This window comes from Staurois parvus, unplaced genomic scaffold, assembly GCF_062004578.1.
Source record: "Staurois parvus isolate SC_StPar_1 unplaced genomic scaffold, SC_StPar_1.0 ptg000153l, whole genome shotgun sequence".
Lineage (NCBI taxonomy): Eukaryota > Metazoa > Chordata > Amphibia > Anura > Ranidae > Staurois > Staurois parvus.
The window spans coordinates 484,904-556,992 of record NW_028317949.1 but is presented as its reverse complement, the minus strand read 5'-3'; the positions used below and the strand labels follow the sequence as shown (position 1 = coordinate 556,992).

At 42.0% G+C, this 72,089-nt stretch overlaps 1 protein-coding gene across 1 annotated transcript; it reads left to right on the top strand.

Annotated features, from left to right (window-relative positions):
- Positions 1-26,155: 26,155 nt before the first annotated feature.
- MED10 (mediator complex subunit 10) lies at positions 26,156-43,581 on the top strand. The gene is made up of 4 exons (XM_089674817.1): positions 26,156-26,482; positions 31,289-31,372; positions 40,497-40,599; positions 43,068-43,581. The coding sequence occupies exons 1-4, from the start codon at positions 26,361-26,363 to the stop codon at positions 43,164-43,166; spliced, it is 408 nt and encodes a 135-aa protein (XP_089530943.1). The 5' UTR covers positions 26,156-26,360; the 3' UTR covers positions 43,167-43,581.
- Positions 43,582-72,089: the final 28,508 nt, after the last annotated feature.

Below are 72,089 nucleotides of genomic sequence, written 5' to 3'. Positions count from 1 at the left end.
ATGTAGGGTTGAATTCCACCTTGTTGCAACGTCGCAGATCAGGCGATGCTGTGGAATTCCGTTCTGCCGCTGCAGCTCAAGGAGGGTGTGCTTTGCGGTGTAGGAATGGCTGAAATGCATGCAAAGTTTACGTGACATTTTAAGGATGTCTTGCAGTGGGATGGTGGATTTTAGGAACCGCTTGACAACCAGATTGAACACGTGAGCCATGCATGGCGCATGGCACAACCTTCCTTGATGCAGAGCAGACACCATGTTCTTTCCGTTGTCGGTCAACATGGTTCCGATTTTCAGTTTGCGCGGAGACAGCCATCTGTCGATTTCTCTGTTCATTACACTCAGAAGTTCCTCCCCTGTGTGACTACGTTCGCCAAGGCATACCAGGTGCAGCACAGCGTGACACCGTTGCGCCCTGCACATGTGATATGCCGGTCGGGTAATGGGACTTGGCACGGGGGTGGCGGCTGAGGACACGGTGGAAGAAGAGGTGGTAGAGGCGGACATCTTTGCTGGACCAAAGACGTGCAAACGTGGAGGCAAAAGCGGCGTGACCTGTCCAAGTTGCTGGTGCGGCTGTGCCGGCACCACGTTCACCCAGTGGGCCGTAAATGACATGTACTGTCCCTGACCGTAGTTACAGCTCCACACGTCGGCGCTGCCGTGCACTTTGGCAGAGACCGACATGCTCAAAGACTGGCCCACCATCTCTTCTACATGTGAATGCAGGGCTGGCACTGCCTTTTTGGCGAAGAAATGCCGGCTTGGCACTCTCCACCGCGGCTCGGCACAAGCCATCATTTCTCGGAAAGGTGCTGAGTCCACCACTTGGAAAGGGAGGGACTGCAGCACCAGCAACTTGGACAGGAGGACGTTCAGCTTCTGCACCGTCGGGTGCGTGCTCGCAAACTGTTGTCTCTTGGAAACGGATTCCAAGAAAGACTGCTGACGGAATCCGTGAAGAGGAGTAGCAGGAGAAGGACATCTGAACGAGCGGAAGATGCCAACGAGCGACAACTCCCCTCAGCAGAGGTGTTGGAGCCTTGACTGGCTGATAGAGGGCGATTGACGTCGGGTGACGGAGCAAGTAACGGAGCGGGTGATGGAGCGGGGGCTGGGGCAGGCAGAACCGCCGTATCTTTATCACGGTTTTCCCAGGCCACCGAATGGCGACGCTGCATATGCTGAAGCAACGCTGTAGTCCCAACATGGGCCCCCTGGCCACGCTTGACTTTCTGGCCACATAGTCGACATACGGCTACGTTTACTTCCTCGGGCGGCTTGACGAAAAATTGCCACACCGCCGAGTAGGAAACTTTGCCCCCGCTACTCCTCACTGGCTGACTGCTACTTCCTCCGTGCACACCGGCACCACTACTGGCTGTGGTGGTAGGCTGCAGTGGAGCTGGTGCTCTACTCCGTGGCTGTTTGCCTCCACTGACACTGCTGCGACCCTGCTGCCTCCTGGGCAACCCACCGACTGTTTTGCTCGCTGGCAAGCTGGCACCCTCTTCTCCTGATGATGCGGAAGCAATAGCCTGATGACGACGAGGCTGCCAAGTGCGATCAGCCTCACCATCATCAATTAGGGTCTCCGCGTCACTACTAGCCCCCTCGGCTGCGTGTGGGTCAGGAGAAAGACCTGTCTCTAGACCGGCTACCGAGCCACTCTCCTCGCCAGTACTTCTTCGCCTGGCTGCTGAAGAGGCGGATGTCTCTCCCCGTTCCTGACCGCCCTCTGTTAGCTCTTCCTCACTGTACAGTGGGGCTGAGCCCACAGCATGCGATACTTCGCTTGGTGAGGGAACACCAAAGGACAGGGGCAGGTCGAGGACATGTGATTTCAGTGGGCTTGCTCCCGGGCCATGCCAACTAACGGTTGTGTCTGACGTACCCACCGACCGTTGGCTGTAGGTGTCAGAGGTGACCTGGGAAGAGGAAGACGACCGAGTCAACCAATCGATGACGGCAGGGTTGTCGGTGGAGACATGACCGCTGGATGACACCGGGAGCACTGGCCTCTGGCTGCGACTAGTGGTGCCTCGACCCCTTCCTCTGCTGCCACGTCTGCTCGCTCCTGAAACATTGCCTCCTCTGCCACTCCTCTGCGTGTTGTCTGACATACTCTTTAATTCAACGATTCTGTGTCCCTGAGTAACGATTCTGTGTCCCTGAGTAACGATTCTGTGTCCCTCAGTAACGATTCTGTGTCCCTGAGTAACGATTCTGTGTCCCTGAGTAACGATTCTGTGTCCCTCAGTAACGATTCTGTGTCCCTGAGTAACAATTCTGTGTCCCTGAGTAACGATTCTGTGTCCCTCAGTAACGATTCTGTGTCCCTGAGTAACAATTCTGTGTCCCTGAGTAACAATTCTGTGTCCCTGAGTAACGATTCTGTGTCCCTGAGTAACAATTCTGTGTCCCTGAGTAACGATTCTGTGTCCCTGAGTAACAATTCTGTGTCCCTGAGTAACAATTCTGTGTCTCTGAGTAACAATTCTGTGTCCCTGAGTAACGATTCTGTGTCCCTCAGTAACAATTCTGTGTCCCTGAGTAACAATTCTGTGTCCCTGAGTAACAATTCTGTGTCTGTCCCTGAGTAACAATTCTGTGTCCCTGAGTAACAATTCTGTGTCCCTGAGTAACAATTCTGTGTCCCTGAGTAACGATTCTGTGTCCCTCAGTAACAATTCTGTGTCCCTGAGTAACAATTCTGTGTCCCTGAGTAACAATTCTGTGTCTGTCCCTGAGTAAAAATTCTGTGTCCCAGAGTAACAATTCTGTGTCCCTGAGTAACAATTCTGTGTCCCTGAGTAACGATTCTGTGTCCCTCAGTAACAATTCTGTGTCCCTCAGTAACAATTCTGTGTCTGTCCCTGAGTAACAATTCTGTGTCCCAGAGTAACAATTCTGTGTCCCTGAGTAACGATTCTGTGTCCCTGAGTAACAATTCTGTGTCCCTGAGTAACGATTCTGTGTCCCTCAGTAACAATTCTGTGTCCCTGAGTAACAATTCTGTGTCCCTGAGTAACAATTCTGTGTCTGTCCCTGAGTAAAAATTCTGTGTCCCAGAGTAACAATTCTGTGTCCCTGAGTAACGATTCTGTGTCCCTGAGTAACGATTCTGTGTCCCTCAGTAACAATTCTGTGTCCCTGAGTAACAATTCTGTGTCTGTCCCTGAGTAACGATTCTGTGTCCCTGAGTACCAATTCTGTGTCCCTGAGTAACAATTCTGTGTCCCTGAGTAACGATTCTGTGTCCCTAAGTAACGATTCTGTGTCCCTAAGTAACGATTCTGTGGCCCTAAAGTCTCTGTGGCCCTAACTCTGTCCCTAATACACAGAGGTCTGCCTCTCTTGAATGACCGGAGGCTAATGGAGAATTCTAAGATGGCCGCGATTTATAGCTCCACCATTACACAGTGCTGGCTGGCTGGCTGCTGATTGGCTAATGCGATCACATGTCATGAATGAATGCATTATGGGTCAGCGCGCCTTGTCTGCGCGCCTTCCCAGAGATCCCCGCTCCGTCGCCACACATGTCGCCGCCATTTTTGGGAAAATTCGATTCGTGCATCCGAAGTTTGCTAATTTTCGGATTCGGCGCGAATCGAATATTTCCTAATCTTCGAAACGAATTCCACTTCGTCATGTTCGATTCGCTCATCTCTAGTTGCCACATACCTGGTCAGAGGCCAAAGTGATGAGAGAGCTCCCCTTGCGGCTGAGGGCAGAGCACCCCTGAAAAAGGAAACAGGGAGTGCTGTGCCCAAAGAAGCATGGGTTACCTGTTATGGAGTAACCTGCTGAGCAGAGTGGTTGAGGCACTTGGAATGGACTTGACCTTGCAGTGGTGTCAGCAGAGCGGAAGACACTCCAGACGGGCACGTGAAGTCTTTCTTGTGCAGTGGTACCTGCAGGATAGGTGGAATTCCAAATGCTTAGGTGGATCGTGGCAGGAAAGCAGAACAGGAGGCAGAGGCAGAGACAGGCACCAGGCCAGGAATCATGCACAGAAGATGAGAAGAAGCAAGCATTGTCACAAATCTAGCTGAGGTCATAAACAGGAGACAAGCAGTAAGTGAAGTCTGTATGGCAGGCCGGGGTAATACACAGGAGGCAGGCAGTAGCAGAGTCAAAAGCCAGGGTCTGAGCCAGGAGAAGAGCCAAGACAAGTCCAGGGGCAAGCCAAGTCAGCAATGGGAATCCAGAAGTAAAGCAACACAGAAGCACAAGGGAACAGGGGGCTGACGAACATTCGGCAACTTGTACACCAGAGTTTTGACTTTAACCACTTGCCCTCCAGAGGAATTACCCCCCTTCCTGATTGGGCCTTTTTTTCTAATACGGTGCTGTGTTATTTTAACTGACAATTGCACGGCCATACAACGCTGCACCCAAATTAAATTTATGTCCTTTTTTCCCCACACATAGAGCTTTCTTTTGGTGGTATTTGATCGTCTCTGCTCTTTTTATTTTTTGCGCTATAAACAAAAAAAGACCAACAATTTTGAAAAAAAACAATATTTTTTACTTTTTTTTATAAAGCATATCCAGTAAAAAAATGTAAAAAAAAAATCAAATTTCATCATAATTTAGGCCAAAATGTATTCTGCTACATGTCTTTGCTAAAAAAAAATCCCAATACATGTACATTACTTGGTTTACATGAAAGTTATAGCATCTACAAATGGCGGTATGTATACTGGAATTTTTTTTTTTTATACTGGTAATGGTGGCAATCAGCAACTTATAGCGGGACTTCGGGACTGGGGTGGGCATTATGACACTGGGGGGGAACTGACTAACTGCCGCTGACATCCCAATGACACTAATACAGTGATCAGTGCTAATAAAAAGCACTGACACTGTACTAATGCCACTGGGAAGGAAGGGGTTAACATCTGGGGCGATCAAAGGGTTAACTGTGTGCTGTGTTTTACTGTATCTGCTGTGTGCTGTTTTACTAGGGAAACATGCTACTGTGTATTTCTCTGCTGTACAGAGTAGTACACAGCAGCATGTTACTGCTGGCAGGAGAGAGACCTGTGTTGTTCATACACAGGTCTCTCCCCTGTCACTGTTCCTCAGCGATCACCGGGTGCCAGCGGGAAAGCTCCGGCCCGGATCCAGTGATCGGCATCTGTAGCTGCCAATGGCGGCACGGGTAGGGCAGCGAACACATGCTACCTACCCGGAAATGCAAAATCGCATATATATATATATATATATATATATATGCGATTTTGCGTAGCCCTACCGCTCTCTAGCAGTAGGTCTGCTATAGGGCGATGGGGAAGCAGTTAAATAGGCCACTGGACACCAGAAACTGTCATGTGAAATGTCACATGAGTGCATGTGATCAGCACAGGGCCAATCAGCACTGTCCAGACAGAGGTCAGGGTTTTTTTTATCCTCCTAGAGCAGAAAGAAAACTCCCCCTACAAGCTTTAACAGGTGCTCTGCTGAACACTGATAGATGTCACAAGACTGCTCTAACTGCTGATGAGAAAAGGTATTTAGCAGTTTATATTTACTAAATTAACTGCACTTTCATGTTCTGTGTACTGTGGGAGACCAGATATAGTAAATGCAAGATCCTTGATTTAGTAACACTTTAAGTTACTATCATTTTAATCAATTGATTTGTTAAAGATGTGTAATTTTTTCCAGAATTTTTTAGGCATTAATTATTACTCCTCTCAGGATACCTGTATAAATACACTGCTCAAAAAAATTAAAGGAACACTTTGAAAACACATCAGATATCAATGGGGAAAAATATCATGCTGAATATCTATACTGATATGGGCTCTGTAATGTGTTAGGAATGTAGGGATGCCCCATCATTTTATGGAAATGAAAATTATCAACCTACAGAGGACTGAATTCAAAGGCACCAAGAAAATCAAAGCAAAAAAAGTGATGCAGCGGGCTAGTCCATTTTGCTGAAATTTCATTGCAGCAACTCATAATGATATTTAGTAGTTTGTATGGCCCCCACATGCTTGTATGCATACCTGACAATGTTGGGTCATGTTCCTAATGAGACGACGGATGGTGTCCTGGGGTATGCGCTCCCAGATTTGGCGCATCGCATCATTGAGCTCTTGGACAGTCTGGCGGTGCCGAATGGACTGAAACATGATATGCCAGAGGCGTTCTATTGGATTTAGGTCAGGCAAGCGTGGGGACCATTCAATAGTATCAATTCCTTCATCATCCAGGAACTACCTGCATACGCTTGCCACATGAGGCTGGGCATTGTTGTGCACCAGGAGGAACCCAGGACCCACTGCACCAGTGTAGGGTCTGACAATGGGTCCAAGGATTTCATCCCGATACCTAATGGCAGTCAGGGTGCCATTTTCTAGCCTGTAGAGCTCTGTGTGTCCCTCCATGGATAAGCCTCCCCAGACCATCACTGACCCACCACCAAAATGGTCATGCTGAACGATGTTACAAGCAGCATAATGCTCTCCATGGCTTCTCCAGACCCTTTCACGTCTGTCACATGTGCTCAGGGTGAACCTGCTCTCATCTGTGAAATCAGATACTGGTCGTTCTGATGGGTTAAAGACCTTCTACAGCCCTGTCCAGCTCTCCTAGAGTAACTGCCTGTCTCCTGGAATCTTCTTTATGCTCTTGAGACTGTGCTGGGAGACACAGCAAACCTTCTGGCAATGGCACGTATTGATGTGCCACCCTGGAAGAGTTGGACTGAGTGTGCAACCTATGTAGGGTCCAGGTATCACCTCATGATACCAGTAGAGACACTGACCCTAGCCAAATGCAAAACTAGTGAAAAACAGTTAGAAAACATGAGTAGGGAAAAATATGTCAGTGTCCTCCACCTGTAAAACCATTCCTGTTTTGGGGATCATCTCATTGTTGCCCATCTAGTGTGTACCTGTTGTTAATTTCATTAACATCAAAGCAGCTGAAACTGATTAACAACCCCCTCTGCCACTTACCATATATATATATATATATATATATATATATATATAATATTTTTACCATCTTGAATGCCAACATTATTTTCACATTGTTTTTCTTGTTCAATATTTTTATTGTCTACAAACCGTTTATTTGAAAAGCTTGTATGAATATGCAATGTTCCCACTGTAACATGTAAGAAAGTATATCCAAGATAGGTGATGTTTGTATAACGTTGTAGATAGAAGATATAATACCTTTACCTCTAGGAGAAGATTTTCATATCTTTTCATATCTTTTCAAAAATAGTCATTTCCTTTGAGGCAGATAAGGAATAATTTATGTCAACAAATTGTCTAATTTGATGATATCTATGTAGTTCTCTATGGGGGACATTTTTAAGAGAATAAAGTTCTGAAAATGATATAAAACCTGAACTAGTTTGCAGTGAGTATAATGTAGTTAATTTATTGATTACCCACCAAATAAAATTGAGAGAATGCTGAACCCAATTTAGGATCTCCCAAAAAGGAATTCAACGGAGAAAACTGAGAGATAAAATTAAATTTATTTTTATGTGAGTTCCATAGATGTAGAGATTGTGCTACAAGAGTGTTATATGGGGCAATCATTGTATGAGATATACTAGATGTCCAAATCAAACCAGGCAAACTTAGTATGGATAAACTGACCCTGATTCAAATTGGATCCAGGGGACATTAGAGTGATGGATACTCAATTGTGCCAATTGGCGGCAAGATAATACGACCATAAATGTGGAACTTCCAATCCTCCAGATGATTGTGAGTTATAAAGTATTGTTTTAGAGAGTCTTGGATGTTTGCCAAGCCATATAAATATATTTATCTCCATTTGAATGCTATCTAGAAATGCCTTAGAAATTTTAATTGGGAGGGCTATAAATAGGTACAATAGCTTAGGAAGTATACTCATTTTAATGGCTGTCACTCTGACCAAAAAAGATATAGGGAATGTTTTCCAGAGTTTAAGAAGATTTGTAATTTTTTTATGAATAGTATGGAAATTGTGATGGAATAGATCACTAAAGGAGTGTGTCAAATCAATTCCTAAATAGGGAATCGAAACTTTAAACCATTGAAATGGGAAAGAGATGTTAAGTCTTTCTATCATGGGAGGAGATATATTAATTGTTAATGCATTAGATTTAGTGAGATTGATCTGTAGACCTGAAAGGGAGGAGAATCTACCGAGCGTAGAACGAAGGTTCGGTAAAGAGAGTAATGGTTTAGTGATAAAAAGTAGGGCATCATCTGCATAAAAGCAAAGTTTAAATTCTTGAAAACTGTTAGAATATCCTGCAATGTCTGGATGTTTGTTAATCACCTTAGCTAGGTGCTCCATCGCCAAGGTGAAAATAAGGGGTGAAAGAGGACACCCCTGACGAGTGCCTCTACCCACAGAGAAAAACTCTGAGTTAGAGCTGGGAATTTTGATTGAATTCCCCAACCAAACCAAATCGATGAAGTAGAATATTAAGATATGGCCATGTCACGCTATCAAAAGCTTTGTGGATGTCTAAACCACCTCTTTAGAGTTCAAATTGGCATCCTATATAACATTGGTAGCCAGCCTAATATTGTCCGTAATTAGCCTGTACAGAATAAATTCTGACTGATCTGATGAGATAATATATGGAATAATAGAGGCCAATCTGTCAGCTAGAAGTCTGCTAAAATTTTTTAGATCACTATTAATTACCGAGATTGGCCTGTAATTTTGATGATAGAGGTGGTCTTTTTTAGGCTTAGGTAACAATGACATATTTGCCAATAATATTTTGTCAGGGAAATGATGACCCTGAAGAATGAAATTGAAAAGAGATGACAATTTAGGGGCTAAAATTGTGGCAAAATTCTTATAATAAGCCGAGGTATATCCATCTGGGCTCGGCGCTGTAGAACGTTTCAAAGATTTAATAACATTTAGAACTTCTGCTTCTGTGCAAGGTGAATTTAATATATCTTTCTGGGACTTTGTAACTGACGGGAGAGGGATATTATTAAACCAATCCAATATGGAATCAGATACTGTATCCAAAGGAGGGGTAAGTAGATTCTTATAGAACTTCTCAAAAATTTTCGAGACTTCTTTAGGTAATGAGGAGATTTTACCCGATGTGGATTTAAGTTTGTAAACGTAAGGGGGGCTTATTGTTTGTTTTAGTTTTCATGCAAAGTTAAAGCTGAATTGCTACAAAGTAAAAATTTGGCTTTTGACCATTTTACATTTTTTTCTGTCTTAGCAGATAAAAGTGTGTCCAATTCTAATCTCTTATCTGATATGGCTTGAGGGACCTCATTAGAGGGAGTTTGAGCATCTATGTTATATAACAGTTGTAGTTCCTTAGTGAGAGAATGAATGTTTAGCCACTTTTCTTTATTTCATGCTGCAGCAATACTAATAAAGCAGCCTCATAGGACAGCCTTATGAGCAGCCCATACAATGGGGATGGATGTTTCGGGTATAGAATTCAAAGTCAAATATTCCTCTAGAGCTGAAGTAATTTCGGATTTTATAGAAAGGTCAGAAAGTAAGGAGTCATTCAGACACCATGAGTATGGAGTATCAGGCATGCTGATACATGAAACGGTCAGTCTAACCATATGATGGTCTGACCAGGCACAAGGATATATATCAGCCAAAAGAGAACCTGCCAAAATAACCGGAGTAACCGGCTTGAGTTTGATGAGGGTGTGAAAAGAAAGGATATTCTTTAGCGCCAGTGTTATGGGACCTCCAGGAATCAATTAATTGATAATTATTAAGAAGCCTTACAAGAGTTTTAGAAAATACTTTTGAATTGGTGGTTGGGTCACTTCTATCAAGAGAAGACTAAGATACTAGATTGAAATCCCCACTCACCAGCATATCCTTTTAAAACATCGAAAAACTCCCTAAAAAACTCAGCACTGGGCATCATTAGGGGCATAAACATTTGTGATAGTAAGTTCTTTACCTGTCAAAAAACCCTTGATAATTAAAAATCTTCTTTCAGGGTCCTTATACACTTGTTTGATATCAAATGCCAAAGAATTGTGAAAAAAAATAGCAACACCTCTCCTTTTAGAGGAGAACGTTGTAAAGAAAGCTTGAGAAAAATATTTGTGGAAATATTTTGGATGTTTATCAATTTGAAAATGTGTCTCTTGTAGCATAATGATTTTTGCATCTTTTTTTTACATTGTATAAAAGCTTTTCTGCGTTTTGATGGGGAATTAAATCCCTGAACATTGTGGGAAATTATTTCAATTCCCATTATGCAGAAATTGGGTGACTATAAAACAAAATATTTGTTTTGTGCAGGTGTTGAAATCTTTGGGATCTGCACACAATAGTCGATGAAAGAATATCTAGAGATCTTAGTTTAAAAATCTGTATTAGTTTGTGTTGAATAGAGAGAATCGAATACAAAATCTGGGTTTTGAAGCCTAAGACATTTATGTTACTCACGAGCCTCAATAATGTATAAAATAAAACAAAAAGCTAGCGGGCAAAAGAAGGCAGCATGAATATAACTAAAAAAATGGATCAGGGGTCAGAGCAACCCCTGATAACAAACTGTTACTCATGGGACTAATGAGTTCCAAATTCAAACTGGCAAGACTCTAAGGAGAGAATATGCAAAGTTTGAATAGGGCTGCATTACTGCGGAATGGATGAGCAGTACAGGGAAAAAAGGTTTAGTTATACAACAGAAAGGTGCAATGCCTTAATTATAAACTGATGCACCACTGAGATAGAGAGCGTAATTACACATATAAGGAGCATAACATTAAGCATCAAACTTTAAATCATAAAAGGTATAACCAGGCAGACAGAGCATTATCATATAGCTGTTGTGTGAAGAAGAGAAAAGACAAAAAAGGGGGGGGGGGTCTTTCTCTCCAACTTATTCAACTAGATTTTCACCACTAGTGTAGTTCTACTTCAAGGTTAGTCATAATGATGCAGTAGACTGTAGTAATTAACTTTTCCTCCAATCTCATGGTAAATACGACATCTGTCTGGAAGCCAGAGGGAACCAAATTGGTGTTGGACGAGGTATGTTTGGTGGTCTAGGTGAAGAGTCAGCCTCACGAAGACCGAGTTTGACTAGAATATCAAGTCCTTCTTGCAGAGTGGTGGCTACATAAATAGAACCATTATGCAGAATGACGAGTTTGAAAGGAAAACCCCATCTATACCAGATCCTGGTTGATGCAAGTGATGTTGTCACTTCTTTCATTTTACAGTGTCTCTCTTGTGTAGCTGGTGAGATGTCTGGAAAAATGTGAATCTTAACGCCATCTAAGAAGATATTTTGAGTGTTCCTTGCAGATCTTAGTATGCCTTCTTTAATTAAAAAGTTCTTCATACAAAGAACCAAATACCTGGGAGGTTTATCCGGTGGAGGTTTGGGGTGAAGAGCCCTGTGAATGCGATCACAAGTGAAGGCCGTGAGATCCTGGTCAGGTAATAGTGATTTGAATAGTTTGATTGTGGCTCGCATCAGATATGTAACTGATTCGGGGATCCCACATTTTCTGAGATTATTTCTATTGTTTCGATTGTCAAGATCTTCAACTTGGGCTTGAACTAATGAAAAGGCCTGTGAAAGGGATTCATGTTCTCTGCTGAGATCTGTATGAGCCAGGCTGAGTTCATCATGTCAGTGCGGCCCCCTAGAGCAGCTAACTCCTGTAAGAGAGTGTTGGAAGTCTTATGCAGTTCTGTTTGGAATTTAGCTACTATTTTATGATACATATTTTCTAAATTCTTGTCAAGGTCAACTTTAGTGAGAGAATTGGAGTTCTCACGATCTTGTGGAGTGATTATTGTATCATGCTCTGATGAAGGTAGTATAGGAGAAGCTGAGAGGTCGCCAGCGCCATCTTGAGCCATGTGTGATCTTTCCTGCTCCCGCATAAGGTATTGAGTTAGGGATTTCTGGGCACTTTTGTGCTATTTTCTCCTTGAGGCAGGCAAGCACAGGATCTGATGATTGCGGGGGTGATAGAAAAAATGTGAGAATCGATCGGAAGCCCTTCGAATATAGCAGAATTCCTGTCCAATGTGCGGAGCTGAGCCAACTAGCTGCTGCTCCATTCCATGCCGCGCATGCACCTGTTCAATATTTTTATTGAGTAAGTAAAGCAACACAAATATCAACATTAACATGAAATTTGCAGCAATATGTGGGATTCACACCCACTGAAAACACAAACAATATAGATGTCACAGCACTTCCTCAAACTCAATCCTTCTAAAACTGAGCTCATACCCCACTCGTGCCCCCCTCCTTGACTTTTCCATCAAGATTAATAATAGAGCTATCAGTCCCTTCCCTCATGCCAGAGCCTAGGTGTAATCCTGTACCTGTCCTTTCACGCCCAAATCCAATCACAGTCTAAATCTTATAAACCTCACCTTCCCTGTTTAGCCAATAAAACCACCAAGCAACTCATCTAATCCCTTATTATTTATCACCTTGATTATTGCAACTCCTTCCTCATGGGCCTACCGCTACACAGGCTACCCCCTTCAGTCTATCATGAATGCTACTGCCAGGCTCATCCACCTTACTGACGGCTACGTGTCTTCCACCCCTGTCTGTCAATCTTGTTGCTTTCTTCAGACTGCTCTAAGAATAAAATTGCAAATACTAACAACAAATATATAGCCATTTACAACCCTGCCCCAAGCTACATCACCAATCTTCTCTCAATATATCACACAAAATGGTTCTTTCTGCTCCTCCCAAGTGCTCCCATTTTCTAGCTGTCTTGTTTCCTCCTCTGATGCTTGTCTCTATGACTTCTGCAGAGCCTTTCCCATCCTCTGGAGCTCTCTACCCCAAGCTATCTCCTACTCTGCCCACTTTTAGGCGATCCTTGAAAATATCAGGGAAGCCTACCCATGTTCATCTAACAACTGAACTTTAAATTCTCATCCCTCACAGTTATTACCTTTTGGACCAATTGCCTTTCCCTATTAGATTGTAAGCTATTGGGAAAAGCGCCCTCCTAACCCTCGTGTATTAAATTGTATGGTAGCTGTAATACTTCAATACCCTTTCACCATCTTTCTGCCCAGGCCATTTTTCAGTTTTCAGTGCTCTCACACTTTGAATGCCACTCGTTGATGATCACTATTATAAGCAATCATTTTTATGAAGGGCATCCATTCATATGTCATTGTGTACAATTGTGAGAGCTGTGATTGGCCAAATCTATCACATGGCACAGGGGCACTGTGATTGGCCATATCTGTATCATGTCATCACTGTGATCACAATCAATAGTACTTAAAGAATGGCTATGAATGAAAGTCATTGTGTACTACTGACATGTGATCGCTGTAATTGGTCACAGTGATCACATGATTCCAGGGTTGGCCTGGTACAACAATCTGTCTTCCTCTGTCTCAGGCAGACACAGCGGGTGACAGAGCGTGCCACTGTGTGGCCCCTAGTACAAACAACTGGCCACTGTCCCAATTTATAACTGCCCTTTACAGCAAGACGCACATGGAAGGACAACACGTCAAGCAATAAAAAGAGAAATTCCCAGCTCAACTTACCAACCAGCTTGCTACCAACCGAATTGTCCTGTCTAACAGTTTGCATTAAAAATAGGGGTTTAGTTTGCACGTTTGTAAATACATGCGTAAGCTGCAGAGCCTCTTCACGGTACCCCATTATTCTGCAATTCCTAACTCTATAGCTTTTATAGGAGCACATGTATCATAATGGAAAGGTTGAGGGCAGGTGAAGCTGAGGGAGCCCAGACACCCAGCATATAGCACAATGGCAGCCAAGCTGTCCAGTGTGTCCCCCACCAGTATATCAACAGTACAAACAAATGGCCACTGCCCAAATCTGCCCAAGTCTCCTAAAGCAAAATGGAAACGCCTAACAGCTTTACCATGTGCTCAGCTGGATGCTGATAGAAGTCACAAGACTGCTTTAACTGCTGATGAGAAAAGGTATTTAGCAGTTTATATTTGCTAACATAATTACATTTCCATGTTGTGTGTACTGTTGGATACCAGATATAGTGAATGCAGAATCTTGGGTTTAGTAACACTTTAAGGTTTCTTGACTGTCATTTGGCAAATTGAAATTTCAGCTCCCTCCATAAATTTTCTATAGGATTAAGGTCTGGAGACTGGCTAGGCCACTCCATGACCTTAATATGCTTCTTCTTGAGTCACTCTTAACAAAGTCACTCCTTTGTTGTCTTGACGGTATGTTTTGGGACATTGTCATGCCGGAAGACCCAGGCGCAACCCATCTTCAGTGTTCTGGCTGAGGGAAGAAGGCTTTTTATCAAAGGTTTTACAATACATGGCCCTGTCCATTGGCCCCTCAATGCGGCAAATTCAGCCTGTATTTTTAGCAGAGAAACAGCCCCAAAGCATAATGTTTCCACCTCCGTGCTTGACTGTAGGGATGGTGTTCTTAGGGTCATAGTCAGCATTTTTCTTCCTCCAAACGCGAGTTAATGCCAAAGAGCTCAATTTTGGTCTCATGTGACCATAGCACTTTCTTTCAATCCTTCTCTGAATTATTTAGATGCTCATTGGCAAACTTCAGATGGGCCTGTACATGTGCCTTGAGGATGGGGACCTTGCAGGTGCTGCAGGATTTCAGTCAATGGCAGCGTATTGTGTTATCAATGGTTTATTTAGTGACTGTGGTCCCAACTACCCTGACATCATTTACAAGCTCCTCCCATGTAGTTCTGGGCTGATACTCATGATCATCCTTACCCCATGAGGTGAAATCTTGCATTGAGTTCCAGACTAAGAGCGATTGATGGTTATTTTGTATTTCTTCCATTTGTGAATAATCGTTTCAGCAGTTGTCTCCTTCTCACCAAACTTCTTACTGATGGTCTTGTAGCCCATTACAGCCTTGTGCAGGTCTACAATCTTGTTCCTGACATCCTATGACAGTTCTCTGGTCTTGTCCATGGTGGTGAGGTTTGAATAGAAGAAAGACATTCTGTGGACAGGTGTCTTTTATACACATAATGAGTTGTCATTAAGAGCACCATCTTAAATTGACAGGACTAATCTGTGTAACACATGAGCACATAGCCAGTCTGTGGGAGCCAGAATTATTGTTGGTTGGTAGGGGATCAAATACTTATTTTACTCACTGAACTGCAAATCAGTTTATAACATTTGTATTATGTGTTTTTTCTTGACTTTTGGTTAATATTCTGTCTCTATCATTAAACTACATCTATAATACAAATTATAGACCCTTCAATTCTTTGTAAGTGGGCAAACTTACAAAATCTGCAGGGAATCAAATAATTATTTCCCCCACTGTATACTGGAATTTATGCAGATTTTACTTTCTGACTGCCTATCACATTTCTTGAGGTGCTAAAATGCCGGGGCAATTCACCCCCCCTCCCCCCCTAAATGACCCCTTTTTGGAAAGTAGACACCCCAAGAAATTTGGTAAGAGGCATGGTGAGTATTTTTTAGGTATCATTTTTGTCACAGGCCCTAGAGAATAAAATGGAGGGTGCTGCAATTTTGTTTGTCACAGTATTTGTATTTGTGCAGTTATTTTTCAAACGCAGTTTTTTTGAAAAAATATACTTTTTAATTTTAATGCACAAAACACAATGTATTGCCCAACTGTTTGATAACATATAAAAGATGATGTTACGCCAAGTAAATAGATACCAAACATGACATGCTTTAAAATTGGGCACGCCCGTGCATTTTTAACCATTTCAATACCGTGCAATTTTACACCTTCCTGCCCAGGCCATTTTTCAGGTTTCAGCGCTCTCACACTTTGAATGACAATTGCGTGGTCATACAACACTGTACCCAAACTAAAATTTTATCATTTTCTTCACACAACTAGAGCTTTCTTTTGGTGGTATTTAATCACCGCTGGGGTTTTTATTTTTTGCTAAATTAACAAAAAAAGACCAAAAATTTTGAAAAAAAAACACATTTTTCTTTGTTTCTGTTATAAAAGTTTACAAATAAAAAAATGTTCTTCATAAATTTAGGCCGAGATGTATTCTGCTACATGTCTTTGGTGAAAATAACCCAAATTAGGATGTATTTTTTAGTTTGTAGGAAAGTTATAGAGTTCACAAACTATGGTATAGATCTGAAAATTGATCAATCCTGAAGTACTGACAGCCAATCTAATTTCTTGAGGTCCAAGAATGTCAGAATAGTACAGATATCCCCAAATGACCCCTTTTTGCAGAGTAGACAGTCCGACGTACTTCATAAGAGGCATGGCGAGTTTTTTGAAGTTGTATTTTTTTGTCATAATTTTTCGGAAAATGAAAAAATTAAAAAAAAAATTTTCACTATTTTTTTTTTTACATACTGTCACCAGTGCAGTACAGCGTCATCATATAACTGGCATGGCGGTGAACAGGGACACTGACTGGTAACAGTATGAAAAAAAAAATATATACATATTTTTTTTTTATTTTTTTTTATTTTTTTATTATATTTAATTTTTTATTACATTTTTTTTTATTTTTTTTAAGATTTTTTTTCATATTTTACTATGACCAAAGTAGTACAATGTTACCATAGTAACATTGTACTACTTTGGGGAAGTGATCAGTATTTTTTTTTTTTTTTTTTTTTTTACACAATTTGCTTATAGCAAAGAATTACTTTGCTATAAGCAAGCATTTACCTGAATGAAATCGATTCATTCAGCTTTTTTTTTTTTTTTTTTTTTTTTTTTTTTGTGCTTAGCTGTGATTTGGTCACAGCTAATCACATGACATGTGCATGTGATTAGCTGTGACCATTCACAGCTAGGCACTAGTATACAATGGATGGCATCATGAATGAAGCCATCCATTGTATACAACTATCATGTGACCTGCCGTCATTGGTCACAGCAGGTCACATGGTACCAGCAACGGGAGCCGGTACTTGGATCTGTCATCGGCCGTGTCCGAGGTGCACGGCCCGTGACAGATCGCGCCGCTGCGCCGCTCTGCATTAGCGCAAACGGCGCTTGTGCGGGAGCACGCCAAATGGCGTGCACCCGGAATGGAGAGACACATCTGAAGCCGCCAAACGGCCATTGGCCGGGCGGCTAATGGTTAATATCCATAAGCGACGCTTTATAAGCCTTTACAGGTTACCACTTTAGATTTACACAGGAGGTGCTAGAATTAATGCCCTCGATCTGACATTCATGGAGCTACCTCACATGTATGGTGCAGTCTCTGTTTAAATACCAACATGGGACCAACACTTGTGTTTTCCTTTGAGTGCATGCACGGGTATGGGGGCGGAGGGTGAATTTTTAAAAAATCATTTTGTTTTTTTTTTATTTTTACACTGTCCCTTTCATTCTTTTTTTTTTTAAATATCCCCTGTGATGGCAATAAGCAGTGACAGGTACTCTTTTCTGAGAAATCTGGTGCCTATTAGACTCTAGATCTCTCCTCTGCTCTTAAAACATCTGATCACACAAAGATCGTGTGATCAGATGCTTTTCCAATTTAAAAATGGCACTGTTTATATCCAGTGAAACCGAAATGACGAAATGTTCATAGCTTCCGGTATCTTAGACCATAGTCTCTGATCAGCTCTATGGTCAGCCGGATGCATTCTCAGTTTCTACGGTGGGATGGGAAAGCCCAAGAAAGCCATGGATGATAGGTGACGACAGGCAACCTTCCTCTTCTGCAAGGATCTGCCATCAGGGCAGGGGAGTCATGATCCCAGGACTCAACCTCGCTCTGCACTCCAATCTCTAAACACTTTCCTGCTCTCCGTATTCGACTCTCAGGCTTCTCCATACATAGTCCTGACTGCAGGTCTACACTGTAGGTGCGAGGCGGCAGATCGCTGAGCATCAGTGCCTGTACTTGATCCATGCTCCAATCAAAGTTGTTGGCCTCCTGCATTTAGGGAAAATCGGGCAGTCTCTCTGCTCCCTCAATCAGCCCAATAGCAAAGCCTCTGCAATGCTCCAGATGGACTCCCGTGTCCAACAAGGTGATCTCCGGCAGAAAAACTCTTGTACAAACTTGCAACACACCCTCCATCTTGCTACTCCCTTTCTCACTTTCAGCACTGGGCGGACTTGAGAGCATAGCCATGCCCCTCTCTCAGACATGCTCAGGATGTCTTCCCCAGGAGACAGTGGTACAGTGGAGATCCTCTTCTTCAGCAAACTGCGTGTAGGTATGCCTCCTACCTGGGGCCCCCTCCCAGGCTCCACACTCCAGCCATCCTCTCAGTCCATCTTCTACTTAACTCTTGCTGCTGCTACACAGGCTCTGTCACTTTTAAGAGTTGTCCTTGGTCACCATGGCCGGCATTCTGCCTGGTGATTGGCCAAGGTCCCTGAAACATGCAGATCTGGGCCTCCTCCCCTAATCCACTCCAATTCCAGAAAGTTTCTGGAAGTGTGGGAGGGCTCCAGAAGCCATGACCTGTTAGAGCATCCCAGCCTGTCCTGAGGTGGACGTCTGCCTCACTCACAGGCTGACTCATCCCAGGCTGCTACTCAGCCTCTGTCTACAAAAAGAAAACAATAAATCTAACTAAATTTGGAGGGCGTTACAGTTCACTGACTGTAAATGCAAGTGTGGAAAATGCATGTTACCTGGCTGTACAGAGCTTAGGGGGACCTAGAAACACAGCAGCCTTGATAAAGATAGTGCTACACATACATGTGCAGTAATATGTGCTGCATAATAATGCAGAATGTACTGTATGTATTTTTGTGCAGAGCAACTCACCACACTGCAGGATGTCACATCTTGCTACGGTGTATAGAACTGAATGTTGTGCCATTTTGTGACACCTTAATAGAGCTAAAAAAAAGTAAGCATTGTGGGGAATTCTAACAATGCATCGCACTACACAATGAAAGCATGCATGAGTTTTAGTGTGTGGGCTGGTGTGTACAAACCTTCAGGCTAGGTTTACACTTGTACATAGGTATTTTTGAGGTCTATGGGGCCCAAAATGAAAAGAGTGTATTGTATCATAATGGCACTTGTATTTTTTTTTAAAGTCGTACAGCAGAGAAACGCCCCATAGAAGATTTTGTTGGTCCTCTTGTCATGGGTTTACCAATGTGTGTAAAATCGCCCAAGTATGAACGGGGACATGGACTGCCACAGCTAAGGCATCTAAGGTGACCACCTCTTCTGTCTAGCCATCAGTCTATGCCTGTCTATCCAGCATTCCAAGCAGGTACGCACCTGAATGCAGTGAAAAGAAGCTGGAGTGGACTGATAACCTTGCCCAAATTGAATGACTCTATAGTAAAGGTAGCCTAGTGGTGAGCCATATAGCACATTTAATTTATCTGTCTTTTATATCGTATAATATCATGGTTTGTCCATAAAAAAGTAATAAATATTCCCATTTCCCACAACACCATCTTTCAAAACCTATGAAACAATTAACAGTTCCCTACCGCTCTATAGCAGGACTACTGCTACAGGGCAACAGGGCTGCGCAAAATCACACACATATATATATATATATACACACACATATATACACGTGAATTTGCATTTACGGGCATGGGTCACGTGTGCGCTACCCACACCACCATTGGAGGCTAGAGCTGTTGATCACTGCATCCTTTATTACCCGCCGGTACCCGGCAATCGCCAAGGAACAGTGATAAGGGAGAGGTCTGTGTGTAAACAACACAGATCCCTCCCCTATCAGCACTGACATGCTGCTTTGTAGTGCTTTGCATAGCAGAGCAATACAAAGCAGCATGTTCTCTAGTAAAACACACACAGCACACACAGTAAAACAGCACACAGCTAACCCTTTAAATGCCCAAGATGGTAACCCCTTCCTGGCCAGTGTCATTAGTACAGTGTCAGTGCTTTTAATTAGCACTGATTACTGTATTAGTGTCATTGGAATAGCAGTGGCAGTTAGTCAGTTACCCCCCAGTGTCAGAATGCCCACTGCAGTCCCATTATAAGTCGCCGGTTGCCGCCATTACTATATATATATATATGTATATATATATATATATATATATACACATAATTTTAATTCCAGTATATATACTGTACCACCATTTGTAGATACTATAACTTTCATGTAAACCAATTAAATTAATTGATGATTGACAGCACAGGCACATATTGGGGAGTAACGTGTAACATGCAAGGCAGAGGGTGGAAAGAATTACAAAGTATGATGATGATGGATGTGAAAAGACTTTGGCATTAGTTGAAAATATCAAAAAGAAGATGCAATTAAATAATACATATTTTTTTTCTTTGATCTAAAGCTTAGGCTTTTTTCACACAGCAGCAGTTTCTACCACCCTCTGGAAAGTGATTGGTGGTGGATTGCTTTTTAGGGGATGGCAGAGAAGCAGCTTCCAGGGAACTCAGAGGTGATCCTGCTGTCTCCTGAAGGTGTATATTTCAGAGCAGATTGGCAATTTTGTATATAAACATTGTGCTGCAACCACTGCCAATTTGCCATGTTTTTGCAGGTACAGCATGTATACAATCCTCTCTAGTTGTCTTTTCATTTTGTAGATGGGTGGTCAGGGGGGGAGTAAAATCAACTGCTTGCTGCCTGTGTGTGAAAAAGCCCTTACAGAAACAATGACAAGCACGAGTTACACATGAACTTTTATGGCATCCCAGTCTTATGCAGGCCATAGATGGGTCGAAAATCGGCCGATTTTTCGGCCGAAAATAAAATCGGCCGATTTTCGGATCGTTAGTGGGCGATTTGGTCGGCCGTTTTTCGGTATTTTGGCCGTTTTTTTTTTTCGGTAAAGTTGGAAAAAAATCGGCCGATTTTGCCGATTGGCCGATTTTCGCGGCAATTAGTGGGCAAATCGGCCGATTTTTTACCGATAAAAAATCTGCGCATGAGCAGTGACCTGCAAGAGGAAGACAAAAAGAAGAAAAAGAAGAAGAGGAAGACGATGAAGAAGAGGATGAGGAAGAAGAAGAGGATGAAGAAGAAGAGGATGAGGATGAAGAAGAAGAAGAGGATGAGGATGAAGAAGAAGAAGAGGATGAAGAAGAAGAAGAGGATGAGGATGATGATGAAGAAGAGGATGAGGATGAAGAAGAGGATGAGGATGAAGAAGAAGAAGAAGAAGAGGATGAGGATGAAGAAGAAGAAGAAGAGGATGAGGATGAAGAAGAAGAAGAAGAAGAGGATGAGGATGAAGAAGAAGAAGAAGTAGGATGAAAATAAGAAGAATTCCAGTCCAGCAAAAAGTGTCTCTGCAGAGAGCTCCGCTATTTCTGACAGTTCTCTGACAGTTCCTTGACATTTACAGCGGTTGAAACATTGTATCTATTTGTTTCCGAATAAAAACATCTGTATCCTAAATGAAAACAAATAGATACATTGTTGCAACTTCTATAAATGTCAAGGAACTGTCAGAGAACTGTCAAAGAAATAGCAGAGCTCTCTGCAGGGACACTTTTTGCCGGCTCTAGACGGGTAGAAAATCGGCCGATTTTTTTTACCATTGATGGTAACGTCGGCCACTTGAACAACCGATTTTTCGTTTTTTAAAAGAAAAATCTGCAGTTTTTCTCCCCATCTATGGCCTGCATTAGTCTGTAAGATTCAATATTGAGTTGACCTTCCTTTGGTTGCTTCAGGCGAAGATTATGCGTTTTATCTGGGCCGATAAACGCCCCAGAGTTTCCAGAACTACGCTTTTTGTCCATAGACTCCAGGGTGGCCTTGGGGTTCCCAATGTAACTAAATATTATCAGGCGAGCCAGATCACCCCGCTGTCTATGCTGCACGCTTCCTCAGACATACCTCTCTGGGTCCTGCTGGAATTACCTAATTCAAGGCAAGTACCGTTCTCCTGGCAATCACTAAACCCAGACACGTCTATCAGATTGCCAGCCAGTGAAGCGTGATTCGCACACCAGAGAACACATCTCCACTGCTCTAGAGTCCAGTATGCTTTACACCATCTGACGCTGTACATTGCATTTGGTGATGTAAGGCTTGGATGCAGCTGCTCGGCCATGGAAACCCATTCCATGAAGCTCTCTATACACTGTTGTTGTGCTAATCTGAAGGCCACATGAAGTTTGGAGGTCTTTAGATATTGACTCTGCAGACAGTTGGCGACTTCTGCGCACTGTGCACTTCAGCATGCGCTGACCCAGCTCTGTCATTTTATGTGGCCTACCACTTGGTGGCTGAGTTGCTGTTGTTCTCAGTTGCTTCCACTTTGTTATAATACCACTAACAGTTGACCATGAATTATATAAAGTAGTAACAAGGAATTTTCACGGATGGATTTATTGCACAGGTGGCAACCTAGCACGGTACCACGCTTGAATTCACTGAGCTCCTGAGAGCGACCCATTCTTTCACAAATGTTTGTAGAAGCAGTCTGCACAACTAGGTGCTTGATTTTATACAACTGTGGCCATGGAGGTGATTGGACACCTAAATCCAATGATTTGGAGGGGTGTCCCAATACATTTGGCAATATAGTGTATGTGTTCTATGGTCATTGGTATTTGTCTCTGTGTGGCTTACCTGATATTTTACCTGATACACACCATTAGGGGGAGCCTGGGAGGAGGGACACCCCTGGTATTGAGCTGCGCTGTATCTAAGGTCTGTACATTTCAGGGAAGGAGGATAAAATTTACTGGGGGGGGGGGGGGGTAACAAAGATATATGCTGGGATGACAATATTGTTTTGGAGGGAGCAGGATTTGTGCTGGGAGGAATAAATGAGAGAATACGAATATTTGAGCTCTGATGGTGACTTGGGGAGGAAGAGGATTTGTGTTAGAAGGGGGAGGGGAATTGGGAGTCAGTTCATTCGGGTGGGGGGAATTAGTACTGGGAAGAGGGATGGGACTTGTGCCGGGAGAGAGAATTTGGAAGGAGGGGAGGAATTGTGCTGGAACAGAGGGTTTGGTGTGTGTTTGGGGGAGATTTGTGCTAGAAGGGGGGAGAGGAGTTAAATAATGAAGTTGAAAAAAAGACACTGCTTCATAACAGTTCAACAAAAAAGAAAAAGATACTGGGAGGGGGCAGTATTTGTGCTGGGAGGGGAATTTGGGGGTGGGGGGATATTTGGAGGGGAATGGAATTTTTTTGCTGGGAGGGGGCATTTGTGGGGAAACTAAGATTTGCACTAGAAGGGGATTAGGAGGGGGATTTGTGCTCGGAAGAAGGATTTGTGCTAGAAGGGGGTTTTTGAGGGGGGACTGGGAGGGATGATTGAGGAGAAGATAATATGTGCTGGGAGGGAGATGCATCTGTGCTGGGAGGAGGAATTTGGGGGGTGTTATTTGGAGGGAAATGGCATTTTTGCTAGGAAGGGGCATTTGTGGGGGAAAAAGGGATTTGTACTAGAAGGAGATGGGGGGGGGGTGCGTTGTGCTGGGAAGAAGGGAGAAGAATGTGGGATAGAAGAGGGAATTTTGAGGGGGGACTTATGCTAGAAGGGGGAAAGGATTTGTGCTGGGAAGAATTGGGTGAGGAGGATTTGGGCTGGGAGGGATGATTGGGGAAAAGGGGACTTGTGGTGTGAGGGGGGCTGGGGGCAGTATTTGTGCTGGGAGGGGGATTTTTTTTGTGAGGGGGGAGGAAAATTTGGAGGGGAATGGGATTTTCTCTGGGAGGGGGCATTTGTGGGGAAAATAGGATTTGCATTAGAAGGGGATGGGGAGGATTTGTACTAGTAGGAGAAGAGGATTTGTTCTGGGAAGAAGGATTTCTGCTAGAAGAGGGGCTTTTGAGGGGGGAGGGGGTTGTGATAGAAGGGGTAGAGGATTTATACTGGGAAAAAGGTGTGGGGGGGTATTTGTACTTGGAGGGATGATTAGGGAGAAAAGGATTTGGGTTGGGAGGGGGAATTTTTGAGGGGGATTTGTGTGGGAGGATATTTGGAGAGGAATGGATTTTCTTCTGGCAGGGGGCATCTGTGGAGAAAATAGGATTTACACTAGAAGGGGATGGAGGAGGGGAATTGTACTGGTAGAGAAAGAGAGGATTTGTACTGGGAAGAAGACAGAAGGATTTCTACGGAAGAGAGGATTTTGAGGGGGGATTTGTGCTAGAAGGGGGAGAGGATTTGTGCTGAAGGGATGATTGGGGAGAAGAGAATTTGTGGTGTGTGGGGGGTATGCAGATTAGTGCGTAAATTCGTTTGGTAAAGTTGGGGTGAATATTGCTTGTGTGGGGGGGTACATTTTGATTCTCCTGGCCTCTACATTGTGTGGTACCTTTTTCATAGGCTTTTTTGAGTTTGGGCAAGGACACAGGGGCCCCATGATCCCCTATTGCCCGGGGGTGCCCCATGAGTTGTTAGTCCGCCCCTGCCCTGTCCCCTACATTCTGTGCATTTTGTACTCCTGACCCCTGCACTGTGTGTTACACACCACTTATTCCGGCATGCTTTTCATTTTGTACCCTTCTTCCTCTTACTGTGCATTATTTACTCCTGTCCCCTACATTGTGTACTTCTGTCACCTACATTCTGTGTATTGTGTACTCCTGTCCCCTACATTCTGTGCATTGTGTACTCCTGACCCCTACATTGTGTACTCCTGTCCCCTACATTGTGTACTCCTGACCCCTACATTGTGTACTCCTGACCCCTACATTGTGTACTCCTGTGCCCTACATTGTGTACTCCTGACCCCTACATTGTGTACTCCTGTCCCCTACATTGTGTACTCCTGACCCCTACATTGTGTACTCCTGACCCCTACATTGTGTACTCCTGACCCCTACATTGTGTACTCCTGTCCCCTACATTGTGTACTCCTGACCCCTACATTGTGTACTCCTGACCTCTACATTGTGTACTCCTGTCCCCTACATTGTGTACTCCTGACCCCTACATTGTGTACCCCTGTCCCCTACATTGTGTACCCCTGACCCCTACATTGTGTACCCCTGACCCCTACATTGCGTACTCCTGACCCTACATTGCGTACTCCTGACCCTACATTGCGTACTCCTGTCCCCTACATTGCGTACTCCTGTCCCGTACATTGCGTACTCCTGACCCCTACATTGCGTACTCCTGTCCCGTACATTGCGTACTCCTGACCCCTACATTGCGTACTCCTGTCCCCTACATTGCGTACTCCTGACCCCTACATTGCGTACTCCTGTCCCCTACATTGCGTACTCCTGTCCCCTACATTGCGTACCCCTGACCCCCACATTGCGTACTCCTGACCCCCACATTGCGTACTCCTGACCCCTACATTGCGTACTCCTGACCCTACATTGCGTACTCCTGTCCCCTACATTGCGTACTCCTGACCCCTACATTGCGTACTCCTGTCCCCTACATTGCGTACTCCTGACCCTACATTGCGTACTCCTGACCCTACATTGCGTACTCCTGTCCCCTACATTGCGTACTCCTGACCCCTACATTGTGTACTCCTGTCCCCTACATTGTGTACCCCTGACCCCTACATTGTGTACCCCTGACCCCCACATTGCATACCCCTGACCCCTGCTCTGTGTGTTATGCACTCCAGTTGATATATTGCTGTGAGGGGAGAGATGAAGGGTGTTGGGTGCTATGGACACACACATCCCTGGCCCAGGTCCTAGCTGGGAGCATGCATGCGAGTCTCCTTTTCAGCCTATTCGGTAAAGGAGACGCAGATTAAACGGATTATTTTCCAACAAGAGTGTGCTCTTTTTTTTTTCTTCTTCAATAAAAAATAGTTTCTTCACTTTAATTTTGTAGACTGCATAGAACTTCACTAAGGTATAGAAAGCACCCGCATGGCTGACAATGCCATTTTCCAGCTCCGCTGTGCAGTCCTTTGTATTCTGTCAGCTGGAATTCTGAGGCAATTATGAGCCAACATTCTTCATGGTTCCACTAGGCACAGGACGTCAGACGTGCGCTGCAAATATCACCACACGCACGTACATCTGACGGCGAGTCCACAAATCTGCACCTATCACCGACAAATGCTCACAAAGCCCGTGTGTGCTTCTCCTCACACGTCAGCTCCCGGACCATTCTCTACATCAGCAGCTCCAGATGAATACTGATGAGGCTCAACTCATATTACTACATCAACCAGCCGTAATCGAAGCAATTAGCGCATGCGCAAGTAGTATGCCTCGGCGGCTTCAGAGGGCGCCTAGGCAGCTTGAAATGGCGCATGCGCTGAGTGTATCCGCGAAGTGTTGCTGGCTGTCGTTTTCTGTTCCTCTGCTCAGTGTAGAATCCGAGGGGAGGAGTATAAACAGGAAGACTAGGAGGACACGGAAGCGGAATGAAGCTGCCATCTGTGTAGTTATGAGGTGTGATGGTGAAGGAGGAGAGAGGAGAATATAAAGGGGTATGACGGGTCATTAGAGCGCCGGATATCTGTGGGAGACTGACCCGGACAGACAGTATGGCGGAGAAGTTTGACAACCTGGAGGAACACCTGGAAAAGTTTGTGGAGAACATCCGACAGCTGGGGATCATAGTCAGTGATTTCCAACCGAGCAGCCAGGCCGGCCTCAACCAGAAGCTGTGAGTATGCCATCATTTCATTGGCTGAGGAGGGAGGCAATATTCACCCCCAAAGCAAACCTGTATTAGATTGCAGCCTCCCAGCTCCTAGATGGACACAACTTGTACAAAGGTCAGTTAGGCCCCATGTACACGGGACGTTTCAGAACGATGGAAAATGTAGGTTGAAAAATGTCTGTTTAGCTGTGTTATCATAATGTGTTTATGTGCGTTTGTGTTTAGAAGTGTTTTTTAAAGATAAGCACAGGAGAACCTCCCAAATGCCCAGAATGCACTGGAAAGTGGTAAATTTATTAAGAGGTCTGAGGTGTGAATGGTCATTAACCTACATATCTTTTGTTTCCAAGGGTGGGAGAGGTCTGAGGTGTGAATTGTTCATTACAATGTGTGACAAGCTTGGTAGGAACATCCTGTGTTCAGTGTTTTGTCCATCTGAGCACTTTGAAAATGCTTTGCATGTATTTTTCATGATGAAAAAAGGCTCTGGACAGCATTGAGATCTGGAAGAGTTAAAAAAAAAAAAAAAAATTCAAATGCTTATAAATGCGATTTGCCTCATTTTGCATTTGAAACGCTGATAAAATTGACATCTGAATGCAAGTTTGTTGTGTTCAAAAGACTGTAAACTCAACTGCCTGTAAACGACTGTACATGGACACCTAGGAAAACGTTAGAGTGAGTTCTAAATGTGAGTTTATCAACTGCAATGTACATGAGCCCTTACACACTGACAGAGGATCCATTAACTACCACAGTGCTTGCTCAACAGTGAGGACTACAAGCCAACAGCTGCAAAGGCACTTGGTAGTTGTACGACCCTGGCAAAATGTATGGAATCGCCACTTTTGGAAACTCTTCATTCAATCGTTTAATTGTGTAGAGAAAAAAACAATCAGACATGACTCAAAATGATTTTCATTTAGCTTTCCAACCTTCTGGCTTTAAAGCGGAGTTAATAAAATTTACAAACTGTGCTTGTGACAATCGCTGTGTGCTATACCAGATGTCTTACCAATACACACATATAGGACCCCATAAACTGCACATAACCGGTGCTATACACGAATTGTACACACGACTAACACATAAATGTCCTTAATAGTGAACTGTCCCTTTAAAGCTTGAATATCAGGATGTGGACTTATGTGGTGTATATCCTAGAAATTGTGATAGATATACAACACAGAAGTCAACGTGCTGTGTATTGGGAAGACATCTGGTATAGCACACATTGATTTTCACAAGCAGTTTTTTTTTTTTTTTTTTCTTTTTCATTTGCACCTATATTGTCAGCATTGTGTGTGTTGCATATTTTTTCATTTTACTTGTTTTACATGTGGGAACACATATGCTAGCTGCACAAGTGTTGTGTGTGTGTTTTTTTTTTTTTTTTTTTTTTTTTTTTTTTTTTTTAGGAGATCCATAGCGCGGAGTGTTTTCTATACACATTTAAAGCGGAGTTCCACTCAAAAGCTCCTCTTATTTGCCTTTCTTGATTCCATAATATTTTTCTCAGAATTGAGTGATTACATTTTTTTTCCTCTGCTTGAGCTGCAAAAACAGATGTAAGTGACTAGTTTTCTTTTTTTTTTATTTAAGTGTTTCTTAAATCCAGAAGGTTGGAATGTTAAATGAAATTAGTTTTGAAGTATGTCTGTCTGTGATTAGTGGTGTGTGTGTGGGGTTTTTTTTTTCTCTACACATTTAAGCAGTCATATATACAAATATATATATTACAAGAGTGGTGATTCCATACTTTTTGCCAGGGGTTGTATTTTCCTATTCACAGAATACTGTGAATGAGTGATGCGGCCGGGTGGGCAGAGCCCCACGTGGGGACAGCTGCAGCCGTAACATGTTACTCCCTGAATACGGGTGTAACATGTTAGAAAAGGTGAACTTATCCTTTAAAGTGGAGTTCCAGTCACACTGAAAAAATAAGTCTGCAGCTACAAAAACTGTAACTGCTGACTTTTAAAAAACAAAACAGCCACTCTCCTGTCCCATGATCCCGCAGTGCCGTCCCCGCAGCCCGATTTACCGGCCATCTGGTGTTCCAGGCGCTGGCATCTTCAATGTGAGCACCCAACTTTGACAGCTTGCAGCTTCATTCCCGGGTGCCCACTGCGCATGCGTGAGTAGCGCTGCGTTTCTGAATAGTCCTGTAGTCTTCTGGGACCGGTCACATGTCCCAAAAGACTACAGGGAGGGTAGAAGAACAACTTCCAATCACCTAGCGATTGCAGCAGAAGTGGGAGCGGGTATCTGCTCCCCCAAAGGTGTAGTAATCCTTAATGGGGAGCGGGGGAACAGTCTTTAAAGTGGAACTTCCCCTTTTGGGTAGAGCTCTGCTTTAAGGTAAATGAAGAAAAGGTGGATTGGGGCTGTTGTGTACAATATCATTGACAGAAAATTTGTGTAAATGGAGAAATCTAACCGTGTATAGCCAGCTTTAAATGTGTTGAGAGCTGCATGCACCTGGGATTGTAAGTGTGAAGGGGACTGTTAATGCTTTAAGATGCATTAGCAGAATAACCAAAACTCTCCAAGACAAGCAAAAATAATGTACTAACCCTCCAGCCGTGAGTTAGATATGCAAGCCCAACAAAAGTATTGTGCTTTTTTTTTTTTTTTTTTTTCCCTTCTCCTCCTCGTCCTGTAATGCCATAAGCTATGGTTGTACTGAGCTTGGATTTTTCTTAAGGGTTGGTAGCACTACACCACAGCAATGTCCATTATATGGTCACATCACATGGTGGTGCTACTGCCCTTTATAGTTTTTGCTATGATTGCAATGCTTTGCATGGCATGTATACCACCCCAACTCCCCGTCCAGCCCCTGGGCAGAAAGTATAAACCAGGCCAAAATTACTTCTGCAGTGGAAGTGCATTTTCTGTTGCACTTAAATGCTTTATGCTGGGAATATTAAAGTTACTAAACCCAGGACCCTGCATTCACTATATCTGGTCTCCCAAAGTACACAGAACATGGAAATGCACTTATTTTAGTAAATCTAAACGGCTAAATACCTTTTCTCATCAGCAGTTGAAGCAGACTTGTGACAGTGTTCAGCAGAGCACTGGTTAAAGCTCTAGGAGGATGCAGAACCCCTTACCTCTGTCTTGACAGTGTTGAAAACCTCTAGCAATACACACCAAACTGAGCATGTGCAGTGTTTCCGCACAATATGTTTTATCAGGAGATGAGGGAGACACTAGAAGGGGAGGATCAGGAGGTGGGGTCAAACAGCGGTTTTACACAATTAAGAGGATTAACCCCTTAGGTTCCACAGTGAGTATACCAATCCTTCTGTGCTGCATATACAGACTGATTTTACTGTTGAGTTTAGTAATGCTTTAATGATCAGTCCTCCAAAGGCATCCTTGTATTTGTATGTTCAAAAAGTGAAGGGAGTGTCTGACTAGACACTGCTATGATCGGAAAGTAGAGGTGACGCTATGAAAATGTTTCACCTGCAGTCACAAGGTGAGTTGGGAAAAAACCAGTTACTAAGCTGCAATAGAGATTTTAGTTTTTGCCTGCCAGACAGGGTTGAATGATGTGACCAAGCTGGATAGATAAAAGTTCAAATCCTTTGGCAGGTAAACCAGGTTTCCTATATGTACTACATCTGTGTATTTAGCGGTTGTCCAAAATTCAGCATTAAATATCCTGTAAATGCAGGTCAAGTAATTGACACTTCGCATGGCCAACAAGCAGGCACTGTATTGGAAAATGGCTGCTAAGTAGTTTGGAATTTTATGATGGTATGAGATGTATTGACATCCAGGAAACACCGTTGGCAAAATCTCTGCATTAGGTTGGCTGGTATGTACACTTATTGCAGCCTTTACTACAGAGACTTGCATTTTACAGTTTTTTTTTTTTTTTTTTTTTTTTAAAAGACCTGCAGCAAAAAAGTAATGAATGGGGGCATTTCAGAACATCTGTCAGGTTTTTACTGCCTTGGTGTTTTCTGTCGCAATAGGCAGGCACACCCTGTACGAAAAAAACAATATGGGTTCTAACCCTCTTTACCATTTTAATCAAAGCCAAAAAAAAGCTTGAATTATACTTTATTATAGATTATAAAACGGGAGGAGTGAGTGGGTATGCAGCAAAGAACTGCACCACTGGAACATATGCCAGTGGGAGGAACAGTCCACCAGACACCAGCTTTTAAATTTCTGACATGAAAAATGAATAAAGCATATCCTTCTATAGTGTGTAATTGTATCATTCCAAAGCAGTGAGTGTGACTTCTGTCTGAAGTCTGGTTCCTCTGCTATACATGAGTCAATTCTGACAGGCTGTACCTACTCCAAGAGATTAAGGGGGGTGGGAAAGGGAGCTCCAGTGTACAGCCTGTGATTGACAGCCTCAGTTGTGCATGTCTCCCACTGAGGTTGTGTAGAGGGGGGGTGTGACATTGGCTCCACTCAGGTCCCAGATCACACTTTGCTCAGGAAGGAGAGCAGTGTAAATTCTGGACTTTAAATGGATGTAGAGCAGCGATGGCTGCAGATAAACATGTACAATATAAGTAGGAGTATTTGTTTCACCTTGGTGTATCATCTGAGATTAGTCACTTCATTGGGTATTTTGTAAGGTTTGCAGACACTTCTAAAAAACAAAACAAAATAAAGCAGATTGTAATGAATTTTGACTAGAAAACAATCGGTGATGGTAATTGTCTTCAATTTTACACTGAGATTGTAATTAATAGGTGGGCTTGCTATCTGCTTGTGGGGTTTTTTTTTTTTTGTTTGTTTTTTTAACTCGCTGTTTTTATTTCTTTTCTGTAGGAATTTTATGATTACTGGATTGGCAGACGTAGACAAGTGTCGGCAGCAGCTTCATGACATCACCGTGCCCTTGGAAGTATTTGAGTGAGTTGTCAACTGATTGACTGGCCTGAATCTCTGGAACAAATATTTTACCTTTTTGTATATGGGGGGGGGGGGGAGTAATTCCTTTTAGGTAAATAGACTGACTCTGGTGGTTTGAGCACAGTGTCTAGGCTGTGAAAGTGTCAAGTGGTATCACCATACTCGAGAGGAATAGCACAATGTATTTTTGGGGTGTATTTCTTAGTATGTCCATGTTGTGTGTTAGAAATAAAAAATTTGACAACTTTTTGTGTAAGAAAAAAAAAAAAAACATTTCCTTACACGTCTTTTAAAAACTTGTGACGTACATTGGAGATTTACTAAAACCAGTGCACTCAGAATCTGGTGCAGCTGTGCATAGTTGTCAATCAGCTACTAACTTCAGCTTGTTCAGCTAGGCTTTGCCAATAAAACAGGGAAGCTGATTGGTTTCTATGCAGTGTTGCACCAGATTTTGCACTTATGCAGGCCATAGATGGGGAGAAAAACGGCAGATTTTTCTTTTAAAAAACGAAAATTCGGTCGTTCAAGCGGCCGACGTTACCATCAATGGTAAAAAAAATCGGCCGATTTTCATCCCTTCTACAGCTGGCAAAAAGTGTCCCTGCAGAGAGCTCCGCTATTTCTGACAGTTCTCTGACAGTTCCTTCACATTTACAGCGGTTGAAACATTGTATCTATTTGTTTCCATTTAGGATACAGATGTTTTTATTCGGAAACAAATAGATACAATGTTTCAACCGCTGTAAATGTCAAAGAACTGTCAGAAATAGCGGAGCTCTCTGCAGAGATACTTTTTGCTGGACTGGAATTCTTCTTCTTTTCATCCTTCTTCTCCTTCTCCTTCTCCTTCTCCTCCTTCTCCTTCTCCTTCTCCTTCTCCTTCTCCTTCTCCTTCTCCTTCTCCTTCTCCTTCTCCTTCTCCTTCTCCTTCTCCTTCTCCTTCTCCTTCTCCTTCTCCTTCTCCTTCTCCTTCTCCTTCTCCTTCTCCTTCTCCTTCTCCTTCTCCTTCTCCTTCTCCTTCTCCTTCTCCTTCTCCTTCTCCTTCTCCTTCTCCTTCTCCTTCATTACAAAATGTGGTCATTTTTATATTGTAAAGCGCTGTATAATTTGTGGATGTTTTCATCGTCCTGATGCTCCAGGGCCTTCATAAGTGTGATAGGTAGTCAGGAAATTAGATGCTTAATTTACAGTGGATATAAAAAGTCTGCACACCCCTGTTGAAATGTCAGGTTTCTGTGATGTACAAAAAATGAGACAAAGATAATTTCAGAACTTTTCCCACCTTTTTATTGTGACCTAGAAACTGTACAACTCAATTGAAAAACAAATTGAAATCTTTTAGGGGGAACATTAAACATAAGACTAAAATAATGTGGTTGCATAAGTGTACACACCCTCTTATAACTGGGGACATAGCTGTGTGTGTTTTTGTGTTTTTTTTTTTTAGAATTAAGCAGTCACATTCAAAATCCTGTTAAATAATAGTCAGTACACACCTGCCACACTACTGTTTATTGACAGTAGTGACAGCCTGCATCAAAGATGTAGTTGTATTTCATCTACCAATTACACTTTAACTTGCATACACAGGTACATTTTAAATGTATTGTTTTTAAATAGTGCGACTGTATCTGACAAAAAAACAAACCTCATACCAAACAAAAAAAACCCAGCTGTAACATACCAGTTTTATTTTATTTTTATTTTTTTTTTTTTTTTGAGTCTGCTAGCAGATCCATTATTTTTCCACTAATTGTAACCGGGTAATTTTCCGGTAAAAGGGGTCAGATACATTTTACATCAAGTCTCTATCTTAGCTGGTAAATGGTCAGAGTATCTGTCAATCAACCACCAGCGAACTACAGCAAATTAGTTGAAAGCACAGGGACATTAATGCTGGTTATAGCTCTATTAAAGGCCTCAGAGGGCAGAAAGTGGCAGGATTAACAGGTATTAAACATTTTGACTTTTGTTAATATAGAAAAAAATATATCAAAAAAGCTGCACAATTACATTTTCAAAGCGAAAGGAAGTATTTTAAACAACTTTATTTGTGTTTGGGTGTACATAGATTTTTAACTGACCTATGACATAATTTTGAGCAGGGCATCTAGGCAGCAATGACCTATGCTTACAAAGAGGTTGAAGAAATCTGGTAGAATATTAGTGTGCCGTGAAGGGAAAAAAAAAATCAAACTACCCTTTTCATGCTATTCAGACACGCCCAAGAGAACATTCTTTCCTGACCTGGAGAGTGAACATAAATAATAGTTTGTGTGCGGTTCTAGTAGGGATGCATATAGTATTTCGATTAGCTCTAGTCCATAAATTCCTTGGTGAACAGGATTCTGTACTTTAAGCAATTGCAAGAAACAGGTTCTTGATCTTATTCCAGGCATGGTGAACAATGGTGGTCTTTTTGCAGTGTAGCCCTCCTGAACAAGGGTCTGCAGGCTTATATTGAAATGTGTCCAGCCCCTCCAACTTGGTCCTTACAGCCATCTCAATGACAGAAAAGTTTGCATGAAATACACTATATGGCACAAATGGCTATTGATCAGATAGATAACAGGTCAGATGTTCAGCTTTATTATCAAGGGTCTGTTATTGATTTTTTTTTTTCTCATGTTTGATCATCACTAAACTGAATGACTGACAGCAGCAGGTTAAAATGTGTTTTTCCCAAGGTCATATGTATACGGACTTCACACCGCAAAGAAATGGCTATTTGTCATTAACAGGGCTTGCACCAGACCATTTGCAACAGACACAACCCCTTTCCATATTTCCACCATTGAAAAGAGTGAGGTTTTTAGCAAATTTCATGGCTCCTCACAGGCATCTCAAAGATTTTTATTTTTACTTTCCTTCAGGTTCCATCATAATCCTAATAATCTAGTTTAGGCTTAAACTTTTTTAAAGCCACCTTTTTGATTAATGACTTTGCTTCATCCATTCATTAATCTGTGGAAGCTCTCTGGACTTTCTCTATTTGCAGCCCACCCTGTGTTTTGTTTTTGTTTTTTTTAAATTTAATATGTGCTTAGAGAATGCTGTACTTCAGGTTAAAGCACTTTATTTATTACAGGTTACCTGTATATCACTGTCAATTTATGCAGCACTTTTACGTGTATATTGTACATTCATTGGAAATTGACGGCGCTATAGAAGTACCTGTAATAAATAAATAATTTCTTGAACCATGAAAATCGGTGTAAGCCCCAAAAATAAATTGGGATCTGCAAATGTGTTTTGCACTTGGCATAGTTTATAGCATAATCTAAAAATAAAAATCACTTACATTTAACTTGCTCTTTTCTGAAACCTTCAAAGCTGAAGTTTTCCCCTGCTATGCAGAGGTGGCTGGTAATTTTAAAGTGGTTATAAACCCTTACATATATCCAGTGAAGTGACTGGCCTCAGGTGATGCAGAGATGAAACAAATCCTTCTGCTCAAGTCGTACCTGTCTATCTGCAGTCTCCTCTTCTCTGCATCCGTTCAAAGTGCTGAATTTATAAGCCTGTCTGAGTTCAGAAAGGAGGGGGCAGAGAGCTCTGAGAGCTGATTGAAGAGAAGGGACACTAACACCCCCCCCTTTTCACAGCTCTTCAGAACAGAGCTGAGGCTGCCAATCTGCTTTTGACAGCAGCATACAGAAATGACACTTAATGATCTTAATTAAAGGTACACACTATAGAAGGATATGCTTTTGTTCATATTTCATGTCTGAGGTTTACAACCGCTTTAATGTTTATCATAATAAACCTGTCTGTACTGTGCTGGCAGATCTAATTGTCAGTTTTAAACTAGATTTGACATTTGTCTGTCCTAACAAAGGGTTAAATATCTAGAAGTTGGGCTTCTGTTTTCTTAAAGTGGAACTTTAGTCATTAAATAAAGTCCTGCTACATCACTTCATGTTGCCACATTTTTGCAGGTATATCTGTAAAACCTAAAAAAAATAAATAAATACTGTGCAAAATTCAGTAATACACGGTCTCTCCCTGCTCTGCATATGCTCAGTTGCTATTTTTAGGCACTGTGCTGAATTTGTAGAGGCTGATCTGTTGACAGCCTAAAGCTTCATGCACACAGGATGTTTTTACTGCTGCTTTTAGGGGCGTCAGGCATGATGACGACTTTGCAGTTTTTTTCATTTGAGGAATTTTTATTTTGAAATTGTTTGACAATTTTTAGATACACCTTTTCACACATTGGTAAACCCCTGGCCAGCTTTACGTCTGAGATACTCTGACTCTCTAAGATGTTCTTTTCTTTTTCTTTTTTTTTCTCCCAATTTATACCTAAATCATGTCACTGACCTACTCTCAATGAACCTAGTTAATTGCAAAATGTTTTTCCAGCTTTTCCTTGAGTACCATTTACTGTCAGCTTTTTGTTGCCCTGTCCCAACTTTGGGTTGCGCCATGGCCATCAACTTCAAAGCTACTTTATTTTTCATAACCCCTTCTTGCCACCACCTCCCTGCCCTTTTAAGACATTCTTGACGCCAGGAGGCGGGCTTTCTAATCATTCGACTGCTGTGATTGGCTGTTACAGCAGTCACGATTGGAAAGCTGCTAAGTAAATAGAAGCTTTCTGTTACCCACTGGTAGCTATGCCCAGAGTGTGCGCTCTCTCAGCTCAGCATTGTTTACGTTTTGTGATGCATATTTGCAGCCTCTCTGCATTAAAACCCACCTGCCGGGAGGCTGCATTTATGTGTACATCCGGTGGGAAGAGGTTAAATTGGTACATTTTTCTTATAAACCTTTTTTGATATTTTTTTTTTTTCTATTGTGCATTAAATTATGGGTATGAGCTTTGCTAATCAATGCATTCTGTTTTTAGGTAGATTTTACACAATGTCCTAACTTTTGGAGTTGTAGTGTAATTCCCACCACATTCCAGGTCCCAAGTGTCCGCCCTGCTGCTTGGTGAACACAGGAGTTTCCCCACTTGGAATGAGCACCGTTCAGACTCTTTGCAATTTTCTAAGTGAATGCAAAGTGTTTTCTGGACACAAGGTAGAGATTGTGACATCCTCTCCACCTCATCCAACCAGAGTTATTCAATGGCATCCATACTAAGCGAGCATCCTTCTGTTCTCACTATGCAGCAGAGTAGCTACTTGGCATGGAACCCAAGATCTAGTGGTGATCACTATAGTAGCAGTGCCTATGAGTGATTTCCATCTTCTATGGGGGGTCAGCTAGGTATGAAACATGCATAGTTGGATCAATGCAAAAATATCCATATCTGTTGCTTTTGGAATGTCTGTCTAAAAGTGATTTTATTGACTACAACCGCTTAAAAGTATTAAACATGATAAATATGATCATAACCACAAAATGGGTACATCCAGCAGTACCAACTCTCACCACTGGGGACAGTCAGGTTTGCTTGATACTGTCTAGGGAAAAAGTGCTCACAGGAGACCATATTATAGTGTAATAGTAATTGAAAGGTGTATACTTGACATAAAAAGGTACAAGGCTTCATCCAATGCCAGCAAATATGGTAGTCATGGCAAATAAAATGGTGCACTTGCAAAGAGGGCCTTCATTTCCAAGCTTGGAAAAGCCAAAAATAATAAATGCAGGTTTTTGCAGGTAAATGTGGATTTACTTTTTTGGGGAACCTGTAAAGCATAGCACCAGCAATCAGCATATCGCTGGTGCCATTCAGGACTCCTGCAGACCTGTCCATGTATCTGTGTGCCCATACATCATACAGGCAAGCAGATACACGATATTGCTGGAAGTATAGGGACACTCCTCCAAGTCATTGGATTCAGGTGTTCCAATCACCTCTATGGCCGCAGATGTATAAAATCAAGCATCTAGGCATGCAGACTGCTCCTACAAACGTTTTGTGTAAGAATGGGTTGCTCTCAGGAGCTCAGGGAGCTCAAGCGTTATAGGTTGACACCTGTGTAATAAGTCAATCTGTTAAAATTCCACCAACAGTTGACCGTGGAATTTGTACTAGCAAGGAAATTTCACAAAGTGATATTGTAGGAAAGTGGAAGCATGTAAAATGACAGAGCAGGGTCAGCACATGCTGAACTGTGCAGAAGTCACCAATTGTCTGCAGAGTCAATAGCTAAAGACCTCCAAAACTTCATGTGGCCTTCAGATTAGCACAACAGTGTGTAGAGAGCTTCATGGAATGGGTTTCCATGGCTGAGCAGCTGCATCTAAGACTTACATCAAGTGCAATGCAAAGCGTCGGATGCAGTGGTGTAAAGCACGCCACCACTGGACTCTAGACCGGTGGAGATGTGTTCTCTGGAGTGATGACTTGCGCCCGTCTGGCAATCCGATGAACGTGTCTGGGTTTGGCGGTTGCCAGGAGATTGCTACTTGCTTGACTGCATTGTTCCATATGTAAAATTTTGTGGAGGGGGGATTATGGTGTGGCGTTGTTTTTCAGGGGTTGGGCTTGGCCCCCTAGTTCCAGTGAAGGGAACTCTTAAGGTGTCAGAATACCAAGACCTTTTGGACCATTTCATGCTCCCAACTTTGTGGGAACAGTTTGGGGATGGCCTCTTCCTGTTCCAACATGACTGCACACCAGTGCACAAAGCAAGGTCCATAAAGACATGGATGAGCGAGTTTGGGGTGGAAGAACATGACTGGCCTGCACAGAGTCCTGACCTGAACCCGATAGGACACCTTTGGGATGAATTGGAGCTGAGACTGCGAGCCAGACCTTGTTGTCTGACCTCACAAATATTCTTCTGGTAGAATGGTCAAACATTCCCATAGACACTCCTAAACCTTGTGGACAGTCTTCCCAGTAGAGTTGAAGCTGTTATAGCTGCACAGGGCGGGCCAACTCCATATTGAACCCTACAGACTAAGACTGGAATGCCATTAAAGTTCTCGTGTGTGTGTGTGTGTGTGTGTGTGTGTGTGTGTGTGTGTAAAGGCAGGCGTCCCAATAGTTTTGGCAATAGTGTATATTCTTACAGGAAGAATCGATGAGCCATGGTAGTTCATTAAGCAATACAAGTTGACAGTTGCAAAGGCTGTCGGAACTTATAGTTTTTTCATTCACAGAATGCTGTGAATGAGTGATGCTGATGGAGCCGTGTGTGTGTGTGTGTGTGTGTGTGTGTGTGTGTGTGTGTGTGTGTGTGTGTGTGTTTTTTTTTTTTTTTTTTTTTTTCCTCTCCCCCCCCCACTTGTGATAGCTAGTGGGGGGAGAAGATTCCCTGCTGGCTTTCACAGTGGAGGAGCAGGGGCCAGTCCTTTTTGTAACATGTTACACCCTGAATATGGTTGCACCCTGTACAAAAGGTGAACTTAATACTTTTAAAATGTGCCTGTAGTTACATTTGGTGTTCTACACTGCCACTTCCATTCAAAAGCAGGCATTCCTTGAGCCCCTAACCTAGATTTCTCTATTTATTTTAATCTCGGGTTACCTAATGAAGTTAGCACTTTAGCCCTTTCTCCTGTTTACTAGCCTGTGATGGTTTCCTCTGACAATTTAAGCATGTGTGATTGGGGAGGCCAAGTGTTATCTTTATATAGAAGTTATGGATTTGCACGATTGCCCCTGGGTTTAGGGGCTGCCAGTGCACTCTAGAACATAGCAGGATGTACTTGCTATTTAATAGTGGCAATTTATGGCTTACAACCGCAATGGTGGTTTCTTGAGTGACTCCTGTATCATGAGATGATTCCGTAGAAGTCTAATAGGGATGCAATGCACAACTGTGTAGCTTGGTAAAAGGAAGAATTGCAGCCAGAGGAACTGAATGCAGCCCTCTGATTTGGGTGGGTAAGTATGCATCTGGGGCAGAAAGGGTAGGGGAGGTGTTCTAGGTCTGGGAACTATAATAATGTTTACTGGTTAGTGAGTGAAACATGAAGGATGTAATGCTGACCTCCATGAAAAATGTTTTTTTTTTTTTTTTAACATGCTCTCTTGCGGACCTGGAACAAATATTGAAATCGGGAACATGGCAAAAAGTCAGATGGTCCTAATTCACATTTTTGTGATTTCCAAGTAGCCAAATGAGAAGGTCAACATGGCAGATAGGAATTTGGCATATGTAGGAAAGATTTGGCCACTGTAGTCTGTCTTCTGCCAGATATCTTTTTATAACATTCAAGCCTCAATCAAGATATTTTCACTTACATTGAAAATTGAGCCAGTCTACAATGATCATTTTGCATACTTAGGTGTTTTATTTGCTGAGCAGAATGTACATCACATAGTCATCAGGTAACTTTTAATGTTTTGCAAAGGGTGCTTCAGGAATCTGCAATGTTTTCTGCCCTGCAAGATCTGGAGAATGGTCTTCTTGTAGCAGCAGAAATTTATACAAGACCTTTCTCTGTAGCTTATTAAGGAAAGTCTGAACTGCAATTACAGCAGCAAAAAGGACTGCAATATTGGAGTGTTCCTGCTGCATCTTTGCTGTGTAGATCTGAGATCCCATTATGAGCAATACGTGGAAAACTTTTTGGAACTGACACAGCAGTTAGTGAGATGTATGTTTAGCATGCAACTCCATCGTGAGAAAATTAAAGTATAGATGCCTGCAACTAGTGTCCCTCCTTTGAAAATCATAGTTGCCTTGCTGTGTTTTGACTTTCGAGTCTCAAACCTGAAAAGAGCATGTTGTAAGTTTAGTATGAACTGGTACCTATTAAGTATGTATTTTTGATTGTGCTTTTTATATGCACACAGGTAAATGGGATTATAAGGCCCCATTCACACCTGTGTGTTAAAGAAACTCCTTGCCTAAATTTTGAAGCATTTTCACAACTTCATCATCTTTTATATAGAGTTCAATCGTAAATGCATATAACATGAACATACCTAAAATGCATTGCACAGGTGTGTACCGGGACGTTAAGCGTTAGTATATTTTTCACCGATGTGTGCATTTACAGTAATGTAGTTTGAAAGGTTAAAATTCTAAATCTTTGCCACCTGTCTATGATAAATGTATTTGGATAGCAAACGCATAGGATGGGTAGTCTGTGTTGGTGCTCTTTCACCGATTTGCAACAGACCCATTGAGAAGGCTTCGATTCAGATCATACAGCTGTATTCCTTCATTCCTGTACATTAAAAATGTATTTAATTTTTCTTTTTTAGTTACATTGACCAAGGTCGTAATCCCCAGCTGTACACCAAGGAGTGTCTGGAGAGAGCATTAGCTAAAAATGAGCAGGTGAAGGGTAAAATTGATACAATGAAGGTAAGATTTGAATTACTTTTGTGAGTGTTATAGATTAATTACAGCTGTAGACAAATTTGTTGGTAGCCTTCCACAAAAACAGAACTAAAACAATTCTCTGAAATAACTTGAAAATGGTCAAAATAATTGGCATCCATCATTTGTGTATTCCATATTTAAAACAAATTGGACTTTTTTTTTTGCTTTTGATGTTTTGATTCAATAGAATATTTTAAATACAAATAAAACGGTTAAGGAACCCATAATCTTTGTCCATGCCAAATATTTTGTTGCATGCCCTGTAGCAGAAATCGCTTCAAATGTTGGTGGGTTTTTTTTTTTTTTTTTTTTCCCTGTAGACTTCAATGAGACCTGCACTTGCCAACAGGTAGTTTGACCCACTCTTCTTGAGCAAACTCACATTTTGAAGGGTGTCTTCTCTAGACTGCACTCTCTCCATAGATGATCGATAATTCAGATCAGGGCATTTTGACAACTACTTCAGAATAGTTCTCTGTTTTTGGATGCTTTTACCTGTGTGTTTTGGGTCATTGTTCTGTTGGGGGACCCTAGGTCTGCGACTGAGACCACTTTCTTACACTGGGCAGTACATTTCACTCTAAAATGTCATGACAGACTTTAGATTTTATTTGACCTCCACAGATCTAGACACCCCATGTCAAAGGCAGAGCAGCCCCAAAACATAACCAAGCTTCCTCCGTGTCACAATAAGTACATAGTGATTTTCTTTGATAGATCAATAAGCTCCAGTTTTGTCTCATTTTCCCAGAATTGTGGCTTGGCATTATGTATTTTAGAAAATTCCAGAATAGCTTTCATTAAACATTGGAGTCCTTCTTCTTCTTTTTTTTTTTTTTTTTTTTTTTTCAGGCTCATCCAGCGTGGTTGGCTACACTTCCAGTTACCTTTTTATTATACAGTATTTATATAGCGCTAAAAGGTTTGCTCAGCGCTGTACATTACAGTGGGGGACACAACATGAAACAATACAGTAACAAAACAGAACACGAGGGATTCAAGGGCCCTGCTCTTTAGAGCTTATAATTTTTATACCTGTTAACAATAATTGCAACTGTAATCATGGAAAAATCAAACGGTTTGAAGATTATCTTTGTAACTATACCTTTTTTGACATGCTGATATATAAAATTTTTGTTGATTTTTTTTTTTTTTTTTTATTCTTATTTCCTCAAACAACTCTGCTCTTTGCACACGATGATACCAAACCGCATAAATACTTTTCTACATTTAAATAGGCTGACTAATTCCAAGATTGAAGACTTGTGCGGTACTAATTACAAAAACAATTTGAAATATCGCTATGATCCAGTTATTTTATCATTTTGTTTTTTTGTTTTTTTTTTTTTCTCTAGGAGTACCAACAAATCTGTCAGTGCTACTTTAGAATATCTTTGTATGATTGGCATAATGTATCTCTACATGCATTATTTGCATTGTTCTGGCATACCGTGTGTAATCTATTTTACCAGCCACTGGATTGTGGTTTTTAAAAAAACACAAAAGCGAAAACCCTGTGGACCTGGCAGTGAAATGGTTAAAGGGGAAGTGATGCAGAGGAAAATCTACTTTGGTGCATGGTTAGATTTTGGTGTGATGGCAGATGTGTTTTGTGTATTCTCGGCAAGATGGATTTGTATACTTTTGATCTTTGACACTTTACTTGGTCTAGCTCAACTTTTCTGGGGAAAAAAAAGCTTTGCCACTGATGATGCTCAGTGCCTTTTTTGCTTCTGCCTGGCGCTGTCAATATTGCTGGTTACTGTTACCACACAACAGCTCTGTACAAACTGGGAAATGGGGAACTAGAAGAGCTCCAGCCATTTCCTGTGTAATCTGAGATACAGGGACCACCACCACCTCTCCCCCAGTGCCCAGTTACCACTTTACAGATGCTTTACTAACATGCCATAGGCGCTATTAAGGTGCGGTTACAGAGCCTCTTCATTGAAATCAATCAGCTGTGCTGTTAAGAGTTCGCCAGACCCACAGAGTTGCAAGTTGATGGTATGAAATGGGAAGGTCAGTCTAGTCAGTATACCCATTCAATATGTTTCTATGGAGGATTTAAGAGAACTGCAGGATTGAAAAAATGCATCCTTTCCTACCTGCTGCAGCATTCCCTGCTGTCTCTAAGCCTGGGAGTGATCACTTGACTGCTGATCTCTCAGCTCTCGAGTCTGCTCTGAGCAAGGAATGGTGATTTTCAATCACCGCTCTCTGCTCTGCCCCTCTAGCGCTTACTGGAGCGCTGGGCTATGAAGGGGGTGGGAGGAGATGGCTCAGGCTTTCATTGCATTTGACAAGACCCACTGTCTACATGAGCCCTTACATTTATAGCTCCCCATGCTGTATTTACAAGTGTAAACCTTATAAGTGGAAAGCGTCCTTGTATAGTTGATACATTTTATTAATATCCTCTGAGTTTATTCTTCATTTTCATTTTGTAGAAATTCAAAAGCCTTCTAATCCAAGAGCTCTCCAAAGTGTTTCCAGAAGACATGGCAAAATACAAGGCCGTCAGAGGCGAGGATCATCCACCATCTTAACATGCCAATCTAAAAATGGCAACATATTGAAGCCTTGCAAAGAAGATTGTTATGGACCTTGCTTTTGTAACTTGTGAGAAAAATGCAAACAGTCCTTATCCATAACTGTAAATGGATACATGATCCATCATCGTAGGATGAGTTTTCTGATCATGGTTTCTTCTCTAATTTACACTTGGATTCACAAAACTTTGTAGTACACATGAACCCTCTAATAGACAATTCTAGTATATGTGAACTCTTTAAAATTGTAGGAAAAGGTGAAATTGTTTCACTTCCTGTGCTGCAATTTTTGTTTTAATATTGTCATTTAATGTGTTCAGCATTTTTTTTTTTTTCCTCCAGTGCCATTTTTGTACAATTTATATTTATGAAACTATGATCTGGTGTTATGAATAAATGTTATTTAGAATGACTTTGTGGTAAATGTTATGCTGTATCTCTGGGTACTACTCTGAAGTTATACTATAGCAGGCCTCAAACTTTCAAGTCCTGAGCTACTAGCCAGGCCTTCAATTACTTGCCACCAGTTGCCCTGCCCCACCCCTAATCAAACCTTTGTAAATTATCTCATGAAATTACACTGTTAAATGTTCTATGCAGAATAAAGTTACAAAGATATTAACAGCAACTTTAACAATATTAAAGTAATGTAAACATCGCCTCCATCCCATATCCTCCACTTCCTCCATCCCATGTCCTCCTCCTTCCCCAGTCCCATCTCCTCCATCCCATGTTCTCGTCCAGTCTCCTCTGTTCCATCCCATGTCTTCCTTTACCCTCAGAGCCCCCACTTACAAAAAGAACCCTCCAGCAGTGCTCTAGAACTGTGCATGGCAGGGAAGGAAGGTTTATGCTGTTTATCTCTGGGTACTACTGTGAATTCATACTATAACAGGGCTCAAAATTTCAAGTCCTGAGCTACTAGCCAGGCCTTGAGAGTTACACTCCACCACTTGCCCTGCCCCTAATTCTTCCCCTAAACACGCCCTCATAAATTATCTCATGAAATTTCACTGTTACATGTTTTATGCTGAATAAAGGTACAAAAACAAATATTAATATAAAGCAGTGTTAATCTCTTCCATCCCATGTGATCGTCCTCTTCCTCCAGTCCCATTTTCCCCCATCCCATCTCGTTCTCCTCCATCCCCATGTCTTCCTTTACCATCAGAGCTCCCACTTACAGAAGGAACCCTCTAGCGGACTGCTACCACCTTCCCCTCCCCACCATCTTCATGCTATATTTGCTGTGAAATCCCATATCAACTCTTTATATCCTTGGAATGACACTGTTAATAATGAAGACTCAAGTGTCCCCACTCGGCTGTCAAGGTGCTCCAGCTTGTGTCATTCCTGTGCTCCTGTTTGTCATTTTGGCATGTAAGGAGTTAAGTGATTGTGCCTGTGTCCCGCTTTGTGCAGCCTCTGTCCTGATCAACTTGTAGCATGTAACAATTTTTATCTGTGTACCGATCCTGCTTAGCTCGGTTTCTTGTGTCTGAATCTGCTGCATGTGCAGTTTGTACGAGGGATACCAATCTTTAAGGGATACATATCTTGCCACTACACATGTAAGCTCAGGGCTTGGCTTCCTGTGTCTGAATCCAGCGCATGTAAAGTTCGTATGAGGGATACCGATCTTGACGGGATACATGTCTTGCCATCCCTACCATTGACTTGCCTCACGTTATTTCTTATTGCCAAATGCGAGCAGGTGAGTGGAAAATGTTGAGGCCTGTACTATAGGGTCCTACTGCACTGCTGTATGCGCTTGCACCAAAAATATTGAATGTGTACCATTGTCTAAAGATTAGTAGTACAGAAAACATTAGTGATTTTTGTGTTCAGTTTTAAAATGGGGGGGGGGGGGGTGTAATTGGAAAGACAAAGGTTTAAGTAATGTCACATTTTCATATTCAGAGATAATGCTACAGGTTTTTTTTTTTTTTCATGTTCTCAGTTTGCTAAGAATGTCAAATATAAAACCTACATTAGTATGCATATCCTTTGTACACAATAGGTACATCAAACAGTGAACATGATTATTCTCAACTACCATTCTCTTCTTATCATGCAACAATTGAGTTGGTTCTTTTTTTTTTTTGTAATTTTAATTCATTGTTTGACTTGGATTTGTTTTTTTGTAGATGCATGTCTACAGTTCATCTGCCATACAGGAATCACTAATGCCAAAACACATTACCCAGTCCATATCAGTATAGATATCCAGCATGATTTTTCCCCATTGAAATCTGATGTGTTTTCCAAGTGTTCGTATTTAATCTTTGAGTTTGTAGTTTTACTGCTATCTCTATACTCCTGGAGCTATGACAGGAGAGACGTGACTTTGCTACACAGCAGCCACACTGTCTGTGTGTGGGTGTGGTTTTTTTTTTTTTTTGTCCAAGACTTTTTTTGTATGTTGGGAATCTGCTCACAAAAATGCAAAGGTTTCTGTGACTGAATAAGCGGGGAGGCGGGGTGGGCAGCCTACTGTGCAGAAGACCCAAATGTCTGCTTGTCTGAGCACTGGGAGTATATTGATTAGCTTCAGTCAGGGCTCAGTAAAACTGTAAAGAGGGAAATCCATGAGGTGGCATACATTTCATTAGGATTGAAAGAGTACAAAACCTTTCTGGGTGATCTATGTACAGTCAGGTCCATAAATATTGGGACATCAACACAATTCTAACATTTTTGGCTCTATACACCACCACAATGGATTTGAAATGAAACGAACAAGATGTGCTTTAACTGCAGACTGTCAGCTTTAATTTGAGGGTATTTACATCCAAATCAGGTGAACGGTGTAGGAATTACAACAGTTTGCATATGTGCCTCCCACTTGTTAAGGGAACAAAAGTAATGGGACAATTGGCTTCTCAGCTGTTCCATGGCCAGGTGTGTTATTCCCTCATTATCCCATTTACAATCAGCAGATAAAAGGTCCAGAGTTCATTTCAAGTGTGCTATTTGCATTTGGAATCTGTTGCTGTCAACTCTCAAGATGAGATCCAAAGAGCTGTCACTATCAGTGAAGCAAGCCATCATTAGGCTGAAAAAACAAAAACCCATCAGAGAGATAGCAAAAACATTAGGCGTGGCCAAAACAACTGTTTGGAACATTCCTAAAAAGAAGGAAGGAACGCACCGGTGAGCTCTGCAACACCAAAAGACCTGGAAGACCACGGAAAACAACTGTGGTGGATGACTGAAGAATTCTTTCCCTGGTGAAGAAAACACCCTTCACAACAGTTGGCCAGATCAAGAACACTCTCCAGGAGGCAGGTGTATGTGTGTCAAAGTCAACAATCAGGAGAAGACTTCACCAGAGTGAATACAGAGGGTTCACCACAAGATGTAAACCATTGGTGAGCCTCAAAAACAGGAAGGCCAGATTAGAGTTTGCCAAACGCCATCTAAAAAAACCTTCACAGTTCTGGAACAACATCCTATGGACAGATGAGACCAAGATCAACTTGTACCAGAGTGATGGGAAGAGAAGAGTATGGAGAAGGAAAGGAACTGCTCATGATCCTAAGCATACCACCTCATCAGTGAAGCATGGTGGTGGTAGTGTCATGGCGTGGGCATGTATGGCTGCCAATGGAACTGGTTCTCTTGTATTTATTGATGATGTGACTGCTGACAAAAGCAGCAGGATGAATTCTGAAGTGTTTCGGGAATATTATCTGCTCATATTCAGCCAAATGCTTCAGAACTCATTGGACGCCGCTTCACAGTGCAGATGGACAATGACCCAAAGCATACTGCAAAAGCAACCAAAGCGTTTTTTTTTTATGGGAAAGAAGTGGAATGTTATGCAATGGCCAAGTCAATCACCTGACCTGAATCCGATTGAGCATGCATTTCACTTGCTGAAGACAAAACTGAAGGGAAAATGCCCCAAGAACAAGCAGGAACTGAAGACAGTTGCAGTAGAGGCCTGGCAGAGCATCACCAGGGATGAAACCCAGCGTCTGGTGATGTCTATGCGTTCCAGACTTCAGGCTGTAATTGACTGCAAAGGATTTGCAACCAAGTATTAAAAAGTGAAAGTTTGATTTATGATTATTATTCTGTCCCATTACTTTTGGTCCCTTAACAAGTGGGAGGCACATATGCAAACTGTTGCAATTCCTACACCGTTCACCTGATTTGGATGTAAATACCCTCAAATTAAAGCTGACAGTGCAGTTAAAACACATCTTGTTCGTTTCATTTCAAATCCATTGTGGTGTATAGAGCCAAAAATGTTAGAATTATGTTGATGTCCCAATATTTATGGACCTGACTGTACATTGCAAGGATTTTAACTAACTTTGCTGCAGATTCCTACCTGTTTCTGCTCTGCAAAAGTTTGTTCTATGTTTTATGTATACTGATTCTGAATAGGAATGACTCTTCTATTCCACTAATGCACTTGCTGTGCTCTACTAAAGAAAGCTGCAAGGTCTGAATCTCTTTAGAAGTGATTTAACCATTTAAGAAAATCTCACCAAAACTGACATTTATGTTGCAGTGGGTGCCTAAAATTCTAACTCTTATCTTTGGCCCGTCTCACACTGACGGTCCGACCAGGTCCACCTGTCAGTTTTTCAGGCAGATCTGATCGGACCATCGATAGACTTCCATGGACCTGCGGGTGTCAGACACTTGCTATGTTTTTTTTTTTTTTCCCCATGGAAGTACATTTACCCTTTAACCCACATTGCATCCGATCCTGTACCCCAAAAACTGTTTCCAATCTGGCGGATTGGATCAGGTGGTCCATCTCCATCCACCTGTGCCATACAAGACAGCGGGCTGTGTCTGCTCTGCAGCAGCGTAGTGGACACAGACCTGGTATCCGCCTTCTCAGCTGGGATCAGTGGAGAGATCCCCCGCTGAGCAGACGGATTCGCTGATGCTCCACCCAATCTGAAAGGGGCTTCAGAGGAAAATCAGCCAGTCATTCACACAAGCAGGATATAAAATTTCTGGGTGTGTTCTGTACACAAAACTCCTAATTTAGGTAGTTTAACACTTGTGATTTGTTGCACTCTGCCTCAAAAAACTCAAGTAAAACACCCCTTCGTATTCCAACCCAATTCACAAAGCCCACTACCTTGCAATATTGTACCTACAAAAGACCTAACCTAGACACAGCTGGGAAAAAACAAGCAGTTACTTAAAGTGGTTGTAAAAGCAGAAGGACTTTTTTGTTTGTTTTGTGGGTTTTTTTTTTTGTTTTTTTTATATGCATTTTCTGCATTAAGGTAAAAAACGTTCTGTGATCAGCTCCCCATAAATACCTGAACCTGATTTCGATCCAGTGTTCTGCACACGTCAGTTTACACCTGCCACTCCAAAGAGGAGAATAGAGGTTTTGATTGGGTTCACCTGAAAAAACGGGCAGCTGGACACAATTGGAACGGCCGTGTGAAAGGGGCCTTGCAATGCTGCTGTCCAAACATGCCCCTGTTCTCCTTTATCCAGACTGGAGGCACTCTAATACAGGAAGTATGTTTCGAGTCAGATCATCAGGTGTAAAATGGGGGAAAAAAACTATTTCTAAGGCACTACATCTAAGAATAAGCTGCAATGTATTTCATTTTAGTTTTGAGTTTAATACTGCTTTAATTACTTGTTAACTCTTGGGAAAAAGGTGTAACACTTCATCCCACCCTCAGGCAGACTCCATCCACCTTGCAACTGGCCTCTTCTTAAAGGGAGAAAGATGCTGCATGCCACAGTTGCACATCAAGTACAACACAGGGCCACAAGCTACAGTAGAGCACACTGGAGCATGCAGGAGCACGTCTGATTGAGGAATTGGTTAAAGTTCCACTATTCTTCACTGTGAGCAGGCAGTCTTTTCTTTGCTGAGGAGACATGCAATGCCTCTGCTTCAATGAAACACAGCTGCTTGCCTGCTCATAGCAATTCCCTGCATATAAATTAAGCTGTGCGTTTGCAGCTCAGCTTACAGTGGCCAACTTGATCCCTGTGTGCTGGAATGACCAGCTCCTGCATTAGTGACATCATCCCGCGACGACCAATAAAGATGGGTGAAAACTTGGCACACAGGAGAAGATGCCAGTGCCGACGAGGGACCATTGGAAAGGTAAGTATTGACCCCTTAGTTCCACTTTAAGTATTACATCTTATTCCTCCCCCAGAGTTAACAGGAATTTACTGCTTGTGGTGCGAGGGGCCCAACTGCAAGGGTAGGGTTTTTTTTTTTTTTTTCCTCCGTACTTCATGGAGTTGGGTTATAACTTCTCCAATTACGCTACCTTGGCAAAATTATTTTAATTTAACCATTTGGTGAGCAATAAAACCCGAACAGTCTTTTTACACTTTAGGATTAATGTAACCTTTTGGAAAAGTTAACCTTAACCGCTTCCCGTCCGCCCTATAGCAGTAACACTACTACAGGGCAGCACGGGTTCACAAAATCACGTGTGTGTGTGTATGTGTATATATATATATATATATATATATATAGTGTGTGTGTATATATTTCAGGTACTTATATAGCGCTGTCAATTTACACAGCACTTTTACATATATATTGTACATTGACATCAGTCCCTTACCATCAAGCGGCATACAATCTAAGGTCCCTAACTCACATTCATACATACACATACTAGGGACAATTTAGACAGGATCCAATTCACCTACCAGCATGTCTTTGGAGTGTGGGAGGAAACCAGAGGAAACCCACGCAGGCACAAGGAGAACATGCAAACTCCACGCAGGTGGTGCCATGGTTGGGATTCGAACCAGCGACCCTAGTACTGCCAGGCGGAAGTGCTAACCATTTAGCCACTATGCTGCTCAGCACAGGAAGAACATGCAAACTCCAGGCAGGTGGAGCCGTGGCTGGGATTCGAACCAGTGACCCTAGTACTGCCAGGCGGAAGTGCTAACCATTTAGCCACTGTGCTGCTCAGCACAGGAAGAACATGCAAACTCCAGGCAGGTGGAGCCGTGGCTGGGATTCGAACCAGTGACCCTAGTACTGCCAGGCGGAAGTGCTAACCATTTAGCGTATGTATGTATGATTTTGCATTCTCTGGGTAGGGGGTGTGTGCCCTAACTGCACCGCTATTTGTGGCCTCGGCTGTCAATCACTCAGTCCCACCCGGTGATCGAGGATTACTACCGACTGAGGGAGAGAACTGTATGTAATAGCAAAGCCATGTAAAGCAGTGTGCTTGCAGTGAAACACACTAAAACAGCACACAGTTAACCCCTTCTTGCCCAGTGCCAATAGTACAGTGTCAGTGCTTTTGATCACTGTATTGGTGTAACTAAGGATGTTAGTGACACCAAGTCGGTTCCCCCCAGTGTCAGAATGCCAGCCACAGTCCCGCTATAAGTCGCTGATCACTGTCATTACTAGTAAAAAAAAAAAAACATTCCAGTGTATATATACCACCATTTGTAAATGCTGTAACTTTCACGTAAACCAATTAATTTACACGTACTGGAATTTTTTTTTTTATTTAGCAAAGACATGTAGCAGAATACATTTGGCCTAAATTTATGACTAAATTTTGATTTTTTTTTTTTTTTGCTGGACATGTTTAACCACTTGACCTCCAGAGGGTTTACCCCCCCCTTAATGACCAGGCCTCTTTTTGCTACTCGGCACTGCACTAATTCAACTGATAATTGCGCGGTCATGCAATGCTGCACCCAAACGAATCTTACATCCTTTTTTTCAAACAAATAGAGCTTTCTTTCAGTGGTATTTTATCACCTGTGCGCTTTTTATTTTTCATGCTATAAACAAAAAAAGGCCAAAAATTTTGAAGAAAAACAATATTTTTTACTTTCAACTATAAAAAAAATATATAGTAAACTCAAAGTTGGTTATAAATTTAGGCCAAAATGCATTCTGCTCCATGTTTTTGGTAAAAGAAAATCCCAATAAGTGTATATTGATTGCTTTGTGTGAAAGTTATAGCGTCTACAAACTATGGTACAGATACTGCAATTTACGCCATATTTTTACTATACAGCGCTGCGCTAGTTTAACGGACAGTTGCGCGGTCATGCAATACGGTACATAAATGAAATTTACATCCTTTTTTTTTTTCCCACAAATTGAGCTTTCTTTCTGTGGTATTTGATCGCCTGTGCGGTTTTTATTTTTTGCGCTATAAAAAGCTGACAATTTTGAGGAAAAAAACAATATTTTGGACTTTTTGCTATAAAACATGTCCAGTAAAAAAAAATGTAAAAATCAAATTTAGTCATAAATTTCTGCCAAAATGCATTCTGCGACATGTCTTTGCTAAAAAAAAAAAACCCAATACGTGTAAATTAATTGGTTTACGGGAAAGTTATAGCGTTTACGAATGGCGGGAAAGATACTGGGATTTTTAGTTTATTTTTTATACTAATAATGGCGGCGATCAGCGACTTATGCCGGGACTGCGGCGGACATTCTGACATTGGGGGGTACTGACTTGGGGTCACTGACATCCCCAGTGACACCAATACAGTGATCAGTGCAAAAAAAAAAAAAAAACCTGACACTGTACTAATGGCACTGGGGAGGAAGGGGTTACATTTATTTTTCAGGGAAAGGGCTATCTGTGTGAGGGGGAGTGTTTTACTAGGGGGCGGGGGTGTGTACTGCACAGGACACCACTGATCAGGAGAGAGAAACTCTTCTGTCCCGATCGGCTTGTCCTGGAGCTGTCAGGGAACTGACAGAAAGCACAGATACTGCAGCTGTGCCCTCTGTCAGGGATTGACGCCGATCGCCGGGACATAGCCGGTGAGAAGCGGCTGTGACCCAGCGACTGACATCCGCGGCTGTGATCGGCGGGACAGGTAGCACGCCCCCTACCTGTTTACAAAAAAAAAACGTTTTAAAAGGTGGTTTTGCCCAGCTGTGCCGCCCTGCTGCCGTATTTATACAGTGGCTGGGCCGCATGTGTTTAACTAGTTGCCGACTGCAGGTAGCCGAATGACGGCTGCACTGCGGCCGGCCAGTTCTGGGGGGCCGTCATATGACGTCCTCCCAGAACGCGCTCTCCTGCGCGCCCCTGGAGATCTCCATGATAGCTGTGTCCTACGGACACAGCTGATCACGTGATGTGGTAAAAGGGCAATCACAGTGGCCTTTTACCACGTGATAAGCCATGTCCAATGACACGCTGATCACCAGGAAATGCAATTGCTGATTCTCGGCTGCACTTTCCTCACGCTGTTAGAGTGTGAGGAAAGTACTGCTGAGAACCAGCAGTTGTCAGAGCAGGGATGATTGATGCCCAGCAGTGCCACCCACCAGTTTTGCCCACCTGTGCCCTTCAGTGCAGCCCAGCAGTACCGCCAGTCAGTGCAACCCAGCAGTGCCGCCTATCAGTACCCATTATCAGTGCAGCCTCATCAACGCAGATCAGTGAAGGAGAAAAATTGCCTGTTTGCAAGATTTTATAATAGAAACAAACTTTTTTTTTTTTGTTTATAGCGCAAAAAGTAAAACACCCAGCGGCAAGTACATACCGCCAAAAAGCTCTATTTCTGAGAAAAAAAATGATAAAAATTTCATATGGGTATAATGTTGCATGACCACGTAATTGTCATTCAAAGTGTGACAGTGCTGAAAGCTGAAAATTGGCCTGGTAATGAAGGGGGTATTAGTGCCCAGTAGGCAAGTGGTTAATAGCAAAAAGTAAAAAATATTGGTTTTTGGTTTTGTTTTTCCTCAAATTGTTTTTTTTTTTTTTTTTTTTATAGCGCAAAAAATTAAAAAAATGCACAGGTGATCAAATACCACCAAAAGAAATCTCTATTCATGGGGGAAAAAAAGGACGTAAATTTAATTTGGGTGCAGTGTTGCATGACCGCGCAATTGTCATTTAAAGTAACAGCGCTGTAACACAAAAAATGGCCTGGTCGGGAAGGGGGGTAAAATTTTGTTTAAACTTTGATTTGCAATAAAACGAATTACCCGTCTACAACAGACTATCACTTTTAATCTCTAAAGACCAGGGTGACTGGCCTTGTTTCCAGCCCCCTATAGTTTTCTGCAGGCAGCCAATATGGGGGGAGGTGTTGCTAGGCCTCACATACAGCTCTGCTCTCTACACAGTCTAATGATAGCGCAGCTACTTTTCCAAGGTAATATCTGGCTTTATGAAGGTGTTTGGTGCATACAAAGTGGATGTACATATATCCTTTGTAACTATTGAGCAGTTTATTTATTTTTTGGAGTATGGCTTTAAATGTATACTTAAAAAAAAATAAAAAAAATCACAGCAGCAATCATCTATGGAAAAACACAAAACACAACTAAAGAAACTCAATAGGTAAAACAAACCCTGAAAACTTGTAATATCTCAAACAACTTTAGTTATCAAACCTACTGCTTTGAAAGATCAATTAAAACTTATCCTATCGCATGGCTAGATCTTGCTTTTTCTACACAAAGACACCTGTTGTGTGCATACAGTATGGTCTCTGCAGATATTTATTCAAGGCATCTCCCCTATTCTTCAGGGCTCTTAATTACATATCCCTGGTCTCTTCTAGAAAACTCTCTGGTCCATCTTGCCCTTTTCAAATTGTTCTGCTCCAAGAAGATCCAATTTGAGCATGCTAGAACCCAGGACCCAGGCTAAACTGCTTTGTTGACTGAGTAGAAGATTATGCTTCCAAATTAAGCCCAGGCCCATGGTTAACCACCATCCTGAGGATTTACCTCCCTTCCTCTCCAGAGCTTTTTTGGTGTTTGGCGCTGCACCATTTCAACTGATAATTGTGCGGTCATGCAATGCTGTACCCAAACATTTACGTCCTTTTTTGCACAAATAGAGCTTTCTTTCAGTGGTATTTAATCGCCTGTGCGCTTTTTATTTTTCGCACTATAAACAAAATAGACCGAAAATTTTGAAGAAAAACATTTTTTACTTTTGGCTATGAAAAATATATAGTCAGCTAAAAGTTAGTCATAAATTTAGGCCAACATGTATTCTGCTACATGTTTTTGGTAAAAAAAAAAAATCCTAATAAGTGTATATTGATTGCTTTGTGTGAAAGTTATAGCGTCTACAAACTATGGTATAGATACTGCAATTTACGCCATTTTTTTTGCTATACAGCCCTGCACTAGTTTAACTGAGAATTGTGCGGGCATGCAATATGGTACATAAATGAAATATACGTCCTTTTTTTTTTTTTTTCACAAAAATAGAGCTTTCTTTTGGTGTTATTTGATCACCTGTGCGCTTTTTATTTTTGACGCTATAAACAAAGCTTTGAAAATGTTTTTTGAAAACCAATATTTTCTTATTTTTGTCATAAAAATCAAATTGCTTCATAAATTTAGGCCAAAATGTATTCTGCTACATGTTTTTGGTAAAAAAAAAATCCTAATTAAGAGTATATTGATTGCTTTGTGTGAAAGTTATAGCATCTACAAACTATAGTATAGATAATGGAATTTACACAGCTTTTACTTTCTGACTGCTTATCACATTTCTTGAGGTGCAAAAATACCAAGACAGTACAAACACCCCCAAATGACCCTTTTTTGGAAAGTAGAGACTCTAAGCTATCTGCTGAGAGGCATATTGAGTCCATGGAAGATTTATTTTTTTTCCACAAGTTTTTGGAAAATGACAAAAACATATATATTTTTTTTTTTACACAAAGTTGTCATTTAAATAATATATTTCTCACACAAGCCATGGGTATATGTGGAATTACACCCCAAAATACATTCTGCTACTTCTACTGGGCATGGGGACACCACATGTGTGAGACTTTTTGGGAGCCTAGCCACACACAGCCTGAAATCCAATAACCACTTTGAAAGCCTGAAGGTGCATAACTTCCCCATTTCACTCCCTCAATACCCATCACAGTTTCGGAGGCCCTGAAATGCCAGGATAGCACCCCCCCCCCCCAATTACCCATTTTTGGAAAGTAGACACTCAGGCCCTGATTCACTATTGGGCGTGGGCGCATATTTATGGGCTTAAGCCCAATTTTCATGGGCGTCCGTCATTTTTTACCCTGCAACCTAATTCACTATTGAGCAGAGCCCATAAGCAGATGCCCAATCTAATTCACAAAAAGACACACGCCCGAAATCAGACTCACAAAACAGACTTGCTAAGAAGCAAGTCTAAAACCATGAAAAATCACTGCAGAGACATGTTCACTTAGAAATTTGCTTTGCCAAATATCAGGACTTCACTTTAAACAATATCTGCTATTTCCAAAAAAATTAAAAATGTGTTAAAAATCGTTTTTTTCAAGGAAATCAACACAGTAAAAATCTAGAAGCCCATGCAGTGTCTTTGGCAGATACAACTGAGCATGTGCAGAACACATTTTAGACCTCTGCCATGGGCGTTTGCTTTTTAGCCACTGACTAATAGTGAATCTGATTGTGGATTCCTCTGACAGCCGGCACTCGCTCGCGTCTATTGTGTTTAATAAACAGCACTCGGCGTATCTTCATGTAATCTAATTAGATTTCCTTAGTTCTAGTGATTCTATTTTTGTTTCTTATCCTTTATAATTATTTCTGTAATGATTTTACTTATTTCAAAGGTCTAGATAATATTTATTTTGACAGCTGAATGTAAAAATAAAGGTCCACAATAAAAAAAAAACATAAAAAACAGCTTGGGTCCCCCCTCTCATCCTTACCAAGCCCTTCAGGTCTGGTATGGATATTAAGGGGGAACTCCACGCTGAAATTAAAAAAAAAAAACAGCGTGGGTCCCCCTCAATATCCATACCAGACCCTTATCCGAGCATGCAGCCCGGCAGGTCAGGAAAGGGGGGGGACGAGCGAGCGCCCTCCCCCCTCCTGAACCATACCGGGCCACATGCCCTCAACATGGGGGGGTGCTTTGAGGCAGGGGGGGCTCCCCCCCCCCCAAAGCACCTTGTCCCCATGTTGATGAGGACAAGGGCCTCTTCCCCACAACCCTGGCCGGTGGTTGTGGAGGTCTGCGGGCGGGGGGCTTATCAGAATCTGGAAGCCCCCTTTAACAAGGGGGCCCCCAGATCCCGGCCCCCCCCCTACGTGAAGGAGTCTGCGGTAGATGCTCCCGCAGACTCCTTCACAAAAAAAAAAGTGTGGTGTAAAAAAAACACAGTACAGGGTCTTTGACAAGTCCTTTATTAAAACAATGTCCCCCGAAGTAGATCCAACGTCAATCACGGCGGCGGCGGCAGGGACCCGAAAAAAGAAAAAAAAAAAAAGGTTCCGCGCCCGTCGGAGGCTTCCAGCCTTGTGAAGAAGAGGCTAGCTGACAGTTCTTATATAGGTATGGGGTGGGGCCAGCCGGGCACATCATCCCCGCCCCTTACCTATTTGAGAAATGTCACCCTGTCTCTCCGCTGAGGCTAACTAGCTGAATGCAGGAGACAGTCTGACATTTCTTATATAGCTATGGGGCGGGGCCAGCCGGGGACATCATCCGAGTGACCCGCCCCATGTCACATGCTTGCTGTTCCCGGCTGGCCCCGCCCCATAGCTATATAAGAAATGTCAGACTATGGTATGGTTCAGGAGGGGGGGGGGGCGCTCGCTCGTCCCCCCCCTTTCCTGACCTGCCGGGCTGCATGCTCGGATAAGGGTCTGGTATGGATTTTGGGGGGATCCCCAAGCTGTTTTTTTTTATTTCAGCGTGGAGTTCCCCCTTAATATCCATACCAGATCCGAAGGGCTTGGTATGGATGGGAGGGGGGACCCTACGCTTTTTTTTTTTTTTACATTCAGCTGTCAGTGGGGAACCCCGCTGACAGTTGAAACATTAACACATGGCTGTCGCTCCTACAATCCCGCATGAGTTATGTTATCAACTCATGCAGCATTTTAGTAGCGAAAACCAATGCAGCGCTCATGTTTCAGCTGTCGGCGGAGTTCCCCACTGACAGTTGATGTAAAAGTATTGCAGGGAATTATAAACAATTTGTAAAAAACCCGGCGTGGGGTCCCCCCTCCCATCCATACTAAGCCCTTCGGGTCTCGTATGGATGTTAAGGGGTAACTCCACGCTGAAATTAAATAAAAAACAGCATGGGGTACCCCCCAAAATCCATAACAGATACTTATCTGAGCATGCAGCCCAGCAGGTCAGGAAAGGGGGGGGGGACAAGCGAGCGCCTCCCCCCCTCCTGAACCATACCAGGCCACATGCCCATACCAAATTATTCAAACATTTGTAAACAGACCAATTAACTGAAATGGTTTGGCATTTGTACCCCAAATATGACGTTCCCTGAGGCATTGGCATACCGAGGTACGCCTGTATTAGTATTGCAATCCTTTGTATTGGGATACATAGAACCATCATACATGTGAATTGGCAACATAGCACAACATTTGTGTCACATTGGAGATATCTGGTAGTTACACTGAACTTGCCCAGGGACCTAAGATTGATTCACAGCACAGAAATACAGGCTGGATTAGCAATGTAGCTCCGTGGATTAGTGGTTAGCACTACTGCCTCACAACTCTAGGGTTGTCGGTTTGAATCCCAACCACGGCAAGGAAGTAGTATGATCTCCGTGTGTGGCTGTCTTCAAATAGATGTTCTGGCAACATCTTTGCTTTCTGTCTAAGTGATCCCTAAAATGTGAATTAGAATGAGTCCTTGTCTGTTGAAACACCTTCAAAGCTGCACCTTATGTGAATGTAATACAATGGGATAAGATAAGAGCCTGGAGCACTAATAGATTTGATAATGATGGTTTACACTCCATCCACTTTCGTGAAGGATTTGGCAAGCAAAGAGCTGACAGAGAGAGAGAAGAGCGAGCCAGTGAGATGAAGAAGAGTGAGCGAGAAAAACATACTGAAGAGTGATAAAGAGAGACATACAGAAGAGTGAGCGAGAGAGAAGAGCGAGCCAGTGAGACAAAGAAGAGTGAGCAAGAGAGAAAAGACTTGGTTGGTGAATCCACACATCAAACTTGTCACAAATACTGGTATGGATTTTTCCACCAAATGCAAAGCAGACCGCACGCCTTCAAAGATTTATTTCCTTTGTTAATTTTCCTGCTTCGTTCACACTATATGCAATTGAAAATTACTGTTTAAGTTGCCAATTTTACTGTGTTTTCTAGAGAATTACTAACTAGTTGTGTTTTCAATTGTGTGTAGCATTGCGATTTCTATTTGAGTCTAGATGTTAAATTGCTAAAAAATGGCCAAAATCTTCAAATACCTTTGAACTCTCACTGCAACAAATGGCGTACGTTAATACACTCACATTCACATTCATTATATCCAATATCAGGTACCATGTCAATTCACAAATCGCACCTGAAATTGCACACCCTGGATGCGACTTGTCATGCGATTGGCATGGCCAGCAACTTGCCCTTTGCATGGCAAATTGCACACAATGTTACTGGGGGCTAACACCACTGTCACATCTAATCCGATGCGGCAATTGCCCAACTTACAGTGAAGTTGCACGAGTTCACAATCCAATTGGATGTGAACAGAGCCTACAGTGGCCAATAGGGTGCGACTTGGTCTACGATTTGCAAGTCGCCTGTCATGCCAATTGCATGGCAATCGCAAACAATGTTACTGGGGGCTACCCGGTCACATTAAAGCAGATTTCTAAGTGGTGTTATTGACACCACAGTCACATCATGTGACTTGCATAGAAGTTGCATGATTTCAAAGTTAGGGTACATGGTGATTTCAAGTGCAATTTGCAAGACAATCGACACCGATCTCTCAGCAAATTGCATGAAAAGTAGTGTATTCATTACTCTATTATTACTTGCGGCTCCAACCAAGTTTGAACCACAACAATATGAATGCTCCAATAGCGTGCACATTGAGTGGGACTTGGCATGTGATTTGCACAACATGCAAGTTGTAAATCGTCTGCAAAGTCGCACCCTATTGTCTGCTATTAGAGCGACCACATGGGTGCGTTTCAAACACTGATTTCTATAGTAGTACATGTACTACTTTAGTGGCAATTTGCATAGAGATCTGTGTCAGATGTCTTGAAAATTGCATTGAAATGGTCAACTTTACTGTAAGTCGCAGGATTTGTAAATCAGCTTTGCCCAGAGTGTAATGTTTGGTGATGTTTGATTTCTGGAGTGTTTTGCCAATTGATGGGAAATTCACCATACTAGTCAAATCGATTTGTCATTTTCAGTATTGCATACAAGATGTGGTCATGTGACTGTCTTAACTCATGCGAGAATCTGGAGGGAATTGTGACCATAGTAGCAATAAAGGTTCCAATTGGGGTTCCCTTTCACATCCCTGCTCAATGTTCTGTTGTATGCTGCACACGTACATTTCACTGTATATATCTTTCTGATTTGTGGGGCCTGTATACCAAGGGTTAATGCAGGTAGGAAGCGGATTCATCAGGTAAAAACACTTTCACTGACCAAATTAAGGTCAGTGGTGGGTGTGGCTTCATTGGGTGTGGGGCCTTGTTTGGCGCGCTCAAAATACAACCTAGCTTATATAAAGATGTGCAGTAGGGAGTGATTTGGCCTGTTACTAGGCCGGGTGGTTTGTGACTAAGTCCTTGCATGGTGTGGTTTGGGGGAAGAAGAGATTTTGTGCTGAATTGCCCCAGACACCACTCAGGCTGTGTTTGGAAGTGGGCTGGAAATGTTTGCATATTTTTGGCCTTGTAAAGTGTTTGTGTGTTATTGCACAATGATTGTGTTTTTTCTCTTTGCATTGAAAGCCTCACACATGTCAATTGTTTTGTTTAAAATCTGCTCTTGTTTTAATTTTGCTTGCTTATTTAGACTCAAATGCATTTTTCTGACAAACTTGCTGACAAATGTATGTGTAGGGGGTTTGTAGAGGTGGGAGGGGTTTTTTTCACATGCTTTGTTTTCTTGATATTTTGATCTGAAGACTTTTTTTTGTGAATGGATCTTCATACTAAGTGATTGTGTAAGTAAATCCTATGTGCATGAAAATGTTACTTGATTCATCTTCCCCTTTGTTTCCTGCTATAACCTGAGCACACACAGTTCACTAGAAGTATCTTTAGATTGTAAGCTCTTATGAGCAGGAGTGTTTTATTTTTGCCACGTGAATCCTATTTTTGTGACTCACCAAGATATTGACTGTACCTACTTGTTCCTGCTGACCAAATAAATGAAGATATATTTGATCAATAAATATTTGACCGATGTTTTTGTGTTTATTTTATGTTCAATATATGAACAACCTTAATAGTTACTTTGTATACTTATATAATCTGCTCAAATGTAGCTTGTAAGAGCGTGAATATGCAAGTGTGTGCAAACTGGCTTTTTCAAAACCCAAAAAAAAAAACCCACTTGCACCACAATATTGTTATGTACTAATGAATGTCACATTCACTGTACAGCCAGCTACAGGTTTTCTACAATTTGATTTACAGTAATAAAATAGTCCACACTTTGTTGATTTTTGGCCTTTGGCAACAAATATTAGCCAAGGTTAAAAAAACCAAATCAATAAGAAACACACATTTGCGAAAGCTATCATAGCCGCACATAAAAATGCGCGATTGCAAACAAAAGCACCAAACAGGTGTCCGCATGGCGCATGAACGGCTATCCTGGAAGTCCGTCATCACGTGCGCGCGCACCCGGAAGTGGTTGTGGGGAGTGTAAGTGGATGACAAGTGGTTGGAGGTTTTGTGTTGGTTGAAAATTTTGATAACCTTATTGGCATTTGGACATGGCGAGAGCACAGTTCTCAACTGAGGAGATGATCCTTATATGTACAGTAACTGTGGCCATTGCAAATATGTTAATAACATGTGAGGGACAGGTAATTGCAATTTTGTGGGTGGGGCCTAGCAGAATCTCACTTGGTGCACATGCTACTTATCTGTACATTAGCTCCTGGGTATTGATGGGTCAATTATATTAACCACTTGCCTACTGGGTACTCCTACCCCCTTCCTGTCCTGGCCAATTTTCATCTTTCTGCACTGTTACCCTTTGAATGACAATTGTGCGGTCATGCCACATTGTACCCATCTTAAATTTATATCAGTTTTTTCAGACAAATAGAGCTTTCTTTGGGTGGTATTGACTTGCTGCTGTGTGTTTTACTTTTTGCTCGATAAACCACAAAATAGCTCATAATGAATAAAAGTCTGTTTATATTATAGCATTTGGTAAACTGGTAATTTAGCAACACTGATGTGCGTTGATGAGGCGGCACTGCTGGCCACAGGTGGGCGGAACTGTTGGGTGGCACTGGTGGGCACTGATCATCGGGGCCGACCCCTGCTTTGATAACTGCTGGTTCTTGGCAGTACTTTCCACACATTCTGACAGCGTGATGAAAGTGCAGCCAAGACCCGGCAAATGCATTTCCCGGTGACCAGCGTGTCATTGGACATGGCTGATCACATGGTAAAAAGCCGCTGTGATTGGCCTTTACCACATCACGTGATCAGCTGTGTCCTTAGGACACAGCAATCACGGAGAGCGCGTTCTGCCAGGATGTCATATGACACCCTCCCAGAGCTGCCTGGATGCAGTGTAGCGTTATTCGGCTATCTGCGGTCGCCCAATAGGTAACCAGCTAGGCCTTCATGGCTAATCTTTGAATATCTGGACATGTATACTGCGTATAATGCATTACATTCTACAATGTGTTGGTGTACATGGTATTACAGTGTGCAATGCGTTGCTGGATTCTGCATGACAGTGGACAGCGTATCACAGTGTGCAATGCGTAGCTCCATCCTGCATGACAGTGTACAGTGCATTACAGTCTACAATGTGTGGGTGTACACGGTATCACAGTGTGCAATGCGTTGCTCCATCCTGCATGACAGAGTACAGTGCATTACAGTCTACAATGTGTGGGTGTACACGGTATCACAGTGTGCAATGCGTTGCTCCATCCTGCATGACAGTGTACAGTGCATTACAGTCTACAATGTGTGGGTGTACACGGTATTACAGTGTATTACAGTGTGCAATGCGTTGTACACTGCAGTGTGCACTAAAGCATTTTACACTCATGCACTGTACACACGAACGCATTTGACATTTTTAGTGTGCAATGCGTTAGTGTGCAATGCCTTGGACAGTACAATACATGTGCATACCCTGAAAAAGGGTCCTGCACATTTTTGGCCCGGATGCGGTGCAATTTGAGATGTGCAAAATGTTTGTCTCTAATTGCAACGCACACAAATTGCATGTGATTTGCCCAGGAGTGCGGTGTTAGACCACAATGCATGTATGTGAAGCCAGAATAAAAGGATGTGGATTTTGTCTACTTTTACTTGCGCATGTTAACATTATGTAAGTGCATTTTTCTTCTGTTTAACATGCTATAGAAATGCAACATGCATTTGGATGTAGTGTTTTTGTATGTGCATTTTGGAAGTATTCTAAACACACATTGACCCTAGGGCCACACCATATCTTATGCAGGCCATAGATGGGTAGAAAATTGGCCGATTTTTCGACCGAAAATAAAATCGGCCGATTTTTGGATCGTTAGTGGGCTATTTGTTTGGCCGTTTTTCGGTATTTTGGCAGATTTTTTTTTTCGGTAAAGTTGGAAAAAAAAATGGCCGAATTTGCCGATCGGCCGATTTTCGCGGCAATGATGGGCAAATTGGCCGATTTTTTACTGATAAAAAATCTGCACATGAGCAGTGACCTGCAAGAGGAAGACAAAAAGAAGAAAAAGAAGAAGAGGATGATGATGAAGAAGAAGAGGATGATGATGATGATGAAGAAGAAGAAGAAGAGGATGATGATGATGAAGAAGAAGAAGAGGATGAAGAAGAGGATGAAGAAGAAGAGGATGATGATGATGATAAAGAAGAAGAAGAGGATGATGATGCTGAAGAAGAAGAAGAAGAAGAGGATGATGATGAAAAAGAAGAGGATGATGATGAAGAAGAAGAGGATGATGATGAAGAAGAAGAAGAAGAGGATGATGATGAAGAAGAAGAAGAGGATGATGATGAAGAAGAAGAAGGATGAAAAATGAGAGGAATTCCAGTATGGCAAAAAGTGTCCCTGCAGAGAGCTCCGCTATTTCTTTGACAGTTCCTTGACATTTACAGCGGTTGCAACATTGTATCTATTTGTTTCCGAATAAAAACATCTGTATCCTAAATGGATACAAATAGATACATTGTTGTAACCGCTGTAAATGTCAAAGAACTGTCAAAGAAATAGCGGAGCTCTCTGCAGGGACACTTTTTGCCGGCTGTAGACGGGATGAAAATCGGCCGATTTTTTTTTTACCATTGCTGGTAACGTCGGCCGCTTGAACAACCAATTTTTCATTTTTTAAAAGAAAAATCGGCCGTTTTTCTCCCCGTCTATGGCCTGCATAAGCATTAGTGTGCCTGGGGGAGGGGGGGACCTTTGGCCTTTCCAAACACAGTAGATGCTCCAAGAATGTTTCCTTGAACTCTTGAAATGGTTAAAAAGGAAAGACACTCTAGATAGCCTGCACTGAGAATTGACTGTCATGATGACGTGTCAATGATTATTTGCTCTCATTTTTCAGGAGTGGTACTGCTTGCGGTTGAAGCTGGTAGAAATCCACCTTCACGTCCTCCACTCACCTTCACTCGTGGCCAGTGGATATTTTGTGGCCGCAGGCAAGAACTGGCATCGAGGACCTGCATAATGACCCTGGCATGCCAGAGGTGGTTTGGAAGCAGCACAGCAATTTGACCATCCCTTTCCTCTATGTTGGTTTTAGGGGTGCAGAATTGCTTCTCGTTCGTGAACGGACTGTCGTCGGATATCAGAGTCCCCATATTTTCAAGATATGTTTTAGCCATGTTGGCTTATTTTTATGTTATTTTCCAAGTGTGTCGCACCTAACCGCACAGTAGTGTGGTGCCATGTGTATTTGTGGCTGTGAATGAGGCTGTTTTAATAGACGTGTGTAGGTGCAACAACGTTTTCATCATGGTACCTGCGCACATCTACATAGGGCATTGCATTTCTTTGCTGTGCTGGAAAATGTGTGTTCTTGCATGCGTTTCTGCACCACCAATGGTGTGAACAAGTCCTAAGGGCTGGTTCACACTATAGAAACAGTCTAGATGTGTTCCTGATGGGTTTTTTTCATGCCCTTTTGGCATGCATGTTTACTGTGTTCCAGTACATTTTGAATGCGTTTTGGACATGTTTACATTGCATTTTTATATCCCTTCCACTTATTTTTTTCTATTTTCTTTGTATTCAATGTAGTTAGGGACATGTGCGTTTTAGTACATTCAAGGACGTTTCAATGTGTTCCAGTACAGTTCTGTGCAGAAACAATGCAGCGTGGTCAACTTTGTTTACAGCACCTGCAATGCACTGAAAATGCAAGCGCTGATGTGAACTATGACATTGACAACCATATAACCTTCTTTCTGTGCGTTTGTGATGCCGAAAAAGCAACTGAAACACATGTAGTGTGAACTGGCCCTAAAGGTTATTAGAGGTCAGGGAACGGGACTGACCAGGAATTGTGAATTCAATCAGACTAGTGGTGAGATACAATCAGCAATTGTATAATAATGTGAGATCTGAGCTGTAGCTGATAGAAAATGAGACACATTCACTTGATCAGTAAATAGATAGTTAAAGAGTGGGGCGGTGATCCATAGATTTGCATATGGGACAGGTGATGACGGGGTGGGGGAGGGGGTCAAGTTGTATAAGGAGACAGATTTAAAAGAGAAAAATGTTACAATGAAATATACACGACATGAAACTTGCACATTTCCTAATTGGCAGAAGAGTACATTCATCCACTTTCTAGTCATTAGGCAAAATCATAATTGTTTGATCAATATTCCTGGCACTGACACAACCCAGAAAATTGATCTCCATTTTTTAGGATGTAGCCATGACTGGGATTAGAACCCATGACCCAAGTGCTATAAGTTCTGAGCTCTAACCACTAAACCATTGTGGGAGACACAGTTTGAGCTATAATGTAGAATAGTTACATTGTTTAAAAATGATAGAGCGAGCGCTGGTCAAATGATATAGACTAGTAAAATGGTATTACACAAGATAAATATAACCACGAACAGTAGTGCATGAACTCGTGAAAGGTCATCCACCCCTGTGACAGTGCACTACACTATTAAGCACCTTTCTGGCTCCTGTGGCTGAGCTAATTCCTCCCCAGGACCATTTGGGCACCCACCCTGATGGATGGATGGATGGATGGATGGAGCTGGATGACTAACCCATAACTGACAGCATACCGCTGCACCCCCAGATGTGTGATGTGTATAACCCATGCACATTAATACTTTTGTTCTGGTGAGTGTAGACCAGTCCCAAGGGTGGTTTACCTTTCACAAGTTCATGCACTACTGTCCGTCACGGAGAGGCCACACGTGCCATTCATAGGCACTCTCTGAGTTGGTACTCTCACACGAAGGACATTCCATTATTCAGGAATGATTCTATGAACTTATTTTAGCACCATTTACAATATTACATCATTGTTGCAATTCTTTGCACTTTTTGGTTTTTACATGCGTTCATTATTGATCACATGCATTTATAGCGCTGCACTTGTCTTTACCATAGAATAGTTACGTGATTAAAGAGAATGAAGATATATAATTATATTGGGAAATTAGAAGTATATAAATTATTTGAGATATACGTGTGAAAATGTTTAACATTTGAGTACAGAATGTATGACATTCATTAGTAAATGCATTAGTTTCCTGATCATTTTGGAGACACAGCAAGAAAAGAAATAGAAGAAAATAGAAAATTCTAATACAGGTGTACTATTTATTACATTCTAAGAATTCTTTTGCCATCATAAGAACGCCAATGTCAATAAAGCCCGCGCTTGTGCGCCATCTAGCGAACATATCCGGTATTGCACCTAAAAATGTGCCAGTGATAGCAAAGTAGTCAATAGACGCTCGTCAATGAGCTTGCTAGACGCTGGTCAGACGACTGATTGATTGACCGGAGTCTGCCTGAATGGTCAGTCTCTGCTATTACACTCACATCTTAGTGAATCAGGGCCTCAGAGTCATGTTGAGTATTTTGTAGATCTAATTTTTTTTCTCACAAGGTTTTGAAATATAAGAAAAGAAAAAATGTTTTTGTTTTCTTCATTTTCCAAAAACTTGTAGCAACAGACGAGATCTGGAACATACTCACCATGCTTATTATCAATTTCTTTGGGGTGTTTACTTTCCAAAACGGGGTCATCTGGGGGGGGGGTTGGTGCTATACTGGCATTTCAAGGCCTCTGAAACTGTGATAGGTAGTCAGGAAATGTAATGAGGAAATAAAGCCCTTTTTAAAAGCCTGAAGGTGCTTACTGGATTTTGGAGTCCTGTACTTGGCTAGACTGACAAAAGTTCTCTCACATGTGATACCCCCATACTTGGGAGAAGTAGAAGAATGTATTTTGGGGAGTAATTCTACATATACCTATGGCATGTGTGAGCAATAAATCATTTGAGTGACAATTTTGTGTAAGAAAAAAAAAATACATTTTCCAAAAACTTGTGGTAAAAAAATAAATTTTTCTATTGACTCCGCATGCCTCTCAGCAAATGGTTTGGGGTGTCTACTTTCCAAAAAGGGGTCGTTGTGGGGGATGGGGGGCATTTTATGCCCAGCATTAGAGGTTTATGCCACACATTCACTCTTCTAACCACCTGAAGACCATCCTTTTCTGATACTTTTCGTTCCCATGAAAAAAATCTGTATTTTTTTTTTTCTAGGAAATTACTTTGAACCCCGAAACATATATTTTTTTTAAAGCAGACACCCTAGTGAATAAAATGGTGGGTGCTGCAATTCTTTTATGTCACATAGTACTCGCACAGCAATTTTTTTTTTTTTGCAAAAAATACACTTTTTTTACTTTTAATGCACAAAAACACAATATATTGGCCAATTCTTTGGTAAAATATAAAAGATGATGGTATGCCGAGTAAATGGATACCAAACATGACATGCTTTAAAACTGTGCATGCCCCGGGCAATGGTGACAAACTGCATACATTTTTAATATCCATAGGCAGCGCTTTAAAAGCCTTTACAAGCTACCATTTTAGATTTACAGAGGAGTTCTAGTGCTAGAATTACTGCCCTTGATCTGACGTTTGCGATGATACCTCACATGTATGGTGCAACCGCTGTTTATATACCGGCAAAGGGTCAACGTTCACGTGTTATTTTGATTTATTTATTTTTACACTGTCCTTTTTTTTAACTTAATGCTATCACAGGGAATGCAAATATCCCCTATAACTACAATGGGCATTGTCATTCTTTTTTTGAGAAATCTGGGGTCTATCAGACTCTAGATATCTCCTCTGCCCTTACATTATCTATTCTCAACAAGAGCGGTTCAGATTTTTCAGATGCTTTCCCAATTTACAAATGGCACTGTTTATATCCTGCGAAACTGAAGTGATGAAATGCTTGTAGCTTCCTATTTCTTAGACTATAGAGATGCTTGGCACCAATCTGGTCTCCCACTAGCTCTATGGTCATCTAGCAGAAACACCGGCTGCATTTTCAGGTTCCCCAATAGCACGGGACTGCGGGCATCATCTCCTGCTGCTTGTAAAAGCAATCCTTCAGCTTATTAGCTACTAGGATTGCTTTTAGATGAAAGCCGATCGCCTGCTGAAAAAAACAATACCAGGATGATGCCTGCAGCTGTAGGCATCATCCTGGTCCTTGTTGGGTATATATGCTATGTTTTTTTCAGTAAAAAAAAATTAAAAATCAAATTTCGTCATAAATTTTTGCTAAAAAAAAAAATCCCAATACGTGTAAATTGGTTTACATGAAAGTTATAGCGTCTACAAATGGCGGTATAGATACTGGAATTTTTTTTTTATACTAATAATGGAGGCGATCAGCAACTTATGGTGGGAACTGACTTGGGGTCACTGACATCCCCAGTGACACCAATACAGTGATCAGTGCAAAAAAAAAAAAGCACTGACACTGTACTAATGGGACTGGGGAGGAAGGGGTTAACATTTGGAGGCAATCAAAGGGTTAACTGTGTGATGGGAGTGTTTTACTAGGGGGCGGGGGGGTGTGCTTCACTGTAAGCACACTGATCTGGATGGCTCTCCTCAGCCATCCCTATCAGTGTGCCCAAACTGACAGGGAAGAGAGCTGTATTGTAAACAATGCAGCCCTCCAACCTGTGGGCGTTTGCCGATAATCACCGGGCATGCCCCCTAGCTGGAAATGCAAAATCACGTATATATACTGTGGCTGGTTGGCAACCAGTTATTTAACCGTTTTAACCACTACCAGAGCCATTTTTTTCTGTTTTTGGCACACCTGTTAGTTAAAATGCACATTGAAGATCTAAAGAGTGATTAAACCCCCTCAAACAGTATATTTTCTGAAATCAACAATTCTGAAGAATTGGTAGTTGCAATTTGTCATATAATAATAATTATTATTAGGGGGGGGGCAGTCACAGAGGGGGTTGTAAAACTGTTAGAGTAAACCCAGGTCTAGATTTAGGCCATTATCTTTTGTGTCAAATAGAACTGTCATTCTTAGTTCAAAGGTTTTCTTTCCCTGAATAGTTTTGAAATTTCCTTTAATAACGAAGACTTTTAAGGTCTTCCATAGTGTGGTCTGGTTGTGAGAAATGATGTCCCACAGGTGTGCAGAAACTGTCTTCCTTCTGCTCCTTGATGGTGTGTTTGTAACTTCTGTCCTGTTTCAGCAACATAAGATCCTTTGTTAGATTCATTGTATTGGATGGGGTACACAACATTATGTGACATGCAGCTGTATTATCCAGTGATACTAAGGGTCCCTTTTGAGTATGTGACACTTTTTGATTGATTTGGTTGCACAGTTTGCAGTGTTTTTTTATTGCAGGGTTTGCTTTCATTATATGTGACTTCATGATCAGGATGTAGTTTCCTATTGATTAGTTTATGCCTAGTATTGGGGGTTGTTGGAATATTTCTTTCAGATTTTCCTCCTCTGTTATGATAGTGCTAGATTATATGTGGTTACTAGAGGTACATGGCTATTATTTTTTTTCTCTTTGTATTGGAGTAGTTTTTCTGTTCAGGGTTTCAAGGCTGTGTTTATGCTGGTATTGATGGTTTTGTACTTTGTAACCCTTATTATGAAAAGAATCTGCTAGTGTTCTGAGATGTTTTTCTCTGTGTTCTGTGTATGAACATATCAGGTAGTATCTGATGGACTAGCTGTGTTCAGGGGTGTGGAAATTTTTGAAAAAACTACTTGTCCAGGGACTAAATCGGTGCCCCAATCTACCATATTTTCCGGCGTATAAGGCGACTGGGTGTATAAGACGACCCCCTAATTTTCCAGTTAAAACATACTCGCCGTATAAGACTACCCCCCTTCCGAGGCAACACCATTTAAAAACAGATATTTTAATTGAAATGGTTATGACTTACCGGTACTTAAAATCCTTCAAAATCCTCATGTTCATCCTCTGACATCATAAGTTCATGAATGACATCTTGTGATACATTTGTAAGACAGTCATCATATGGATCAAATTCCAAATCAGATGGTTACCGCTGGATGTGCGGTAATATGGTAGCTTCGGCTACATACAGTATACAGTGTGTGTGTATATATGTATATGTGTGTGTGTGTGTATATATGTATATATATATATCCCGCTGGATGTGCAGGAATGTACATACTGTACCGTGCTGAGCCAAGCTGGCTCAAAACAAATGTCCCTATGACAGATTAATCTGTCAGCCCGCGGATGTGTGGTATATACAGTATACTGAGCCAAGCTGTTTCAAATCGTACCGGTACGTCCCTACGGTAATCAGACTGCTGGATGTGTGTATGTACAGTAGCTGAGGCTACATACAGTATACACTAGGCCAATCACGGTGAGCAATGTATTCTACTAATGAATACAAAGCCTGCTCGGAATGGCTGAGGTTGTGACATCATCAGCCCACCTCTCTGACTCAGCCAATCCGAGCAGGCTTTGTATTCATTAGTAGAATACATCACTCGCCATGATTGGCCCAGTGTATACTGTATATAGCTGCAGCTACCGTACATACACACATCCAGTGGGCTGATTACAGTAGGGACGTACCGGTACGTTCTGAAACCGCTTGGCTCAGAGCAGTATACTGTATATACCGCACATCCGCGGGCTGACAGATTCATCTGTCATAGGGACATTTTGTTTTGAGCCAGCTTGGCTCAGCACGGTATACTGTATGTACAGTATTACCACACATCCAGCCAGCTTGACCCTAACAAACTCAAGGTTCACATTTTATACCCCACGTATAAGACGACCCCCAATTTTTGGGGTATATTAAGTATAAAAAGTAGTCTTATATGCCAGAAAATACTGTACTTGTCCTGATAAAAAAAGAGCGAAAAATTAATCAAAACTGTATTTATATCGGAGGCGATTTTAGGAATGTCCGGGGCTTTTAAAAACAAAAGGGGCTTTATGGCGACATAAACGTTTTAATATTTTTCAAATTGCGCTGTTTATCTCCTCCTCCCCTCCTTACCTGTCTCCAGCACCACACCCGGAGAATGGCAGGGAGGGGAGAGACTTTGCAGTGTAATGAGCACCGATTGGCTGGTTGTCAGGAAAGGGGAGTGTCCGGCTTATCCTTTATCCCTTTCGCTTTTTTTGCACAATTTTTTACAATACAAATCTTTATTTTTTTTACTTTTTGTTTCTCATCACTTAGGGGACTTTGTCCCCCATATGATTTTTTCTTTGAGGCATCCAGGGTCTGCATGTCTTCCCTGTGCTCCACTGAATGTAATGCAGTGCACAGTGTAGAGGCTGGCACTATGTGGAAGCAAAGGTTCTGCTGCTCGAATGCTTCCACCAGGACTAAAGGTAGAAAAAGACTACCTGCCCGGTGCCCGGAACTACATGTCTCAGGCGTCAGGCAATAGGAATCGAATATTCCTGATGATGGTCTGTTTTAGTGTGTTGGGGGTTAAGATGAACTATGAATATAGTTGCATGTTGAGGTGTGCAGCTTTTCATCCTTGATGTATACTGTGGTGTCTAGGAAGTTGACGTGTATTTGAATAATCCATTTTTAGTGTGATTGATGGGTGAAAGTTATTTTATCAATGAGTAAAATTATTTTAGTATTTCTTCACCATCTGTCCATATTATGAAAATATCATCGATAGTGATAGTATCTGTATGGCTTTTGGTGTATGCTGTTCAGGAATTTTTCCTCCAGGTCAGCCATAAATAAATTTGCATACTGGGGTGCCATTTTACTTCCCATAGCAGTACCCATACATTGAAGATAGATGTCATTATTGAAAGCGATGTAGTTGTGTGTGAGAATGAATTCAATGAGCTGTATAACATCCTCAGCACTGTATTTATGGCTTAGTAAGGATGAGAAATGGTGACATGCAGCCACACCATCCTTGTGAGGGCTGTTATTGTACAGAGATTCTACATCCATAGTGACTAAGTATATTGGATGGTAATTGATGTATATTGGTGATATTCAGAAAATCAGTTGAAGCTTGTAGGAAACTAGCAGTATTCATGACTGTAGAAGTAGAAGTCTCCACTTTCTGGATTATTGAGTATTGCACTGACTAGCTCCAAAGGTAGGTGGGTTGATAGTGTTTTAATGAGACCTTTTCATTGCTAAAATCCTAGACTGAATCATAATCCAGTTTTTTTTATACACTGCTCAAAAAATTAAAGGCTCCTATCATTTTAATCTATTGACAGTTGTTAAAGGTGTGTCCTTTGAAAACACATCAGATCTTGATGAGGAAAAATATCATTCTGGATATTTATACTGATATGGACTGGGCAATGTGTTTAGAAATGGAAAGTTGCCCCATCATTTAATGGAAATGAAAATTTAACGACCTACAGAGGACTGAATTCAAAGACAGCCCAAAATCAAAGTG

Coding starts and splice junctions, on each gene's coding strand:
- MED10 (XM_089674817.1), top strand. CDS start 26,361: ATGGCGGAGAAGTTTGACAACCTGGAGGAACACCTGGAAAAGTTTGTG. Junction 26,483..31,288: donor GCCGGCCTCAACCAGAAGCT/GTGAGTATGCCA, acceptor TCTTTTCTGTAG/GAATTTTATGATTACTGGAT. Junction 40,600..43,067: donor GTAAAATTGATACAATGAAG/GTAAGATTTGAA, acceptor TTCATTTTGTAG/AAATTCAAAAGCCTTCTAAT.